Source organism: Staurois parvus, unplaced genomic scaffold (genome assembly GCF_062004578.1).
Source record: "Staurois parvus isolate SC_StPar_1 unplaced genomic scaffold, SC_StPar_1.0 ptg000417l, whole genome shotgun sequence".
Lineage (NCBI taxonomy): Eukaryota > Metazoa > Chordata > Amphibia > Anura > Ranidae > Staurois > Staurois parvus.
The window spans coordinates 75,329-147,417 of NW_028318213.1; the positions used below are offsets into that span (position 1 = coordinate 75,329).

General features: G+C 41.5%; 2 protein-coding genes and 1 pseudogene across 2 annotated transcripts; 1 reads left to right on the forward strand and 2 right to left on the reverse strand.

The window, feature by feature from the left end:
- Positions 1-15,678: 15,678 nt before the first annotated feature.
- On the reverse strand, positions 15,679-23,663 carry LOC149454750 (serine/threonine-protein kinase SBK1-like; annotated as a pseudogene).
- Positions 23,664-23,894: 231 nt separating this feature from the next.
- On the reverse strand, positions 23,895-32,439 carry LOC149454751 (serine/threonine-protein kinase SBK1-like). Its single transcript, XM_089687071.1, has 4 exons — positions 32,371-32,439; positions 24,860-25,028; positions 24,535-24,737; positions 23,895-24,446 (listed from the first exon to the last, which is right to left on the reverse strand). Exons 1-4 carry the CDS (start codon positions 32,437-32,439, stop codon positions 23,895-23,897), a joined length of 993 nt encoding a protein of 330 aa, XP_089543197.1.
- A 3,723-nt stretch (positions 32,440-36,162) lies between these two features.
- Positions 36,163-39,332, forward strand: LOC149454752 (serine/threonine-protein kinase SBK1-like). Its single transcript, XM_089687072.1, has 3 exons — positions 36,163-36,337; positions 36,914-37,116; positions 38,799-39,332. The coding sequence occupies exons 1-3, from the start codon at positions 36,163-36,165 to the stop codon at positions 39,330-39,332; spliced, it is 912 nt and encodes a 303-aa protein (XP_089543198.1).
- Positions 39,333-72,089: the final 32,757 nt, after the last annotated feature.

Genomic DNA, 72,089 nt, shown 5'->3' on the forward strand with positions numbered 1-72,089 from the left:
TGCGGAGGTGAAGTCTACATGAGTTTGTCAGCGATTGGGGCTAGAAGGACAGATTGGAGTCTAGGATGACACCTAGTACTCTGGCTTGAGGGGTGGGAATGATTGTGTTGGTCTTGATGGAGAAGCCGGGGGGGGGGGTGCAGGCTGGGGTGAGAACTAGCTCAGTTTTGGAAAGATTTTAGTTTGAGGAAGTGGAGTGACATCCAATCCAATATGTCTCAGTAGGCTTGTGATATGGGAAGAGACTGAAGGGGTGAGGGGTAGAGATTTGCATGTCATCGGCATAGAGATGGTGGTTGAAGCCGTGAGACTGTATCAATTGGCTAAGGGTGGAGGTGTAGATGGAGAAAAGGGGCCCAAAGACAGAACCTTGAGGGACCCCAACAGAGGGGGAGTGAAGAGGAGGTGGCAGCATTATAGGTAACACTGAAGGAGTGCTGTGATAGAGAGTGGAGTCTGAGGCCAAGAGTGGTTTTTTTGAGGGGGTTGTTAACATGTTGAAAGCCACGTAGAGGTTACGGAGTAGGAGCACTGAATAGTAGCCATTAGTTTTGGCGGTTAGCAGGTCGTTGTGAGTTTGAGTAGGGTAGTTTTCGGTGGAGTGTAGGGGGTAGAAGCCGGACTGTAGGGGCTCAAGGAGGCTTTCAGTGAGGTGGGAACTCAGGCAATTATAGACTAAGTGCCCAAGGAGGTTGGATGTAAATACAGCAGGGAGATGGGTCTAAGGTTGTTCAGGTCAGTGGGGTCCATGGAGGGTTTAAGTATGGGAGTGATGTGCGCATGCTTTAGAGGGGAGGGGAATGTGCCAGTAGAGAGGGAAAGATTAAATATGTGAGTGAGGGGTCAAGGGGGCAGGTGGTGAGGCGGGCTTCTGAGGAGACTTTAGTGACCTCTTCAGTAGTAGCGAGGTTGAAGGAGTGGAGTGTTGAGGGGGTTTTAGTGTGAGGGATGCTAGGTGGGGCGGAAGTCTGAGCAGTGGCAATGTCCCTACGAATTGCGTCGGTCTTGTTTTTGAAATGGTTGGCAATCTTGTGGGCGGTGAGTGAGGTACTGGGTGGAGGTGGGGGCAGAGAGAGAGTTAAAAGTAGAGAAGAGCCAGCGAGGACTGGAGAGGGTATTGAGGGTTACAAAGTAGTCTTGCTTGGCAGAGTGAAGGGAGGAAGTGTAGGTTAGGAAGGCAGGTTTATATTTGGTGAATGTTTGTGTAAGGGACCACCTGGCAGCACCTCTAGCAACCCACTGGTCAGGCCTCTGCGGAGTCTAAGTCTCGGAGCACTTGTTCACCAGAGCCCCTGATGGTGGGGATGGACTTGGAGCGGTCCGAGACCAGGTCACGACTACCGGGTATACCCACCAGTGGTAGAGGAGTCTGCCAGAGGCTCCCGCCGGGTGAGAGTCTGATGTGAGGGGACCGGAAGATCCCAATTGGATGGATGAGCTAAAGCGAAGTCAAACAAGCAGAGTCAGTAACAGGGGGATTGGTGCGGTGCAAAGAATGGTCGGGTCTCACGCTCAGTCAATAACAGGAGATCAGATCTAAAGGGCAACATCCAGGAGCAAAGTTAGACAAGCCAGAGGTCAGGCCAGGGAGAAGGCAGCAGAAGTCAAAACAATCTGGGTAGTAGTACTCAAACACAGGTAACAGGAATCACAGAAGACCATTTGGCAACAAGTGACAGCACAGGGCGATTTAAATACCACGCCCTGCGCTGTCATTGGTGCCAGGCATGCACTAGCGCACGCTAGTGTGCATGCACAAACTCCGCTGCGGCGGGCCGGGCCCTAGCTCCCGCATCCCCGCCTGAGACGGCCTAATGTGCATGCGCCAGGGTCAGCACCACGGCGATCCCTGACATTGCCCACCTTTAAGGGCAACCTCCGGATGCCCAACTGATCTCTCCACTGCAGATGGGAACCAGCCCAAAATGTCCATGCCCAGAGACTTGTCCGGGAGTTTTTTTCATAGCCAAGAGTTCTCCTCTGGACCATAGCCTTTCCATTTGATCAAAAACTGGCTCTGGCCCCCCCTCTTTCGGCAATTTAGGATTGCTTCCACTTTGAATTCCTCTTGTTCCTCAATAGTGATGGCTTCAGGAGGTCTGGATTCTCGGTCCGGGAATGGGTCTGGTACAACTGATTTTAGCAGAGAAACATGAAATACCCGGTGAATCTTAAAGGTTTCCGGAAGGATGAGTTTGTATGCCACCTTGTTAATCATGCGTTTCACACAGAAAGGGCCCAGAAATTTGGGTCCTAGTTTCTTTGAAGGACACAACATTTTCAGATATGTTGTTGCCAACCAGACCTTATCCCCCGGTTGCAGCACCAGTTCCCCCCTTCGTGTCTTGTCAAAGGCCTTCTTGTTGTCTTCCTGGGCCTTAGCCATGGCTTCCTGAAGCAATTTATTGTCTGAAAAAAAACTGATAGTGCTTTGGGTAGCTGAGACTGCACTCTCAGCAACCAGATAGGGCAAGAAGGTGGGGTGAAACCCATAATTTGCAAAAAACAGGGATTATCTTGTGGTTGGCAGAATTTGCCTATAATAATGCGAACCATTCAAAGGCAGAAGCATCAGCCAATCATCCTGTAGGAAGGACGTGTAACCTCTTAAATATTGTTCTAAAGTCTGGTTGGTTCTTTGTCGGCCCGTTGGTATCAAATTGTCTCTCTCCTCTGCATTTCATCCACAGACCAAGTGCCTTACATAATGCCTTCCAGAATTTGGAGGTAAATTGAACTCCCCGATCTGAAACTATATCTTCCGGGACTCTGTGTAACCTAACCACTTCACGAATGAAAATCTGAGCGGTTTCAGGCGCCAATGGGGTACTCTTCAGGGGTATGAAATGGGCCATTTTTGACAGGCGGTCAATGATCACGAATATCGCCATGTGTGGTCCAGGGAGGGAGAAAGTTCAACTATGAAGTCCATAGCAATCATTTGCCACGGTCGAACGGGTATAGGTAGTGGGTGTAGTAGCCCCCAGGCCTTGCTTCTAGGTGGCTTGTTCCTTTGGCAAGTAGTACATGACTTGATGTACCGTTCTCAGTCTCTGGCCATGTTGGGACACCAAAAGGTGCGTCTGAGCAGCTCCAGGGTCTTTGCTAGTCTGAAGTGTCCTGCCATCGGATGATCATGACAATGTCCCAGGACCAGCGTCTGGACTTCCTCTGGCACCACGATCAACCCCTCTTTCCATATCAGTCCCCCTTTGTTCAAGAGTGGTACCCCAGGTGGGGTGGGCATAGTTACTAATGCATCCTGCAGCTTAGAGCATAGTTCTGTCTGGAGAGCCAGAAAGTTTCCTGATGAAAGGATGGTATTGGGCCTTGGTTCTTCCTTGGGGTCCTCAAACATGCGCGAGAGGGCATCAGGCTTCGTGTTCTTGGAGCCTGGTCTGTAGGTGATGTGGAATTAGAATCGGGAGAAGAGTGCCCATCTCGCCTGGCATGGTCGTAGGCGCTTTGCCGTTCTCAAGTACTCCAAGTTTTTATGGTCTTTGAAAATCAAGATTGGGTGCATGGCCCCTTCTAACAAATATCTCCATTCCTCCAAAGCTGTCTTGATGGCCAATAATTCTCGGTCACCAATGTCATAATTTCTTTTATGGTGCAGAAGTTCCTTTGCGCCCTTCCTCTGGGACAGGATCGACCCTACTGCATTCTCAGATGAGTCTACTTCTAGGACATAAGTTAGTGCAGTGTCCGGATGGCCCAAAATGGGTGCCGTGGTGAACAAGCTCTTTAGGGACTTGAAGGCCGCCTAGGCCTCCGGCGTCCATTAAAGCGGATTCCTTGTTTGGTTATTTGCGTAATGGGGGAGACCAGACCTGAAAAGTTCCTGATAAAATTCCTATAGAAGTTGGCAAATCCAATGAACCGCTGGACGCCCTTATCGGTAGGAATTGGCCAATCGTGAATTGCTGAGACTTTTTGGGGATCCATCGTGACCCCCACGGTGGAGATGATCAAACCCAGAAAGGAGATACTGCGTTGTTCGAAGCTGCATTTGTCAGTTTTGGCGTACAGGCCGTGCAGGCGTAAGCGTTCCAGGACCCTTGTCACATGATCCCTATGAGTCTCCAGTGAGGGTGAGAAAATCAATATGTTGTCCAGGTACACAATGACTAAAATGTCAAGGTAGTCTCTGAATATTTCATTGACAAAATGTTGGAAAGTGGCCGGGGCATTGCAGAGTCCGAAAGGCATGACCAAGTATTCGTAGTGGCCAAAACGATTGCGAAATGCCGTCTTCCACTCCCCCCTCCCTTATGCGAACCAGATTATATGCCCCCCTCAGGTCTAACTTGGGAAAGCAGGCTGCGGACTTTAAACTTTGAAAAATCTCTGGGACCAGAGGCAAGGGATAGCGATTCTTAATTGTGTCGACTACCGTGAACTGAATAGAATCACAAGGTCTTAGGGATTTCTTTCTTTTCCATGAAGAAAATTCCTGCCCCTGCTGGTGAGGTGGAAGGGCGGATGAACCCCTTTTGAAGATTCTCATCAATATACTCTTTGAGAACCCCCAACTCCAATTCAGACAGGGGGAAGATTCGGCCGAAAGGAATTTCGGAACCGGGTAACAGATCGATGGGACAGTCGTATGGGCGGTGGGGAGGCAAGATGTCTGCCCCACGCTTGCTAAAGACATCCAGGTAGCAATGGTAGGCCGCCGGAATGACTTGTCAGACTGGGGTCTTCTTCTGAGCACAGGAGGATCTAGGGGGTTCCGGGGCCCGGAGCGTGACAGTGTTCCTGACAATATGTTGAAAGGAACCTTATTGACCCGGTCTCCCAGTCGACTTGGGGGATGTGGGCCTGTAGCCACAGAAGCCCCAAGATAACTGGGAAAAGGGGTGACGCGATGGCGGCAAAACGTAAAAGTTCCCGGTGTTGACCTGCTATGATGGTAAGGATAGGAGGGGTTTCCTGATCAACTACCCCTGATCTAATCTGGGAACCATCAGCTAGAAATTAAGACCCCACGTTCTGAGCTGTAGAGGAATCTCCTGCTGTCGTGCGAAGTCAAGATCCAAAAAACTGCATGCCCCACGAGTCAATTATAGCCGTCGTTTCCACGGTTCTTCCTGGGAGCTGGAAGAAGAGGGATACAGCTAAGTAACTGGACTGACTAGTATTCCCAATAGAACAAGAAGGAAATAAAGAGGTCGACTTGCGCGCCTTCAGATGACAGGACCGTACCATGTGACCGGCTTCTCCACAGTAGAAAGATTTTTTTATAGTCTTTGTTGGCGTTCCTCGAGAGACAGGGCATGCCGAGCCAGACCCAACTGCATGGGCTCCTGGGTGTCCACAGGAACAGGAGATCGGTTATCTTGAAACAGGCTGACCTGCCCCTCTGACCGGGGCCCATGTCATTCCCTGACCCTGGCCAGACCTCTGAAACCTGCGTTACCCGCAACCTGTGATCGATCTGAATCACCAGGCCGATAAGATCTTCCAGGGACTCTGGTAGGCCCACTCGGGCCAATTCGTCTTTCAGGGCCTCCGAGAGTCCGACCCGGAATTGGTTGCGCAAAGCAGCGTCATTCCAGTGTGTCCCACATCCACTGCCTAAATTTGGAAGCATATTCTTCTGCCGCCTGACAACCCTGTCTGAGTATAGGGCTGATTCAGCAGAAGCTGCCCGCTGCGGGTCGTCAAAGTATGGCCATTGCTTCAAAAAAGTTGTTTACAGATTTCAGATGGGAATCACGGTTTTCAATCAATCGATTGGGCCCAGTCCTGGGGTTCGTCCTGAAGCAGTGAGATTATAAATCCCACTTTAACCGACTCGGTAGTGAATGTGCGGGGCTGTAAATTAAAGTAAAGGAAGCATGAATTCTGTAAAGCCCGGAAACATGCACGGTCTCCCCGAAATCGTTCCGGTAGAGGAACACAGGGTTCAGTCAGAGGGAGTGCGATGGCAGCTCCCATTGCGGGCCCAGGGGTCTCCCTGGAAGTGGTGGTAGTGACCAGGGCCTGGGAGGTGGTGTCAGACATGGTCAGGGTCTCAAAACGGTTCTCTAGATGGGTGTATTTATCTTGTAATGCTGTGACGGCTTGTGTCAGGGCCGATAAGTGCCTGCATATGTCCTCCAGTGGGGAGGATCCTCCGGACTCCGTCATGGCCAAATGGTACTGTAATGGACCACCTGGCAGCACCTCTAGCAACCCACTGGTCAGGCCTCCCCGGAGCGTGGAGTCTAAGTCCCGGAGCACTTGTTCACCAGAGCCCCTGATGGTGGGGATGGACTTGGAGCGCTCTGAGACCAGGTCGCGAATACCGGGTATACCCACCAGTGGTAGTGGAGTCTGCCAGAGGCTCCCGCTGGGTGAGAGTCTCATGTGAGGGGACCAGAAGATCCCAATTGGATGGATGGATGGATGAGCTAAAGCTAAGTCAAACAAGCCGAGTCAGTAACAGGGGGGTCGGTGCGGTACAAAGCAGCAGGCAAAGAATGGTCGGGTCACATGCCAGGTCAATAACAGGAGATCAGATCTAAAGGGGAACATCCAGGAGCAAAGTTAGACAAGCCAGAGGTCAGGACAGGGAGAAGGCAGCAGAGGTCAAAACAATCCGGGTAGTAGTACTCAAACACAGGTAACAGGAATCGTAGAAGACCATTTGGCAACAAGTGACAGCACAGGGCGATTTAAATACTGCGCCCTGTGCTGTCATTGGTGCCAGGTGTGCACTAGCGCATGCACAAACTTCGCCGCGGCAGGCCGGTTCCTAGCGCCCGCATCCCCTCCTGAGACGGCCTAATGCACATGCGCCGGGACCAGCGCCGTGGTGATCCCTGACAGCTTGTTGGGATCTGGTTTTGCGCCATAGTTGCTCCAGCGCACAACTGCATCGTTTGAGATTTTGGGTAGGTTAGTTTGCCAGGGTTGTAGCGGTGGGGGTCTGATGCTTCTTGTTGGGTGCTAGCGAGTCTAGGGCGGCTGATAGCGAGTTGTTATAAACAGTAGTGGTAAGGGCAGGACAGGGGAAGGATACTGTCGTAACATTGGTCAGCTGCAGAGTGGAAGGGGCAGGGTTCAAGTTGCGGAGGATTCTGCTGGTGATAGTTTGATGTTTGGAGGGATAGGTGTTTGAGGAAGAGGAGACGGAGAAGGTAATGAGGTTGTGATCAGAGAGAGCAAAGGGGGTGTCTGTGAGGTTGTGGGGAGTGCAGATGTGAGAGGACAAGGTCCAGGGTGTTCCTGTCGGAGTGGGTGGTGGACTGTATACACTGTGAGAGTAGAAGAGGTTAAGTGGAGGAGTTGGGATGTTGAAGTCTCCAAGGATGATCTATTTTTAGGATGTGAAGCCAATGACCTTCTGATCTTAGCCATGAAATACTATGGTACACTTGAACACCGGCTTACAGAGCCATTCACACGCACGGTTCATTTTAAGCTAGCTAACGCTGAGTTTCAATGTGGCTTTGGGGAGTCGGAAATATTAAAGAATACAGATGTCTGTTATGAGCGAAATTTTTAATTATATTCTACAATATTCCCCTAAATATAATGTATTATATACATTCATGACCCAACTACACACGCTCTGAATCAGTTGTTCCAGATGCACCACTTTCCATAACCAGGTCCATTAAGCCAGAGAATTCTCTGCCTACAAATACCTGACCTGATTTCTTCACCGTTCATTAGTTTCTTGATCCATTTGTAAAATAGCTTCATTCTAATCACAATACAGATTTGAAATAAAATCATAATAAATATAATTAATTGATGTAGTAATATATTTCCAGGAGCTGCTGTTACTGAGGTTCCCCCACATTGATACAGTATTTTTAAACTTTGACCACCATGATGACCTGAAAATTCAGACCAATGTTTTATCTCTAGTAGATTTCCCTGTTCATGCTTGAATATAATTTCTGCTTTCTGAAGTTATTCAGGCAAAACATTTATCCCTTATCGTTTTGTATGTCTGCCCATTCTTTCCATGGAAACTCCTCTACTTGAGATATTATATTGTATCGGTGGAACACTTACATTTTTCATAAACATATTAGTTACATTTACTCTAATCCCATTTCTCCTGATTCCTGTAAGATCTCCTTCTATACAATACAAGGCCTCACTCAGGATATCTGTGTGCAGGATAGGAAGAAAGCTTTCAGTGTCTCATGACTTGAAAACAGACCTTCCTTTTACCTACAAGAGTGACTAAGTCAAATGAAGTCACTTTATCTATTCTTGCTGTACATAATGAATGATGGAACCAAGAATGAAAAATACCTTTTTGTCCTGTTTAGGCAAACAAATTACTTTTGGATAGGAAATGTAAACACATCTAGTTCTAGATCAGATCTATTGGTATCCAAAGCAAAGTCTGCAAACTGTAGCTGATCCTATAACTGAGTATTACTAACTGGCAGTCCTAAGACTGTAACTGGAACTAATATTTGTTGTTTCCCAGGTTATTACCCATAAATCTGTATGGGGTTTTTTTTTTTTGCAAATACATATTAATTGGGTAAACGTTGCAAAACACTTGGGCGTTCCACTTTGGAATGCTTGTGCAATTATTTTAAAATTGGTAGAATACTCTCTAGACATGTCCTGGCTATGTGGGAATGTTCTCTGTCCATTAAATTTAAACTAACATCTTGTAAATGGAACACAGATGGTTCTATAACCGTAGCTTTCTTAAAATTTTCTAATATTTGATTTAAATTTCTTTGAACTTTATTTTTACTTCCTACTAAGCCTGCTGTTTCCTGATCAATGTCATCTATCAATGTATTAAAATCCATACTATTGGTAATACTTCCAATAGTACTAACTCCTCCTAGAATTCCTTCTACGATACCTCACTTATTCCTGTTTTTTAATATTTGTTCCAAACCATTTATCCATACCCAATTCCATATTAAATATTCTTGACATTTTTGTAAATGTTTTGGATTCTATACTAGCTTGTATTCCAATAGTTACTATGAAAAAAATAGTTGCATACAAGTAGCTCCATAACCTATACAAGTCTACTGCTGTCAGTGTCACTATCTTGGAAAATTTCTGGATAAAAGCAAGTCTTTTGTAGGGTCTTAGACTTGTTCTCTGCTGGGCTGGAAAAAGTCATACATTTTTATAAATGTCAATGAGAGAGTCCTGTGATCACAAATGTTCTCCCTTTTTTTTTTTTTATAATTGTTTGTACTTTCTTTCTGTTCTGATATCAATATTTCTTCTTTGCGTTTGATGTTTCTCCATGTTTGTGCCAAAGTAATAATACTGCATTTCTTTGCCAGAAATGGCATCTAAAACAAAACCGTTTACATTATCCTGGTATATTATTATTTTTAACGAATGTTAATTATGGGACAATAGTTTTATGAATTTGGAACACTATGTGAAGCAACATTTCTTTTCACAGAAAACTTCTATATATCAAAGTACTGTCCTTGTCCTGTCTAAGATGACCTAAACTACAAAAGTGTGAAATCTAGGTATGACGGGACGCAACATCTTTTTTGGACATGACTCAATACTGTTTTTGCAAACAGAGGTTTTGTATCACCCCAGAGATGACAATGGACTGTCTTATCTCTACAAAAATTAGAAATATGCGTAACTGTTTTCTGTGCTGATGTCATTATTCTGGTGTTGGACTGTTCTGCAGTAATACTGATTGGTTCAACACCACCTTCAGTTCTTGTGCTAAAAATGTGAGGTAAATACTTTTTTGATACAGCCACACAAATATGTCGGTGTGTGGGTTGTGTTTTTTTTTTTTTTTTTTTTTTTTTTTTTGTTTTTCTTCCTGAAAATGTCTTCCTGTTATCTCTCAATGTGTTTGGCTAACATAAAGTACCTTTCATGACATTTTCTGAAATTGTATTTCTCACAAATTCCTCCTTGATGAGCAGTCAGTCTGCAATATAATCCTGTTTGACTTCACTAAGTTCTGATGCTTTGATTGCATAATAAACACTTAGCAGTTGTTGTTCATTTTGACACAAGTTTTTTCCAATGATCACTCTGGAGAAGTAGCTATTTTTTTCATTACCTTTTTTTAATTGAAACAGTTACTGAAATTGCATTCAGATGCATGAGTTTTCAAAAAAGGGGCTTCAGAACAAACCTATTGTATCTAATGCTGGAGCCTTCTGCAAATATTTTTTTTTTTTTCTCAAGAGTTCTAAAACCTTATTTGGACAATTTTGGTCAACTATATTATCTTTACGCTTCAAAAGATTAAATAGTTTAACTTTCTTAGCAAAACTCATGTATTAACTCTTTGCAATGATTTATTTTATTCAAAAATTGTTGCAATGCTTAGAGTTGTTGGAATGGAAGTGATGGAGCTGACTGTTTCTTACAATTGTCTTTCCTTGACTCATTTTCATGTGAAGGTTTTTCAACAGTTGAACTTTCTGTGTTTAATTTTTCGCCTTAAACAATGCAGACAAAAGAGCAATATGTTCATCAATGTTCTGCATACTCAGCATAATCCTATCTACATGCTGAAAAATACATTGACTTTGATAGTATTTTCGCTATAGACTCATGGACTACACCATCACTGATATCTAGGCCAGCTATTAATCGAGTGAATGTATAGGTGTTTCTGGAACTTGAAATCTAGCTTGTACTGACAACTTTTAGCTAAGGGGATGGAAGAATGGCTGTTAGTAACTTCCAGTACTGAGCACTCTGGTCTCCCCAATCATTCTAATATCAAGTTAGATTTGGATGCGAACAATTGCTTTTTATTTGTAATATATATTCAGTGTCCTGAAGTCAATGGACAATATGAATGGTCAGTGTTTTTGATAGGCCAAATACAGTTATTTACCGCTGATTGTGCTTTCTTTAAAATGCCAAGTTGTACAAACTCTTGAATAATGGCAGAAAGCGGTCCAGTTGATTCTAGTGGTAACTCATACTGACTAAGAGGTATTGGTGCTTTTCCCTCCAATATTCAATTCTGTATTTTGAAAGTTCCTATGTCATTTGTAAACTTTGAGCACAAACTTGGAAATCTTTGTACCACTTCCTTTTTAAAGCACAATTGCCATCAGTATCAGGCCATTTTTGTGTTGTAGACTTATTAGTCATGGAAACATTACTGTATACAGAGGGATCAATTAACACTATTGATTACATCAATGCCAAGAATATTCAGAATACATTGGGTCATGGTCCTCTGCTCCTTTCCAAGGGAATGATCTAGTCAGTTCTGTAAATCATGACACCAAAGGCCCACACATCAATGCATGGATGTAAAAGCAACTCTTCTCCTTGTGTCAGCTTACAGTTATTGAGCTGTGTACGGTATGAACCAGGACAGATGCTTCAATATCCTGGAGCCTTGCCAGTCCAAGATCTGCTACTTTGATCATCTTACATTCAAAGTCCATTAGCAGAATCTTGTCCAGCTTGATGACATGGTGGACCATCCTATTGCTGTGCATGTTTTCCAACACACTCGCTATCTGAGGAACACATCGCTTCACAGTATCTTCATTGCAACAAACAGCTGAGTTGCATACCTTAAATCAATCTCACCAACTTACAGTATGGGTGGGGAGTCCCGTAAAGCTAAAATACTGTAAGGAAATTAAGAACAGATTAGATCTTTACTTTTAAGCAAAATGTAAGTTTGTATGAAAAAAAATCTTTTAGAGTAAAAAGTTTCAGTTGGTGCCACCTCCTGGACAAACTCATGGTTGATGATCCAACTGAAGTTAAAAGGGCAATCCACAGTGGCTGCTGGTTCCAGGTGTGAGGCTTGTCAGTTTACAGCCGATGTGAGACAAGAACTCACTGGCGGAGCAGAGCTGATACAGATAACGGCCAGGTAGGCACTCAAACCAAATGCCAGAGCAAGGAACTGAAGTGTGGTCAAAAGGATAGCCAAGGTCGGCTGCAAGTTGGCAGCGAGGTACAGAATCATAAGGCAGAGTTGGGGACAGGAACTGGTGACCAGGCAGAAGCAGAATCCAAGTTTAGGTCAGAGCCAAGCTGGGTCATCAACGGAACAAGCAGAGTAGTAGCAGGGAATAGCTGACAGACCAGTCAGCACTTAAGCATGAGCAGAAGCATCCTTAAATAACCTGCCTGGTGCCAACATGCACTGATTGTGCCCCTGTGCGCTCAGGTCACCATTCTGTAGTGATTTCTACACCCATGCACATTTCTGTGAGCCAAACATTTGATATGCATTCACTGATGCCATCCTAAAATACTAAATCAAACTACCTACTATTAAAAGGAAAACCCCACAATCCAAGTCCTAAAAAACTGTTGGGTCTCATTAAATCCATGAATACAAGGGGGCTTACACTCCACTCTCCCTAGCCACAGATACTGCAAAAGCATCAATACAAAAATATACACCGCACACAATATAGTAATACTTAGAGCACTGACAGCACACTTCCCTAAACTGTCTTCCCCTTTTACAAATATCAGCTGTCCTTCACCACACTAAATTCACCAACACTGACAAAAAGGTGCCTTGAAGTTGGCCTTTTATGGTGTGTGGGCTGACACTTTACTGTGACCCAACATTGGCCGATGTCTTGCACCTGACTAGAGGTCAAGTCTATTGCCTTAACCAATGATCGTTCAAATGCATTGGAGGACAGTTGGTGGGGACATTCCAGCCAAATGTCATTTAAAGTTCAGAGTTTCTGTAAACTGCCAAAACAATGTTTAGTTTGAAATATTTCTTCTCAGGTAACCTCTGCTAGACCAAGAAAAATTTCTAAGGTTCCTCTGTTTTGAAAAGGCTGAGAGGCTGACATTTTTTCCCACTGGTGTAGGTTTTTTCTTTTTTATTTTTCAAAAACAATTTTTGAGATTCAGCAGAATGGTAACAAGTACAGGTTACATTTGGATCATGTATACAACTCAGTAAATACCCATATCTGACTGACTGGGTAAAAATCTGGAACATATATAATGTCGTCCGTTAACATTGCTTGAGTCAAGACATAAAAAAAACAGAAGAGAATGTGCCAAGCCTGAATTGACATAAAATAAAGTGAACAGAGCAGTTGGGTATAGACATCAGCCAAACCTCATATGCGCCCCTTTAAATGACATATGTGATGTAATACAAAGTGAGAGGATGGTGAGGACCGTGGATAATAGGTCCATAAGAGGCAGAGGGCTTCAATTGTACCTGTGGGTCTGCTGGTATTCGAAGTGCACCTAAACTCAGAGAAATGATAAGTTAATGTTGAGAATGGTAGGATAGAGGAAGAGGGAGAGAAATGGAGAAGGGGGGAAAAGAAAAGGGGGGTAGAGATAAAATGGGGGAGCAGCTGCAACTACGTCAGGTCAAACAGGTTAAGATAATCTGAGCAACAATCGGATGTCTCGTATGGCAATCTAGGTAGGTATGTGCAGTAGTCCAATATATAGGTCAGTTTCCGTGATATTTGGGCCTTAATATGCCATCTCAGTCAGGTAAGGTGCACATTATATGCATGAAACTTGAGAAATTATGTATTCCTATTGGTCAACATGTTAATGATTTTAGTTTGGTAAAGCTGACTTAGTAAAGTCCTTTGGATCAGCTTTCCTGGCTTCCTGAAATTATACTTTATTAGCGTGAGCACAAATTATTATTATTATTATTATTATACAGGATTTATGGCGCCAACAGTTTGCTCAGCGCTTTACAATATAACGGGAGACAATACAGCAACAATACAGTTCAATACAAGAGGGATAGGAGGCCCTGGTATCCAAAGATACTCCTTCAAAGTTCTTCTTTTTGAACCTTTAAATGTTCACATTGCTCAACCAACAGCAGCAAATGTTAGCCTTGTCTTTCCATCACATTTACAGAATTTTATCAATAAACCTTAATTTCACATCCTCCTGTGTCTGGTGCCATGGGCTTCTTTCATTACTTTTATCATTTCAGTCCTTTCTTCAACTTTACCAATCTTGTCCATCAACTTCTCCATTAAGCTCAAAAGTTTTGGTAGCTATTCAACAGTACACCACCAAATAAAAAAGAAAAACGTATCCCACAATGTTCTAAGACTGGAATATTCCATACACAGGATTGAGGCACAAAATTTAGAATGAATAGCCAACACCTGATTGTCAGACAAAGTAGACACCATTGTTAGAGGGGACATGATGAACAATGGTGATGGGATCCTGTACATATAGTAAGCATGGAATTAACAATAGTACAGGTGGACCCCCCCAGGAAGACAAAAATGCAATAAAAATTTAAAAAGGGAAGCTTAAGAAACGGAATTACGTGGGCCATTGTAAGGAAATGGGGAGTGTGATTAAACAAATAATACCAACATTAATAATATAATTGTTATGGACCCACACCCACTTCTCACTGTTCTTTCATGGGTAGGACAGCAATCAAACACACTGTAGGTGAAAAAGATTATATTGTACAAAGAATAAACATGAACAGCTTTGCTGCAGACAAGAAAATATGACTTTAATTACATAGAAATATAACCAAGTGGCATATAAATCATAGGCAAGGATTAGCAGCAATATGACCCAATACCTTCAAGCAATACAACCTCTGCATCATGGGAAACAAATAAAAAAAAAAAAGACAAAAGTCCAGTAAATATATTTAGCTAGCCAATAAGATATCTAGCTAGCAAGTACATCACATATTACCACTCTCTAGTCAGCCTCCACTCAAGGTCTCCAGGCAACTCCCCAGTCAAGCTACCCCCATCAAGTCTCCAGTAGAGTTTGTCAATAAAGCTCCCCCCCCTTTAATATCCAGTCTAGCTATTCTTGTACTAGTTCCCTCCATTCCCCATCATCAAGGAATTTCTAAGTGGTACAATCATAGCTTTCCAAAGAAAACGATTGGATGGAACTCAAGTCCTACTTTAATGTGATGGCTGTCCAATGTTAACACCTCTGCCTACTAGTTGGTGACAAGATGTCTGCAGGATGTATGCATTCATTAAATCTGCCATCACCCTAGACTTTTAGATAAACAGACCCCATATTAACATGCTAAAGCCCTTTAACAAAATGGAGACCCAGTGTCTGACCACCACCTTTCAGCAGGCCCTAAAGACAAAAATGGCCATCTTTATTAGTATGTCAAAGCCAGATGCTAGACATTGTAATTAAGTCATGGATGGTTAGTTCTTTTGAAATTCAGGAAGACATTTTGTCCCATATGGTTTACAAACTTACTTTAAACCAGCTACTTGCATAGGATATTTGTGACTACATAGTGATATGACTATTATTCCCATATAACATAATGTATATAAACATATTACCTATTGGTGATGGGCATTTCTTACATCATTTTACCTAAGAAATCCACAATGACCCAGATAGCAGTGTGCCCATTTGATGGACATTTCATCACCCATCGGAATTACTGGATATAAGGTATTATCCTGCCTTTGACTTGGTAACCGCCTGAACTGAGATCCAGAAATGGGAAGATATGGAGGTGAGAACCAACACTTCTGTCAAGGTGGTTGATTAAACAAGTTGTGTAATGGCTGAAAGAGTCCTTAGATCTGGTGAGTGAACTGGAAGTGTCTGAAGGAGTCATTAGATCTTGTAGATTAGCTGGAAGGGATGCCACTTAGGTTCAATCTGTTGAATAGGTTGAATCTGTTTTCCAGCTCTCCTCCATATAACACAAGACTTCAGTCGGTTTGCTCCTCTGACTGTAGTCCACAGCTAAGAGACATCTGAACATTCTCTGCAGACATGAGGGCAGTTTGTTCCATGATACTGGGGGGTCATCACAATGATTATTGTTTTGCAGGCAACAAATCTGCTGAATCTTTTGTCTTTATCTGTGGCCATCTTCCAGGGAAATTTTCCTGTGATCAGGCAGTAGAGGAGCACTCCAAAACTCCATACATCCAGAGTGGAGTCTACAGCCAGTTCTTCCTGTCCAGTGAGTTCACACATCTCAGGGGCCCTGTAGGAGGTGCTGCCAGACTTAGATCTAATCACTGTTCCTTTCATACAAGTAAGGCCAAAGTCAGTGATTTTCACACAATGACACTCCTGGTCAAATACCAAAATGTTTTTACATTTTATGTCCATGTGCACCATTCCTTTCTCGGCAATAAATTCCAAAGCACTGGAAATCTGCATGGCGCATCTCTTAACACTGACCTCTGGAAGTCAAACCTGGAATATAGAAAAAAGTTATTGCCCTGAAACAGAATTATCCCCAAAATTGCTAAAATTCGGAATCAGCTGGAATCAGACTCACATTGCGTACAATTATAGAGGACAGGTCTCCAATTGGTGCCGCCTCTAGGCCAAATACAAAGTGGTCTTGGGTCTTGAAGGCCATGCCAAAACTCCTGATGATGTTGGGATGAGAAGAAAGGTAGGAGGACAAACTGAACTCTATCAGAAATTGCCTTTTACTTGTTCTTTTCTTTTCCATGATCTTCAAAGCCATCTTCTGATCTGTAAATAGGACATGATTAGATTGATATTAAGCACAGCATTTGTGTACATTTATATTTAAATCATGTTATGGGTATGGAGAGATGTATACAGTTGTGTCCAAAATTATTCAACCCCCAATGCTGTAAAGGGGTTTAGGGACTATAGTGTACATTTGGAATTGTATTCAGAATCAAATCCTACAAGGACGTTGTAACTACCCAAATGCAACTAAAATGACATCAATTGTTTATGTAATACAGTAGTAAATGGTTCTTATGTGGTTTCTTCATTGCCACAATTATTCAACCCCTTAAAGACTACCACTCTGAAGAACAGAGGTTCATACAGGTGCTTTCCATCAGGTATTGAAAACACCTGTGGATGTCACCGAGCAGCAATCAAGCATAATAAGCACCAATTAGGCAGCTTTAAAATGACTGTGATACTCAGCTCCTTCTAGACATTTACTGGTGTGGTTACAAACATGGTGAAGGCAAGAGAATGGTCCAGGAAGACAAGAGAAGAGGTGATTTCTCTTCACAGGAAGGGCAATGGCTATAAGAAGATTGCAAAGATGTTAAACATACCAAGAGACACCTTAGGAAGCATCATTCGCAAATTCAAGGCAAAGGGCACTGTTGAAACGCTACCTGGTCGTGGCAGAAAGAAGATGCTGACTTCGACTGCTGTGCGCTACCTGAAGCGTAGAGTGGAGAGAAGTCCCCGTGTGACTGCTGAGGAACTGAGAAAAGATTTGTCAGATGTGGGTACAGAAGTTTCAGCCCAGACAATAAGACGCACACTGCGTAATGAAGGCCTCCGTGCCAGAACTCCCAGGCGTACCCCCTTGCTGTCTCCAAAGAATAAGAAGAGTCGACTGCAGTATGCCAAAAGCCATGTGGACAAACCACAAAAGTTGTGGGATAGTGTTCTGTGGACTGATGAAACAAAATTAGAACTGTTTGGGCCCATGGATCAACGCTATGTTTGGAGGAGGAAGAACAAGGCCTATGATGAAAAGAACACCTTGCCTACTGTGAAGCATGGTGGAGGGTCAATCATGCTTTGGGGCTGTTTTGCTTCTGCAGGTACAGGGAAGCTTCAGCGTGTGCAAGGTACCATGAATTCTCTTCAGTACCAGGAGATATTGGATGGAAACGTGATGCAGTCCGTCACACACCTGAGGCTTGGGAGACGTTGGACCTTTCAACAGGACAATGATCCCAAGCATACCTCCAAGTCCACTAGAGCATGGTTGCAGAGGAAAGGCTGGAACATTTTGGAGTGGCCATCGCAGTCACCAGACTTAAATCCGATTGAGAACCTCTGGTGGGACTTAAAGAAAGCAGTTGCAGTGCGCAAGCCTAAGAATGTGACTGAACTGGAGGCCTTTGCCCATGAAGAATGGGCGAAGATACCCGTAGATCGCTGCAAGACACTTGTGTCAAGCTATGCTTCACGTTTAAAAGCTGTTATAACTGTAAAAGGATGCTGTACTAAGTACTAAGATTGAATGTCACTTGGGGGTTGAATAAAACTGATAATGCTGTGAGCACAGAAAAGACATTTGTGGTTATTTCATTATAACTGTTATGTTATATTTGTCTGACCTACAAGTGCCTCTTTAATGTAAATGTAAGCAAGATGACTGAATGATCAAAAGCAATGTCAAACTGGCCAAAACACTCAATTTCAGTGGGGGTTGAATAATTTTGGACACAACTGTAAAATTAAAACATCCTGTATAACTGGGCACTTACTTGTTTCTTTGTCCTCCACCAGCAGCACTGAACCGTGTCCTCCACTTCCAAGTTCCTTTTATGAGGTGGAATCTCTCCTGTAAGTCTATCTCCTGTAGACCTTGTGATGATGAGGAGACGAGTCCTTTCAGAAGGATCTTCACATCGTGAGCAGCAGAAGCCATTTTGATCTGGAGAAGACGGAACAGTTTTTAGCCCTTATTCAAATAACACCTAAAACCCCCCAAATAACATGTAAAATATCCTTCTTGTAATAAAATCAAACACACAACATAATAAAACATATACTATAATATTGACTTAAAGTCTTCATTTGTACCAACTATATGTACAGGCTGGTAGGGAATAACATGGAAAATGTGGTTGATAGTAAAAGCTCCAATTAAATTCACATTTTCATAAACACATACAACTGAGGGCCGATATAAAACTACAACATTACTATATACAGCTCAGTTATATTTGTGTATTGATTGACAAGTGTCATTCTATAATAGTGAGGAAGTAACAAAACATTCCTTATAATAGTACAAATATAATGACTTACCTTAGGAAATGTTGAGATCACTCTTCAATGTATCCTGCAAAGTGTTCCTCTGTTATCAGGCTCCACTGATTTCCAGGTGAGATCTTCAGCTATTCTCCAATGTCCCCCTAGATCTGGTGTTGAAGAGGAATGAAAGAGGGAAGAGAAGGTCACCTTTAAATGGGAGTTTAAATGGGTGGGGGGGAAGTTGAAGCATTCTGATTGGCTGCCTGGGAATTTACATACGTTGTACAAGTAAGCCAACATTCAGTTTGCCAATTTGCATTTGAACTGATCACTTGTAGACTGTAATCAGAATGTGAGAATGAATACAAAGAAACAAGGAAGACTTGAGGTTCAGGAGTATCAGCGTTTGCTGGGCTATAGATGATCACTTCATATACAGTATATTACACAGTACAGTAAATTGAACACATTTAGGATGATTGTTTAGTCAATGACTTTGCATGTATATCATCAATTTCTTTTAGTTTACAATTATACTCATCAATCAATAGACATCATATTTTTAGAGTGTATTGTGAGGTGTGTTTTTTTTTTTTTTCTCATTCCTCCAAAGTTGAACTGACCTTTTTCCAAGGTGGAAGGATTTGAACTTGGGATTGATATCCTCTTTGATGTAATTTTCAAAAGATTGTACGTGCCAAAAAAACCCTTTTCTCTACAAAATTTTACATAATTTAAAAGGCTGAGTTCAGAATCCTTAAATTCCTTCTGCCCAACCACAAGTCTGTGTTTATATACTGTGAATTGCATTATTCTACATATATGCACATAATTAACTTTTTTTTTTCTTTTTTGCACCCGTTTTTAATCATTATGACCTACTACAAAGGTAAAAAATGTGAAATCCTTGTGTCCAATCAATATGAGGAGGATTCCAGCGAACATAATAGGATACTCCATAGTATTTGCATTTCCACCCTATGGGCCATTGGAAGTCCCCAGTAGTCCCTCTGGTCTCTGTATTGTGGGTAGTTGATATGGTCATGCTCATGGAATGTATTCAGTACACATTACTGGACAGGATGCATTTATTCAACAGAAACTGGGATGGTTGGATGGTGCATTGGCACTTAATGATAGATCTCAGCTGTACCATTATTTGTCTTTGACTCTTGTCAGTTATGTGGTTAATCTGCCTACAATGTTGACTTCCTCTTTCATGTATTTGATCTTTATTTTTTTGTGATTAGCTTTATTTCATTGTAAATTATTATGTGCATTTTTTTTCCTGCTGTTCATTCTACCTCATGTATGATGTGCAGTTTTTGTAGTCTATCTTTCAATAAAAACTTTGTAAACAAAAAAAATAAACTGAACTAAGATTTGATACAGTTTTTTTTTTTTTTTTCTCTTCACTTAAACTTCTCTCTAACATGTTTAGAAATACTGCATTATAACAAAACCAAATCTGGCTATTTATAAAGTATTTACGGCAAAGGTTTGATGGACATTCATTCATCTGTATTTTATGCCACTAACTGGAGATTCATTCTCTTGGAAAAATGCAGCAGATGGATGAATCTTATTTGAGAAAGGTAAACCATATTTAACCGTCATCTACATACAGCATAATGTCAACTAAACTAAGATTTGTCCATCGCATTTAAATTCAAAGAGGATTCACCCATCATTTTCCATCAAGAATCACACTTCCGCAGTGAAGCATATAATCCATGAAAGTGACACATTAATTCTCATGAATTCCTATAAATCATACTTCTAGTTAAACCATTACATATCCTTGTGATCAATAAAATATAACTGAGCTGCGTGCAAAAGAAGTGACTTGGTGCAAATGATCCACTTCCAGGAATCCAGCCAAAAACGCAGCTGGTATTCATGTTTCTCCACCCCCACAAGGATATGCAATGAATTATTTATATGGTTTAATACAAATTTGTCATTTTCATGATTTCATTACATGCATCCCTGCATTCATTGAGATGATACAGGGCTAGCACAACACATTTGATCTGATAATAGTTGGGTTGTTTATGGCAACTCTTGTAGCAGTTGCTAATGTAAGCAGTTGTGTCCCTTCCTATGCTGAGATAAACCTGCAAATTTGTCATTACCAGAGGTCCACAGTTGGACATTACTAGTCCCAACAATGGAGGGTGGCTTCCATAAACAAGGCCATTGTGAAAGAAACAGTATCATCAGTTACATCTCAGCCAGGTGTTCTACCTCCTCTTTAACATCTATTCACAAGCCCTTCACCATTGAGATGATCAGTTCTGTCCTGGGGGTAACATTTCTCTCTTTATTCTGCAACTACATAGTCATTGTCATAGAATGAAGAAAAACCAAAAGCATATTTCAGTGAATATCACAATCTCTGTTGTATTGTTACATTTACCTAACTTGTAAAATTTGTTTTATAGTTTTCACTATATTTCAGCTGTTTCTTTTAGTGACCATCTCCATGCAGTAGGCCTCCTTGATGAACAACAGCTGACATGAGGGGGAAGCTACACAGCAAGTGTATTGATTGTATTCAGTCGGTTCAGACAGGTAGAACAATAATGAGAAGAGGTGAATTACAACAAATATGATAAGATGGAATCAGATTCTCCTTATAATGAGCCAATATGACTACCTTCCTGCAACCCGGTCTATTGTTATGTCATACAGTATCACCTGTAATTAATAGAATATCGCCCCTTGGCAGCTTACATTAAAATCAAACAATTCCCTTCTATCTTCAGAACCCGGACATACAGTATAAGACGTATTACACAACCACATTGATCAAACTCTAGCTAATATATATTTCTCAGTACAAGAACTATTGATATCTACCAATGGAGATTTCACATAAACTCATATTGTAACCGTCACCCCCTTGTAGCCAGTAAAACCAGACCACACATGTAATATTGGTTTATATGCAATCTCCTTTAAGATTTAAAGTTTTTTGCCTTTGTATTCTGAAGACGCTTTAAGCACAAAATGATATCTACTAGCACATTGGACCCCTTTGGCAGGGAGGGGGACTAGACCCCATAGCCAGGCAGAATGGAGGCAGATTGGACCCCATTGGCAGGCAGCATGGAGGTAGACTCCAGTACAGCTCTGTGATCTCTCTTCCATAGATCTGTATCTCAATATCTTTAGTCCATCATTTGCTCTGGGTGTACTCAGTTCATAATCACAAAAGAAAATTAATTTATTAATATTATTATACAGGATTTATGGCGTCAACAGTTTGCTCAGCGCTTTACAATATAACGGGAGACAATACAGCAACAATACAGTTCAATACAAGAAGGATAGGAGGCCCGGGTATCCAAAGATACTCATTCAAAGTTCTTTTTGAACCTTTAAATGTTCACATTGCTCAACCATCCAACAGCAGCAAATGTTAGCCTTGTCTTTCCATCACATTTACTGAATTTTATCGATAAGCCTTCATTTCACATCCTCCTGTGTCTGGTGCCATGGGCTTCCTTCATTACTTTTATCATTTCAGTCCTTTCTTCAACTTTGCCAATCTTGTCCATCAACTTCTCCATAAAGCTCAAAAGTTTTGGTAGCTATTCAACAATACACCACCACCAAATAAAAAAAAACGTATCCCACAATGTTCTAAGACTGGAATATTCCATACACAGGATTGAGACACAAAATTTAGAATAACAATGGTGTCTACTTTGACTAGCCAACACCTAATAGTCAATAGACAGAGGGGACATGAATAACAATGGTGATGAGATCCTGTATGTGTAGTAAGCATGGAATGAACAATAGTACAGGTGGACCCCCCCAGGAAGACAAAAATTCAATAAAAATATTAGAATATAAAAAGGGTAGCTTAAGAAATAGAATTGCGTGGGCCATTGTAAGGAAATGGGGAGTGTGATTAAACAAATAATACAGACATTAATAATAATATAATTGTTATTGACCCACACCCACTTCTCACTGTTCTTTCAGGGGTAGGACAGCAAGGAAACACACACTGTAGGTGAAAAAGATTATATTGTACAAAAAATAAACATGAACAGCTTTGCTGCAGACAAGAAAATATAACTTTAATTACATAGAAATATAACCAAGTGACATATAAATCATAGGCAAGGATTAGCAGCAATATGACCCAATACCTTCAAGCAATAGAACCTCTGCATCATGGGAAACAAATCCAAAAAAAAACAAAAGTCCAGTAAATATATTTAGCTAGCCAACAAGATATCTAGCTAGCAAGTACATCACATATTACCACTCCATAGTCAGCCTCCACTCAAGGTCTCCAGGCAACTCCCCAGTCAAGCTACCCCCATCAAGTCTCCAGTAGAGCTTGTCAATAAAGCCCCCCCCCCTTTAATATCCAGTCTGGCTATTCTTATACTAGTTCCCTCCATTACCCATCATCAAGGAATTTCTAAGTGGTACAATCATATCTTTCTGGAGAAAGCGATTGGATGGAGCTCAAGTCCTACTTTAATGTGATGGCTGTCCAATGTTAACACCTCTGCCTACTAGTTGGTGACAAGATGTCTACAGGATGTATGCATTCATTAAATCTGCCATCACCCTAGACTTTTAGATAAACAGACCCCATATTATCATGCTAAAGCCCTTTAACAAAATGGAGACACAGTGTCTGACCACCACCTTTCAGCAGGCCCTAAAGACAAAAATGGCCATCTTATTTACAATGTCTAGCATTTGTCTTTGACATACTAATAAAGGCATGGACGGTTAGTTCTTTTGAGAATCAGGAAGACATTTTGTCCCATATGGTTTACAAACTTACTTTAAACCAGCTACTTGCATAGTCATATCACTATGTGGTCACAAATATCCTATTATTCCCATATAACATATCATATATAAACATATTACATATTGGTGATGGGCATTTCTTACATCATTTTACCTAAGAAATCCACAATGACCCAGATAGCAGTGTGCCCATTTGATGGACATTTCATCATCCATCGATATTACTGGATATAAGGTATTATCCTGCCTTTGACTTGGTAACCGCCTGAACGGAGATCCAGAAATGGGAAGATATGGAGGTGAGAACCAACACTTCTGTCAAGGTGGTTGATTAAACAAGTTGTGTAATGGCTGAAAGAGTCCTTAGATCTGGTGAGTGAACTGGAAGTGTCCGAAGGAGTCATTAGATCTTGTAGATTAGCTGGAAGGGATGCCACTTAGGTTCAATCTGTTGAATAGGTTGAATCTGATTTCCAGCTCTCCTCCATATAACACAAGACTTCAGTCGGTTTGCTCCTCTGACTGTAGTCCACAGCTAAGAGACATCCAAACATTCTCTGCAGACATGTGGGCAGTTTGTTCCATGATGCTGGGGGGTCATCACAATGATTGTTTTGCCAGGCAACAAATCTGCTGAATCTTTTGTCTTTATCTGTGGCCACCTTCCAGGGAAATTTTCCTGTGATCAGGCAGTAGAGGAGCACTCCAAAACTCCATACATCCAGAGTGGGATCTACAGCCAGTTCTTCCTGTCCAGTGAGTTCACACATCTCAGGGGCCCTGTAGGAGGTGCTGCCAGACTTCAATCTAATCACTGTTCCTTTCATACAAGTAAGGCCAAAGTCAGTGATTTTCACACAACGGCACTCCTGGTCAAATACCAAAATGTTTTTACATTTTATGTCCATGTGCACCAGTCCTTTCTCGGCAATAAATTCCAGAGCACTGGAAATCTGCATGGCACATCTCTTAACACTGACTTCTGGAAGTCCAACCTGGAATATAGAAAAAAAAAGTTATTACCCTGAAATAGAATGATCCAGAAAATTGCTAAAATTCGGAATCAGCTGGAATCAGACTCACATTGCGTACAATTATAGAGGACAGGTCACCAACTGGTGCCGCCTCTAGGCCAAATACGAAGTGGTCTTGGGTCTTGAAGGCCATGCCAAAACTCCTGATGATGTTGGGATGAGGAGAAAGGTAGGAGGACACACTGAACTCTATCAGAAATTGCCTTTTACTTGTTCTTTTCTTTTCCATGATCTTCAAAGCCATCTTCTGATCTGTAAATAGGACATGATTAGATTGATATTAAGCACAGCATTTGTGTACATATATATTTAAATCATGTTATGGGTATGGAGAGATGTATACAATTAAAACATCCTGTATAACTGGCACGTACTTGTTTCTTTGTCCTCCACCAGCAGCACTGAACCATGTCCTCCACTTCCAAGTTCCTTTATGAGGTGGAATCTCTCCTGTAAGTCTATCTCCTGTAGACCTTGTGATGATGAGGAGACAAGTCCTTTCAGAAGGATCTTCACATTGTGGGCAGCAGAAGCCATTTTGATCTGGAGAAGACAGAACAGTTTTTAGCCCTTATTCAAATAACATCTCAACCCCCCCAAATAATATGTAAAATATCCTTCTCGTAATACAACCAAACACACAACATAATAAAACATATACTATAATATTGACTTAAAGTCTTCATTTGTACCAACTATATGTACAGGCTGGTAGGGAATGAGATGGAAAATGTGGTTGATAGTAAAAGCTCCAATTCAATTCTGATTTTCATAAACACAACTGAGGGCCGATATAAAACTACAACATTACTATATACAGCTCAGTTATATTTGTGTATTGATTGACAAGTGTCATTCTATAATAGTGAGGAAGTAACAAAACATTCCTTATAATAGTACAAATATAATGACTTACCTTAGGAAATGTTGAGATCACTCTTCAATGTATCCTGCAAAGTGTTCCTGTTATCAGGCTCCACTGATTTCCAGGTGAGATCTTCAGCTATTCTACAATGTCACCCTAGATCTGGTGTTGGAGAGGAACGAAAGAGGGAAGAGAAGGTCACCTTTAAATGGGAGTTTAAATGGGGGGGTGGTTGTAAAGTTGAAGCATTCTGATTGGCTGCCTGGGAATTTACATACGTTGTACAAGTAAGCAAACATTGTGTTTGCCAATTTGCATTTGAACTGATCACTTGTAGACTGTAATCAGAATGTGAGAATGAATACAAAGAAACAAGGAAGACTTGAGGTTCAGGAGTATCAGCGTTTGCTGGGCTATAGATGATCACTTTATATACAGTATTCCATTCTACTGGAATATGAAATGACATTTTTCATTTTGCTGTGGAGCTCCTGGTGAGAAGGTTCGGTGTGTGAAGGTGTACTCAGGTTCTGTGACTTTCCGGCCTCAGCAAAATCCTAGAAGGTGGAAAAGACATAAGCAGGAATCTTCTGGTATCGGATTTTTAGATATATTGTTAGTTTAGGATAACTACAAAGTGAATGGTAACATTTATCAAAGCAAAGGATCTTAGTAAGTTTAACCGCTTCCTGACCGCCCTATAGTAGAAATAGCGCTACAGGGCGGTACGTGCGTAAAATCAAATACCACCGAAAGAAAGCTCAATTCATGGGAAAAAAAGGACGCTGAGAGTGTTTTACTATGGGCCTGTGTGTGTGCGTCACTGTAATCACACGCGATGACAGGGAGGAGAACTGTTAGTAAACAAAACAGTTCTCCTTCCTGGCGGAGATCCTCGGTAATCATGGGGTGCCGGCGAGTAATCACCGGCCAGGACCTGGTGATTGACAGCCATGGCCCCTACCTGGAAATGCAAAATCATGTGTTTGTGTGTATGTGTATATATATATATATATATATATATATATATGTATGTATGTGATTATGTGCACCCGTGCCGCCCTGTAGCAGTAATTCTTCTATAAGGCGGACAGGAAGCGGTTAAACTGGGTGTTTAATTTCTTCCCTCTGTAAAATACGTAACATGAGACCCATCCAATGATTTTTATTATGTGGCCCTGCTCAGAATTTGCAATAAACAGCTCTTGCTAGAGCCTGTATTTACGGCAAATTGCAGTCCATGCCCTTATTTCCTTTACTCATTTCGGCTTCATCCATAGGAATGATTCGGGTCGTGCTCATAAGTTTACATACCCCTGACAGAATTTGTTAGATACAGACCATTTATTAGGAATGCATTCACGATCAGGCCAAAAACACCACCAATGTAGTTCCCAGAAACCACTTCCCATCCTTGAAGACACCACAGGAACAAAACACAATCCCTGTGTCTATGGAACAGGTTCCTTCTGTTTGGTCCCCAACCACCATACACTAACTCGGGGACAAGGTCAGCAAACCACAGACACATACTGATCCATAGATACCCGGTCACTACAAGCTGACCAAACCAAATGAGGACACCTAGAGTCATGACTGCTGTATACGCCTCCACATCTACACTAATATTCCTTTAGATCAGCAATTTCTCCCATAACCACTGGAAAAGGATCATTTAGATCTGTATCTTTCTCTTCCCAATACTCTTCACATCCCTCACCCCTCCCTACATCATAGGCACAGATAGAAGCACCTTACGAACCTCTCTGTTTCCACCACCCCCCTCTGCCAATCCCTCCACTGGCTTCCGATTGCCCAACGGATCAAATTCAAAATCCTAACACTGACGTACAAAGCTGTCCACCATACTGCCCCAAACTACATCTCCGACCTAATATCCAAATACCACCCAACACGCACTCTCCGCTCCTCACAAGACCTGCTTCTCTCTAGTTCCCTGGTCTTCTCCTCTCATGCCCACCTCCAGGACTTCTCCAGGGCGTCACCCATCCTCTGGAACTCCCTACCCCAATCCATCAGATTATCACCTACTCTCCTCTCCTTTAGGTGCACCCTGAAAACTCTTCTCTTCAGGGAAGCCTACCCCACCCCCTGCTAATTGCCAACCTCCTCCACTCTTCTTACCACTCCTTCACCCACAGCCATTTCCTCCTGTACCACCATTCCCTCCCTCCTAGATTGTTAGCTTGAAAGAGCAGGGCCCTCGAATCCTTCATGTATCACATTGTATTGTTATTGTTCTTTTGCATGTACTGTCTCCCATTGTAATGTACAGCGCTGAGCGAACTGTTGGGGCTTTATAAATACTGTATAATAATAATGTGATAATATGTCCCATATGCTATGGCAGCCTGACCATTGAAAATTGAAATAGTTTGCATTTTGCATAATCTGTAATGTTTCCGTTTTCGCCCGAGGTTGGACTGGGACCACTTTGTATGAACCTATGATGTTTGCTCAGTCTTCACTTTTGCTATCAATTCCTTGTTTTGTGTCACCTTCAGATTTGTAATTCTTAATTTTTAAGACTTTCCTCCTGGGAGGCCTTAACAATAATAATACTTTAACAATACCAGGTAAAAACCCTTTACATTTACTCTTTTTCATTCTCCGATGCCCTAATATTTGGTTAATAGATTTTCCTGCAACTACGGGTTTCAGGAAAGAAAATTGCTTGATTCCCATATCCACACAATCAGTGTTGATGGGAGAATCCCTTCCATGAAGCTATTGTGTTCTCTCAGTGGGGATAGGGGGTGGGGGAGTCATCCCCACTGGGAGAACACAGTGATTTCTGCTAGTGGCTATATTAGCCTCTAGCAATGATCACATGGAAAACCCAACAGGTTGGTTGTACTAAATTTGACCAATCAATCAACTTAGATACATTCAGCCTGCCTATACATAGGTTAAATCTTGGCCTTGAACCATCCGAGATTCGAACCTTCTATGGACGGCTTTAGTTACAAAGCTTTCCATGCTAGATATGGCAGCTGTTTCCAGCAGATGGTGCCCACAGTTTCCAAGTAATTACCTTAAAACTTTTCAAAGCTCCACTAACAAGTTGAGAAAATGGAAGAAAATAAGTGATAGAAAAATAAATGACACAAAAAAAAAATATATATATTTTTTCAAGCCTTTAGTCTGAGACTACAATATTCAGTACACCCAAGGTGTTGGAGCACAGAAATTTACCATAACAATAAGATCTACCCTGAATGGTTTCAGCCTACACCCAACAGACAATACACAGAGGAGGAACTGAAGGCAATGGGGATGGGATTTGGTAATTACAGTAAACAAACAATAGTAGAGGTGAACACCCAGACACTCAGCAGAAACAATTGACAATGACAATGGCTACCATTTTCCCCAACAATGTTTTGTAGTGTATACTAAAATAACCTAAAAATACTCCATACTCTGGTCCAGAAAAGTTCCACTTTTCCAAAAATGAGGATGCTAAAATGTGAACATTACCAAACATCCTCCCTGCTACATTTAGCTTTAATTTCATACAAATACAATCCATCTCAATAAAACAAATCACAACTAAATCAAACTAAAACAAGTTTTTAAAAAATAAAAATATGTCAATTCATGATTTTTTTTCATTAATAATAAAATAAACAAAAAAAAAATAAAATCAAACAAGCAAAATAATATTTCCTCTTCCGTATACTATTATCCCTATTAAATTGACCGGCTTCAGTTGGTTCCTCCAATATCCTTTTCCTGAATATGGCAATCCTGCAATCTAGTAATATAGAAGGTAATTATCAAGCATGTTCTACTATCCAACCTAATGCAGAGTAGCTGCTTATTTCCTGCATTTCCTCCACATTTGGTCTATGATTCCCTATGCCTTGCTCAATAAACTACTGGAAGTATGGGACACACTGGTGAGGCCACCTCCTTACCTTTACTATGGCACCCCAAAAACACTTCATTACCCTTAGGAGAGAAGAAAATCTGGATTTTACCAACATCAGGGGGTTTATTAACCTTTTCAGTTAAAATAATTTGGCCCCCAATGTGATCTGGACTTGTCACAATGGAGTACTCTCTATTTTCGGTTTTGTGACCTCAAAGTGAACATTTAAAGTAAAGTAGATTGTGGAGACAAAATACAACAAATACAAACCAAACATGACAATAAAGACCACCATCACCATCTCAGGGAAAGTTCCTTCATCCCCCCAATGAACATATATGTGATGAGCGCAGTGCTGAGTCTGAGCAGTTCCACATTACTAAAAATGACTAGTGATGAAGCCCCATAGCAGAAAAATGTATTTTGGCCTCAAACTTTATATGTAAATCCTCTGCTTGTAAAAGATTAGTATATATCGTAAGAATCTGCAGAAGATTTTTGAAGCTTTTAGTGATGGAGCATCTTTGTTAAAACCTTTAAAGAATAACTTTACTTTCAGGATCCAATCACAGCTCAGCATTCCAGCCTTTGTCAGTTCATATATATTGCCCACTTTATAGTCTCAGGTGGGTGGAGTTCTATGTTGGTTTTAGATTGTATATTTATGATTTATATATGGATGCGTGTTTATATTTTATTTATTTAGACAGATATTTTATACATACATTTTCCATGGCTAAATTGGGTCAATGTGATATTTTGCATTTTTGTAAATTTATGTTGAGCGATTTAATAAAAATATATTAAAAGAAAATTAAGACATTTTATACATTATCTCTATAAATCTTAGCATCTAGAAACTTTTTTCTTGGTAATTAAATCAATCAAAATTAGCAATTTTCCCGCCCTCATCACACTGGCACAGCATAAACAATCCCCATTCATATGGACCTACCTGCTCCACCCTTCAGGACCCCATTCCAAAGTCACCAATCATATGTTAATGAGCAGCTCCTCTGTGTTGGCCAATCAGAATCTCATTTAACAAATTCCTTTTTCTCCTCACATATATACCAGACCTCCAGTTCTTACTTTCAGTGACTCTCATTTTGCTTGTAGCAAAAGTGATTCATTTCCTCCATTGACTGCTTCCCACCAGAATTACTTTTCAGAAGACCACATAGATTTCTTCCGTGAAGACCGACTTGGAGACCATCTATACCTTCATTTTCCAAAGTAAGTCATATAGAACTTCATCGTTTTATAATCCTCAGTTTTATCCTTTTCTAGGGTTTTTCTACTATTAGAAGATGTACTTAGCAGAAAGTTAGATAGTAAAACTGTTTAATGTTCTCTATTTTTCACACTTACCTGTTATTTATTGTCACACAAATAGGCCTTTTATTTTACAGATTTATATATTGATTAAATCTCCACATTATCTTGCAGTCATTTATTTTTAAAATATATTCAGCCTTAAGCTTTACATTCAGATGTTCATTCTTCTTGTACCCTTGAAATAAAATGAAACAATTCCATCCTCGGTTGTGTGATAGATGGTAGATTAGCAGTTGCATGTTAAATACAATTCAAAATCAAAAGTTTCACATTTTGCCATTCCTGTAATTTTGCCATTCCAGTCTGTCTTTTTCATACATGGAAGTGTTTTCCTAATTCTCTCTTTCATCATATTTTACAATGACAACCTAACAATACAGATTTTTTAGCAGAAAGTTAAATAGAAAAAAAACAGTTTTTAATTCTCCCAAAATTTAAATTATTTTTTCTTTCTCACTTGCCTGCTATTGACTTACAAAAGGGATTAAATCATTGTCTTTTGTTTAGAGATCCATAGATTGATGGAATATCCACATTAACTTGCAATATGTTGTTTTTACAATCTACCCAACCTCATGCATTACATTCAGATGTTCTTTCTTCATGTTCCCTTGAAATAAAATGAAACAATTCCATCCGAGGTTGTCTGGTAGGTTGTAGATTAGCAGTTGCATGCTAAACAATTCAGGACCAAAACATGATTTCATTTATTGCTAGCTGGAAATATTTTTTTCATTCATTAAGCTCTGACATTGCTCTGTATTACTAGCAGAGAATGAGGAAAGTGAGGCTTCCCACCTGTTAGCTAGGTGTCTCATCACACAGTGGAAGCAAAAATGTGTTACATCACCTCTGCATTCACCTCCAAACATGGGGTCACTTTCACACCTGCAAATGGTGGAGTATTTCCATCTTTTGTCTAACCCCTGTATATTCCCTATAAATGAGACAAACTCAACTGATGATAAAAGAATAAAAAATACAAGCCAATTAATCTCTGATTCTCTGACCACATATACACAGCTATATACCCTAGAACATTCTAGCCAAAAAATCTCATCAACCTGTTACATCACATGCCAGGAAAATTAAGAAAACAAATAAGTTGTGCTTGCATATAATTGGATGATGGAAGTCAGCAGAGCTCCTCCCTTATTTACTCTAACAGATTCTATGATATCTAACAGAAAGCACTCCTACGCTGAATATTATCTAATGTATTTCATATATTGTGAATGTGTTGTAGTATTTATTATACCCTTTTTCTTTTCTGTCTTTTCTATCTTTAATTTGTATATATGTGATAATTAGCATTTTTGTAAATTTATGCTGAACAATTTAATAAAAAGATATTATAAAGAAAAAAGAATATTAAGACATTTTATACATTATCTCTATAAATCTTAGCATCTAGAAACTGTTTCCTTGGTTAATTAAATCATTTAAAATTAGTTTCAGGGTAATTTCCCCGCCCTCATCACACTGGCACAGCATAAACAATCCCCATTCATATGGACCTGCCTGCTCCACCCTTCAGGAGCCCATTACAAAGTCACCAATCATATGTTAATGAGCTGCTCCTGTGTGTTGGCCAATCAGAATCTCCCATCAATTAAATTCCATTTTCTCCTCACATATATACCAGACCTCCACTCCTTACTTTCAGTGACTCTCATTTTTCTTGTAGCAAAAAGTGATTTATATTCTACATTGCTTCCCGCCAGAATTGCTTTTCAGAAGACCGCATAGATTTCCTCCGTGAAGACCGACTTGGAGACCATCTATACCTTCATTTTCCAAAGTAAGTCATAGAACTTCATAGTTTTATAATCCTCAGTTTTATCCTTAGCTAGCATTTTTCTCTACTATTAAGAGATGTACTTAGCAGAAATTTAAATAGTAAAAATGTAGAATGTTCTCTATTTTTTCACTTACCTGTTATTTATTGTCAGACAAATAGGCCTTTTATTTTAGAGATTGATATATTGATTAAATATCCACATGTTATTGTGATCATTTACTTTTTAAAATATATTCATCATTAAGCTTTACAATCAGATATTCATTCTTCATGTACACTTGAAATAGTTAAAAAAAACAATTATTCCTCAGGATGTCTGTTAGATGGTAGATTAGCAGTTGCTTGTTAAACACAATTCAAAATCAAGTTTTTTTACTGAGTTCAAAATTTTGCCATTCCTGATATTTTGCTATTCTTGTCTGACTTTTTCATACATGGAAGTGTTTTCCTAATTTTCTTTTTCATCATATTTTATAATGACAACCTAACAATACCGATTTCTTAGCAGAAGGTTAAATTTCCCTACAAAAGGGATTCAATGATTCTCTTTGGTTAGAGATCCATAGATTGATGGAATATCCACATTATCCTGCAATATGTAATTTTTACAATCTACCCAACCTCATGCATTACATTCAGATGTTCTTTCTTCATGTATCCTTGAAATAAAATGAAACAATTCCATCCGAGGTTGTCTGGTAGGTTGTAGATTAGCAATTGCATGCTAAACAATTCAGTACCAAAAGATTTTTTATTTCCCTAAGTTTCATATGTTGCCATTCCTGTCTGTCTTTTTGTACACGCCATTGTTTTCCTATATTTCTCATTCATCATATTTTACAATGACAACCCAGCAATACAAATGTTGTAGCAAAAAGATTAAATAAAAAGAATGTTTTAATGTTCCCTGAATTTAGATGATTTTATCTTTATTTCCCTTGCCTGTTATTACCCTACAAGAAGGATTAAATGATTGCCTTTTGTTGAGCGATCCATAGATTGATGGAATATCCACATTGTTTTGCAATATGTTATTTTTACAATCTACCCAACCTCATGCATTACATTCACATGTTCTTTCTTCATCTTCCCTTGAAATAAAATGAAACCGTTCCATCCGAGGTTGTCTGAGAGATTGTAGATTAGTAGTTGAGTGTTAGACAGGAATGGTGAAAAAACTTTTGATGGTGAATTGTTGTTTGTCTTTTTGTACATGCAACTTTGTTTCCCCCCTAATTTTCTTTGCTTTTCCAAATTTTCCAATAAGAACCTGTTTTAGCAGTAAGTTAAATAGACAAACGTTTTTATGTTCCCTCAATTAGATTTTTTACCTTTTATCTAAATTGCCTGTTATTGCCCTACAAGTATGAATACATTATTTTCTTTTGTTTAGAGGTCTGTGTATTGATTGAATATTTTTTTTAGAATATAACCAACCTCATACATACATTGAGATTTTCTTTCTTCATGTATCCTAGAAGTAAAATTATACAGGTCTTCTTAGGTCATCCTAGATTGTCTGTTAGGCAATTTTCAGTTTGGTTTGAAAGCACAATCCAGCAAAAAAATGTTTTTTTATAGTAATCGGGTTCCAAATTCCACTGTTCCCATTTGTCATATTTAGTACATGTGGGGTTCTATTTTCTCTTCCACTATATTGTTACAATGACAAGCTTACATAACATTGACTAGAATGTTGGCAACTCTGACCAGCAACTCAATACAATGGCTGTAGCTAGAGGCCAACTCCAGCCAATCCCATTTATTTGCTTGATTTATGAATGAGTTATAACTTCTGTCAGGTTTTTATTACCACCTGGGTCCTTATTGGGAAGATCCACTAGTGACCCAATACTGGGACACACATGGCAATAAACACCTGACAAAGATATGAGTCTGAGTGCTCCAACTATCTTGTCCTATGACATGCTCAGATCATTTGTTGTACTTTGCGCTTCACATTCAAATATACTGTGTGTGTATATATATATTTTTTTATTTTTTTTTTCTGTTTATCTTCATGCCTTGCTAGTCTGGCTAGAGTATTCTATGGCAATCTTTTTCAACCAGGGTGTCCAGGTACCCTGGGGTGCCTTCTGGGTTATTCAGCGATGCCTTTGGTAGAATTGCCCCAAAAACTGTAAACAAGACAGTAAGTGGATCAGTCCTGCCTTTTTGTTACACAAACCACAAATTTGTATTGTGCAGCATTACAACCTTGGGTTCTGTGGGGTCCAGCCGCTGACATCCTAACAACGAATGATGTAATTGGTTGAAAAGGAGGACATCAGTCACCTGAATCCTTGTTTGCCCCTCTCCATCAGCACTGGGGTCACTTTAGCTGAGTGAGGGAGAATGTTGGGACATGTTGGTAGCAATGTGCAAAGGTGCAATAGTTATGAAAGAACAAACCACTTCTAATGTTGGGGGTCCTACTTGTGTGGATGTTGCTGCGTTACGTAAAACTATTTGTTTCGTTCTTACATTTTAGCATGGGGTGCCTCAAGATTGTGTGGAATTGTAAAGGGCACATTGACTAAGAAAAGGTTGAGAAACACTGTTCTATGGTGTATGCATAGCAAGACCAGTATAGGTCCATGATGAGGGACCCCTTGTATTTCCCTGTTACTATATAATGCTAGAATGTGGTTTTTCATTGTCCAGTTATACCTGACTCTGGTATATTTCCTATTGTGAATTGATGTTGGTCACCTTTGGAAATAGCCACCAAATCTTCTTTCTGTTTATGTACCTGTTATTAATCTTTAATAAAAATATCATGGAGCAAAAAAAAATTACAAAACCTAATAAAGGTTTTCATTCTTCCCCCACTTGTGCCCTCTTAAAGAGGTTTTGCTGACCACACACATGAAGTGAGGGAAGATCGGACGTCAGAAACGACAATAAAAAGTTAAAAGATGTTCTAACCTTGTCCTATTTTTGTCCAAATTCTTTGGTTGGATTTGTACTTGAAGTCTCAGGAAGTCACATATCTTTAGTAAATCATTTACTGTATTACAGCAAAGTAAAACCAGGGACTTCCTAGGATGGCACCTAAGGACAGAAAGTCAACACCCAGCTATAAAAGATATTTTCATAAATGTTAGTCATATCATGCAAAAGTTTAAAGATTCACACATGATGTTCAATACAAAAACTTTTGTATGATGTGACTAATACATTTGGAATTTGTATTCCTATGTTTTGAATTGATATCCCTGGCTGCCATCCTAGGAAGTCCCCGGTTGTTACCTTGTTGTAGACATTTGTTGGTTTGGAATGATGGCACTCTCGGTCCTTTGCCCAGTGCCATTCTACATCACTCCTTTCTCTCTTTGGAATCTATAAAATAATTGGACTTCTTACATATAACTTGTATGTATCAGAGTAAGGGTTCGTGTCCATAGAATCAGTTTGATGTCCATTTGAGACCCTTCTAAAATAATTTATAATACTGTATATTGACAGGTGAATTTGATCGGCTTCAAGTGGGTTTTGCATTACCATAGACTTATATAGGAAAACAATATCCACTTGCTGTGAATAAAAGCTCATCAACATAAGCCCAACATGTATTTAATAAGAATTGTAAGCATATATCAGCTTTAAAATGTAAAATAACTGTCTTTAGTTACAATACTACCCCTCCCCCCACCTCTAATGAAGGTGACAATTAATAACAGTAACTGGGTGATATCCAGAGAGATGATTAATGCCGCTTACTAATGATTAGTGCCAAATGAAACTCATTTGTATGTTTTGATGTTGTGATTCCAGAATGGCTTCTAGCATCGTAGAAGTAACCAAGAACACTGCAAGGAAACTTCTTGAGCTCATCGCCGAAACCTCAGAAAACCTGACGATGATGGAAGTCACAGACCACTTCCACCCCATCAAAGAGCTCGGGACAGGATCGTATGGAAAGGTTCTCTTGGCCAAACATCGGGGCTCAGGTAAATTTGTAGCCTAATTCATGTAAAGAGAATGATTTACAGAATCAGTTGTGCTTCTGAATGAGTGGAAATAAACTAAGGGAAAGAGTAACTAGCAGGTAAAGGTTCTTCGGTTGCATGGTGCAACAAGGGGGATCATACTGTAGATATTGCATCACCAGAGGAGGGGAGACTATAATGAGCAAGTCTGCCATAATATACAAGTCTGATATTTACATATTCTAGTTAATGCTCTGGGTGCCCTCTGCAGATTTAGTTCTATTTACAGCTCAGATGTCTAAAGGATCTTTACTTCTAAACTGAGATATGAGTGTGACATCCAAGATCTAAGAATCAACAGAATGCTTCGGCTGCAGAACATTTCCAAAGCTTTGAGCAGCATTTTTTAAGTTTCTAAGTTTTCCAAGCCCCCCTTGCTTCCAGTTTTTGAGTGATGGTTATGGATCTTAATAAGTCAGAGCTTTTAGATTTACATAAACTTTTAACTAACTTTAGTAGGTTTTTAGCAAGCTTCATCATTTCTCTAATGTTGTTTTTATGATACTCATTGTCTTTTTTTGTCTTTCTTTTCAACAGATGAGTTGGTGGCTATGAAACTGATGAGTAAAGAGACAACTCCAATGGACAACTTCCTAGTGGAATACGGAATGTCTCTTAGTCTCAGTGGCCATCCAAATATCATCACAACCCATGAAATCGCTTTCCAAACCAGCAACGACTATGTCTTCGTCCAGAAGGTGGCACCAGCTGGAAACCTTCATTCAATAGTAAAGTCAAATGTAAGTTTGTATCAAAACTTTACTGATATTTATAAAGTCACGATTTCTAGTTTTAGTTGCTTTAAAGCATTTCTGAGTTTTAAAGGTTCCTTTCCCAGGGCAGTGAGTTGGTAGGATGTATAGTTGGCATACGCTTGTTGTTTTAGGTCTGTGTATCACTCAAGTTATGAAGCAAAGTTTAAAATGGAGTAAGATGGGTTAAGATGGATCTTGCACCATTAATGGCACCATTTTGGATGCTGACAGGTTTCCTTTAACCTCTTGCCGACCGCGCATAGCCGAATGACGGCTTCACCGCGGCCGGCCAGTTCTGAGTGGACGTCATATGACGTCCTCCCAGAACGCGCTCTCCTGCGCGCCCCAGGGGGCGTGCACCCGGCGATCTCCGTGATCGCTGTGTCCTACGGACACAGCTGATCACGTGATGTGGTGAAAGGCCGATCCCACCGGCCTTTTACCACATGATCAGCGGTGTCCAATGACACGCTGATCACAGGGAAATGAAAGTGACGGTTCTCGGCTGCACTTTCCTCACGCTGTCAGATCGTGAGGAAAGTACTGCCGAGAACCGGCAGTTGTCAGAGCGGGGATTGGCACCGATCATCAGGGCACTGATGATCAGTGCCCTGATGATCGGTGCCCAGCAGTGACACCCGCAAGTTCCGCCCAGCAGTGCGCCCACTAGCCCCGCACACCCGTTCCCAGCAGTGCCCCCACCTGTGCCCAGCAGTGCCCCCACCTGTTCCCAGCAGTGCACTCACCTGTGCCACTCTGCAGTGCCACCTACCTGTGCCCAGAAGTGCCACCTACATGTGCCCAGCAGTGCCACCCACCTGTGCCCACCCACCTGTGCCCACCAGTGCCACCCACCTGTGCCCACCAGTGCCACCCACCTGTGCCCACCCACCAGTGCTGCCCACCAGTGCCACCCACCAGTGCAGCCCAGCAGTGCTGCCAGTCAGTGCCACCAGTCAGTGCCCAGGGGTTGTGCCAGTCAGTGCCGCCAGTCAGTGCCCAGAAGTGATGCCAGTCAGTGCCGTCTATCAGTACCCATCATCAGTGCCACCTATCAGTGCCGCCTATCAGTGCTGCATATCAGTGCCGCCTATCCGTGACCCCTAATTAGTGCTGTCTATCAGTGCCGCCTATCCGTGCCACCTCATTAGTACTGCCTATCAGTGCCCTTTAGTGCTGCCTATCAGTGCCCATCAGTGCCGCCTATCAGTGCCCATAAGTGCCGCCTCATCAACGCAAATCAGTGAAGGAGAAAAAATACCTGTTTGAAAAATTTTATAAAAGAAACAAATAAACTTTTTTTTTTTTTCAAATTTTTTGCACATTTTTTAATTTATAGCGCAAAAAGTAAAGCGCCCAGTGGCGATTAAATACTACCAAAAGAAAGCTCTATTTGTGAGAAAAAAATGATCAAAATTTCATATGGGTACAATGTTGCATGACCGCGCAATTGTCAATCAAAGTGCGGCAGCGCTGAAAGCTGAAAATTGGCATGGTAAATAAGGGGGTATAAGTGCCTGGTAGGCAAGTGGTTAATCCTACTCCTTGTGTATTCAGCTAATGTATGTTTGTTTCCCTGTACACGAGGTAAGGTGGGTTCAATATGTTGGGTAACATTGTGTTATATTTGTGTCTGGTGACTAATTTTCTCTCTTTTTTTTCTACAGGTTGGTTTAAATGAAGATATTGTAAAGTGTTTTGTTCCACAGGTAGCGAGTGCCTTAGACTTTATGCACAGCAGAGGAATGGTCCATCGGGACATTAAACTGGACAACATTTTGCTCATGGACATTGAATGTAAGGAAGTCAAATTAGCAGATTTTGGACTGACGAGGCTCCGGGGCACTCAAGCACCATGTATGGCCTGGTCCATCCCATATACTGCTCCGGAATTGTGCAGCTTAAAAGAAGGGGATCAATTGCTGCTGCACCCGAGCATTGACGTGTGGGCGTTTGGAGTCCTGTTGTACACAGCTATGACCGGCTCATTTCCTTGGAAAGAAGCAGGGGGTCATGACCCCATGTATCGGGAGTTTGCTTGGTGGCAAATGAAGAAAGACCTATCCTTGGCACCAGGAAAGTGGCAACAATTCTCCATTGAAGCCAGGCAGATGTTCTGGGACTTGTTGGCCCTCAATGCCTCTGAGAGGTGTTCTGCTATGGACATTTTAAAATATGTCCACCTGCCATGGAAAGCATAAATGCCTCCAGAGAATCTAACCAGGAAAACGGTCATACATGTGATATAACAGAGTGCATGATGTCCATTGTGGAGCCTCATCAAGTGCTGCCTCATACAACACTCATGTCCTAGGGGAAGGTAAGTCTAAATCTTAGGACTGCTGGCTTTTTCTGTAGCTGGTCACATGTTTGCTTATCTACTGTAATTGCTGATTTCAGAAATACTAACTCATAGCGTAGGAAAACCGTATATAATGAGCCACAGAAGCACAGATCTAATTGGACCACATGTCCACTTCTTTCCACCACAGTTCTCAAAAGCAATTTCACTATTCAAACATATACCATTCTAAAGCTATAACACCGATGTATGCTTACATGGTACCTACACTAATTACACATTCATTCTATTTGGCTTTAGTCTCCCAATGATTCCCCTGCCTAAGAAAATATTATATGGTCAAATTATGGGACCCTCTGCTCCAGGGCCACAGAGCAGCTAATGGCATGGTTATACTACATAGAAATTACATTGCACTTCTTTTCACCATTGATTTTATTGTTCTCCTTAAATGGCCTTAAAACCCATTTCCAGTTTTATTCTTTCATGTGGTAGGAGGGGGGGCCTGTTTACAAAAACAAGCAATGTTCACCCTCCCCAAGCTCTAGTGCTGCCCCATATTGTCTTTGCTCCAGATTCAGTCTTTTCCAGGATTTGACACCCAATGTTATGCAACATCTTCTGTGAGCTGACAGGGAAATGAATCAGGGAGCCAAGCTCACCTCTTCACATGAGCCCAGTTCTCTGCAGCAGCATTCAGGACCTGTTCCCTGCTGGAGGATAGATGAGGATGGGAAACACATGTCAATCATATGTCCAGCCCGGCCAGCAAGAAAAAAGACAGATTTAAATAAAGCTCATAAACATGTGTACTATATTAGAACAAATTGATGTTTTTACATTTTGTTGGTTTTCTTTTCACTTTTTTTGTTCATTGTCAAGTGTATTGGAATGTGTGTTCTGCAATCCTTCTGTACAAGGCATATATGGTAAGTATAATATTGTCATAATAAATGAAGACTTTAATGACTCTATTGCAGTATGGACTGAGGAATCCTTGGATACATTGATGGAATGATGTTACATTACCGAGCCTGAGATCAGCAAGCCCCCCCAGCTGCATAGTGTAGTAACTTTTGCTAATCTGTGGTTACTCCTCCTGTGCACTGGGTGGTGCTCTTGTGCTTCTTCACCTCTGGTTTATTCAATATTGTATTATTATGTTTATACAGCAATATGACTATTACTAATACTACTATCACTTTATACTACTTTACTACTTCTGCTGCTATTACTCCCACATGTTTGGAAAACCTCTATTTCTTTGATGTTCCAGTGTTCACATTTAGATTTTTCTGTTCTTTTTTTATTCTATTAACATTGTTGAAAACTTTACACTCTATTACCTAGCAGGAGAAATGAGGGGCTCCACTGATTGATACTTTCCAACCGTTCCCGATTTGGCAGGGCATGCCCATTTTTTAGTTTATTGTCCCATGACGGTTGTGTCTGGGCTGTGTCCTGGGATCACAGCATGAGGGTCTGATGGTTTCAGCAGTAACAGCATCAGTGTTGGCTTCTAGTCCTGATCCTTGTTTGCCCACATTCCCAGCAGCTGTGCCCACTGATCACACCCTTTACCAAGTCACAAATCCCAGTGTATTGCATGCTGTGCCAGATGGCCCTTCTGGCCAAATTAGGAAAATGATCTGATCTGGTGGAGGCTCTTACTGACTTCATGGTTATGTCCGTTTTATAAGACACAGCCTTGGTTTCCAGCTGAGGGGTATCCACAATCTCCTGCAAGGAAATTTTTTTCCCCCCAATGTGCTGACCCAAGTTGTCAATTGAAATATTCAGGTTGTGAGCCACACATGCAGCTGCCAAGGTTGATGCCACAAACTGAGAACTGGCTTCCTAGATTATCCTAAGGAGGTCCTCTATCTTCCCATCCATTAGGGTTAAGATGAAGGTTTAGTCTGGAATTTCCTTTAACTAACACCCAAACCTTTCCCCAAGCATCATATGTAGGAGCTGTATTTCTAACAGTCCTACATATGACAGCTTCCCACTGTCACAGGATTTTAGAAACCACTGCTGTCACTGGGAATACCCAGCCATGTGTGGGGGGGGGGGGGCATATGAGGACCACAGATTATATAGGGGGTTTCCAGGTTTCAATAAGTATCTGCAGAACCGAATAACCACCAATCAGGGTTGTGGGGAAGAGACCCTTCTCCTCATTTATTATAGGGATAAAGTGCTTTGCTAAGGGTTCCCCCTGGCAAGGCACCCCTGAATGTTGAGGGCATGTGGCCTGAGGCTGAGATTTCTTTTTTCTGATTCCTTCCTCTGATTAAGGCCCTTCAAGGATTGATTCATGGAAAGGTCCTCCCCTTTTTGGTCTAGCAATCATGCAGGTCTTTGCAAAAGCTCAATGAAAAATATTGTTTTCTGTGTGCCCTGTTCACATCACACCATCTGCACATGACATTAGCATCGTGGTGTGAACAGGACACATAGAACGCAATGGTTTTCTTTAAACCCTTCCAAAGACCTGAGCAATGTAGAAAAATATGTCAATGCACATGGTGTGAATGAGCCCATACGGTACACCCAATGCAACATTGTATCCATGAAGTCTTCAATAAAGAGGTAATGAGGTAAGCATTAGGAATGCCATTCCCACAACCATATGGAGGGACAAGAACCTACCAATGAAGGGTAGCCTGGGGAAAGAGACGAGAGGGAAGTGCACATATCTGTGATCCCAATGACCACTGGCCCAACAGCCATCCGGTAAAAAACAAAACATACATCACACTTTATTCCTGTTGGCAGTATACACAAGCAGAACTGGAGGGGTGGGTGGGATATTGTATGCTGTCTTGTATTTCCTGTTGAAAGTAGAACCATTCATCTCTGGTTGGAACTTGAAGATGGGGATATACCCTGAAAACTTGTCCTGAAAGTTGAATGTTAGTGGAAATCAAGTATCCAGGACAGTACTCAATTGTTCTTGTTAGTAGAAAACTAAAAAAAGAAATGTGTGGGTGGGCAAGACTTTAAGGCCTTAGAGTTGTGTCTTCTGTGAAAAGTAGATCACTCCTCACAGAGAAGCACAGGGGCAGCTGACAGGCATCAGGAGGCTATACTGCTTCCTGAATGTTTTGGGTTGTTTTGGAAAGTTGAGGAAGTATTTTCAATGGGAATTTCAACTGCAAGCCTAATGGCCTCTGAGGAAGTGTTATTTACACGAAACGCGTTAGAGGGTGCCCCTGACCTGTGTACTCATATCACAAGGCTATCCTGACTGACACCCTGGTGGCCAGATCTTATTCTGGATGTAAGTTTATCCATTATCTGTACATGCTGTAAGTTTGCTTATTAAAGATATACTACACTATTAGAAGCTTCTCTGGGTCTCATCTATTGCATGGGAGCCCGCTTTTGAAGGTTCCTGCTGGTTTGGAGTGATGTGTGATTACCCCCTCCCCCGCTGATGATTTTTCTGGTGGATGACTTACGAATATACCTGGATTGATGACATCTGGTGGCCAACCTGCAGATGACATCCTCCTAATATCACAAGTCCAGAGCACCAGGAGCGGGTTTTAATTGCTCCATGCGCATTTTATGCGCTATCTGGTTAGTGCATTATTTGTACAATTACGAGATCACAAGAGTCATGATTATCTCTGACTATGGATTACTTGGACAATTGCACCTATCACTTTATCTCACCATATAATATGGACTGAGTTTTTTCACTTATGTTATTGTGCAACTTATGTTCTGATTTTCCATTTGTTCTTATTAGCTTTATTAGCGCTGCATACCTTTTTTTACATGCAGCACAGTTCTATTCACTTGAATAAGTCACGTTCAGCGACAGTACTGCCTACTGAATGCGATTTGGGGGATCATTTCAGATCCTTAACCCCACTGAATAAATGGGTTTGGGCATTTTCAAAATGGACGTCATTGGTTGTCAACGTCTTCTTCCTGGTTCCCTGTGCCGGCCCATTGATGTCCTGTTTTATAAAACATTCTTAAGTTAATTAATGTAATTATTTCTAAGAACACAATTACTAGTTCTTATAATATAGATGGACAGCATAAGAATAGCAAATGTTAGGTGATTGGGCCCCATATTGTTGTGGGAGGGTGTGACCTACTGTTGGGTTCATGCCAATTAGCATAGTCTATTTGGTAGGGCGTCTCCTATACCAATACCGTTACCATACCAATCCCATTTTGGTATGTAGTCAGTGGGGTTGCTGCATTGCTACGTGTCCTCTTTCACAATTCTAGTTATATTGATCGTAGTAGGTTTGGCAAAACCTCAGGGGAACATCCCCTTCTCTTATTACTGCTTGGAGCCACCTTTGTGGGCCGAGGCCTGGTTATGTTCCCCTCCCCCCTCTTTTTGTATTTCTAATTTGCATTGTTTATTGTAAATCCAGTTATCTGATTTTATTTCCTTTTTTAATTTCTTGTTTGGGTTTTTTTGTCCGCAGTTATTTTTGTACCTTGCATTCTTTGTACTGTATTTTGTAATCTCTTAAATTCTGATCAATAAAATATTATGCCAAAAATGTCACATGCCTGAAGAAGGGGCCTTGCAGGGCTCAGAGACAACAATGTTATGGTGTGATGTGACCATTTAATAAAATGTTTGGATGCTTTTTGGAGATCCTTCATGTGCTTCCGGCATATCTCTTCTATTATATCTAAAGAGGAATTCCCAAAACATGACCTACTTGGGGAACGTGACAGCTAAGGTTGGGAACCATTGCTATACACAAATTTTGCTAAACCCAAAAAAGTCAATTCAGTCTGGTGATTGTGGGTTACATTTGGCTTCCATATCCACTTCCCTCAAAATAACCGTACCTGTACATCCTCTGGTTGAATTTGGTATAACAGGGCCATGGCTGGAATACCCCCAAGTATTTTGTCATTTCTGGTTTTGGTTTAATGTAAACAATCCATTACCAGCCTGTGAAAGCATCTGATCACACCGATATCAGTCTGATCAGATGTTTTTAAGGGCAGAGAAGAGATCTGGTGTCTAATGGACCCCATATGTCTCAGTAGAGAGGACCTGTCACTGCCCATGATATCACAAGGGATTTTGTTCATCCTTTGTGATAGCAATAAAAGTGATTTAAACAAATGAAAACAAATAAGTATTAAAAAATAAATAAATACAAAAATAAAAAAAACACTTAAATACCAGAATTTCCCCCCCTTTCCTGCCCAGGCCAATTTTCAGCTCTCAGCCCTGTTGCACTTTGAATGACAATTGCACTGAAACAATGTAGTCATAAGAAACTTTTTTTTAGACAGATACAGCTTTCTTTTGGTAGTATTTAGTCATCAACATTTTTATTTTTCTAAAGAAATGAAAAAAGACCGAACATTTTGAAAAAAAAATTCTTAGTTTCTGTTATAACATTTTACAAATAAGTAATTTTTCTCCTACACTGATGTTTGCTGATGAGGCAGCACTGATGAGTACTGATAGGCGGTACTGATGAGGAGGTACTGATGGGTACTGATAGGCGGCACTGATGGGTACTGATAGGCGGCACTGATGAGGAGGTACTGATGGGTACTGATAGGCGGCACTGATGAGGAGGTACTGATGGGTACTGATAGGAGGAACTGATGGGTACTGATAGGCGGCACTGATGAGGAGGTACTGATGGGTACTGATAGGCGGCACTGATGAGGAGGTACTGATGGGTACTGATAGGCGGCACTGATGAGGAGGTACTGATGGGTACTGATAGGAGGAACTGATGAGGAGGTACTGATGGATACTGATAGGCGGTACTGATGGGTACTGAGAGGCGGCACTAATGAGGAGGTACTGATAGGTGGTACTGATGGGTACTGATAGGCGGCACTGATGGGTACTGATTGGGCTGCACTAATAATCAGGCACTAACGATCAGTGTAAATATCCCTTCTCAAAATCGCTGGTAGCTGGCTCTCCTCACACTGTGACAGCGCGTGAGGAAAGGATTGCTGATAACCAGTAAAATTAGTTTACAATGTGATCAGCTGTGATTGGACACAGCTGATCACATGGTAAAGGCCACTGTGATTGGCCCTTTACCATGATTTGTGATCAGATCTATAGACACCCTCCCAGAACTGGATGATTCCGGACCATCTTTTGGCTATAGCACAGTTGGGAAGGGTTAAAGCACCCCTGTGCTTGTGCACAAAGGTGAACGCATACAGAAGTCCCGCCCACATATATAAACAGTGTTCACACCGCACATGAGAGGATCGCAGTGATCGTCAGAGAGAAAGCAATAATTCCAGCATAAAGCCTCCTGTGTGACTCTAAACTGGTGACCTGAAAAGGCTTTTAAAATGTTTCCTATGGAGATTATTAAGTAGTGCGGTTTGTCTCCATTCCATGAGTGCGCACAATTGTAAAGCGTGACAGATATCTAGTTACTCGGTGTAACACCATCCTTCACCACACAATTGACTATTATATCGGGTTTTGTGCATTAAAATTCATTAAAGTGTATTTTTTGCCCCTCAAAAAAATGTGTTTGAAAAAACTGCAGCAGAAATACCGTGTGACATAAAAATTGCAACACCCACCATTTTACTCTCTAGGGCCTCTGCTTAGAAATAATATATAATGTTTTGGGGTTCTAAGTCATTTTATAGAAAAAAAACCCACAGGATTTGAGGGGGCAACGGATTTATTTATAAACTCGATAAATAAATAAATAAATTTAGAAAGGGAGAGGATCTGTGCTGAAAAGGGTACCTTGACAGGGGGTTTTGCTAGAAGTAGGAATTTAGGGGAATTTTTCATAGGGAGGGGATATTTGTCCTAGGAGGGGGGATTAGCAGGGGGATTTGTGCTAGATAGGGGAATTGGGGGAGATTTGTGCTAGAAAGGGGGGTTGGAGAGGTTTGTGCTAGGAGGGGGGATTAGTGCCAGAAAATGGATGGGGGTATTTGTGCTAAGGGGTGAAGGAATTTGGGTTAAGAGGGGGACTGGGGGGGATTTATACTAGGAGGAGAGAGGGGGGGATTTATGCTAAGGAGAACTTTGGGGAGATTTGTGCTTGGATGGGAAATTTGGGGGGAAGTGGATGTGTGCATGGAGGGGGTGATTTTTTAGGTGAGGTATATTTGTGCTAGGAGGGGGAATTGGGGGCATTGGAGGTGGAATTGGGGACAAAGATTGTGCTGGGACAGGGTATTATGCTGGGAGGAGGAATTTTTGCATTTTGGCTTGCAGACGGAAGTTATGCTTGATTGGGGGGGGGGGGAGAGGCGAGCGTGCTGACTGGTGCTTTTTTTTTTTGGGGGGGGGGGGGAATTATGCTGAGACAGGATGCTCACACATAGAGGGCTTAGTTTTTCATCTTCGCCCTGGGAGCTAGATGACCTTGTCCTGGCACCACACACAGAGCAGTCAATAGATGTCCTCCTCCCCACACAGCACATAAGATCGTATTCCCTTTCAGACACAATCTGCAGTGTATAGCTGGCTGCTATGTTGCAGTTTTGACCCAATCCTCTTCTCTTCTGACCCCTGTCCTCTACACTGCTGACCCTCTGTACCCTGCCCTGCTGACCCCTGTCCTCCATCCTGCTGATCCCCACGCACCGCCTTTCTCACCACTGTCCTCAGTCATGCTGACCCCCTTTTTTCTGCCCTACTGCCCTGTCTTTGCCCTGATAACCCCCTCCGCCCTGCTGACCCCTGTTTTGTCTATTGACCCCTGTCCTTTGCCCTGATGACCCCTATCTTTTGCCCTACTGAACCCCTGTATACTACCCTACTGACTCTTGTACAATTCCCTGCTGACCTCTCATCCCTGACATCACCCCAAAACACTAAACCAAACTAAAACCTTTTTGGCTTAAAAAAATAAACAGAAACCACCTATTAACAAAATAAGGAACTCCCACCATTAAAGCAGTCCTAGAAAACTAATGGGACTAATTAAAAATTAAATTGTAGTACAAGGAGGCTTACACTCCACTCTCTCTAGCCGCAGATACTGCAAAATCATCAATAGATAAATATATACAGCACACAATATAGTAATACATACAGCACTGAATACAATTTATAGCACGGTACTGACAGCACACCACTGTAAACGGTCTCTTTCCCTTTAACAAATGTCAGCTGTCCTTCACTCACACTAAATTCACCAACACTGACAAAGGGTGCTGTGAAGTCGGCCTTTTATGGTGTGTGGGCTGACACTTTACTGTGACCCAACATTGGCCAATTTCTTGCACCTGAACAGAGGACAAGTATATGACCTTAGCCAACGATGGCTCAAGCAATGCATTGGGGGACATTTGGTGGGGAAATTCCAGCCAAACATCCTTAAAGTTCAGATCTTTTATAAACAGTTAAAACAGAGAATGTTCAGTTTGAAATTCTGCTTGATCTGGAAGTTTGGCTCTACCCTACCTACTAACGTGTCATGAGTTGTAGATAGTTATTTTTGTCAGGGGTTCCCTGAGACCAGAAAATTATTTCAAGGGTTCCTCTGTGTTGAAAAGGTTGAGAGGCTGAAATTTTACCAACACTGATTTTTTTTTTGCTCCTGGAACATTTTCATTTTAAATGTTTCTTTGCTTTTCTAAAGTATTTTCTTGAGAACTACGGATCAATCATGTGAGCACAAAAAAAGAGGAGTGAAATGAGATGGTCCAATGATCATGTAGAAGACACAGCAGCACTTACAGTAGCTCCGAAATGGAAATCATTTGCTCTGTATGCTATATGTAGAACAGTACTCCTTGTAAGGGTTTCTGAAAACATTTGTGCTTTCCATGACAGAGGTTTTAGAATGTTTTAAGAAGATGTAGCACCCTCTAGGTAGCTAGGTTTGTGGTTTTGTTTAGACAGAGGCTGGTTCAGCTTGGGAGTGAGGTAGTGATTTTGCCTCAGGAAAGGCTGGGAAGCTCTACAGGTCAGGGGTTTTAGAGCCCTTCCACCCTTCCAGAAACCCAGAAAAGGTTCTGGAAGAGGGGAGGAGGAGGGGAGGATGCCCATATCTGCATGTATGAGGGAAGGTGACCAAGCAACAACCCTTAAATATGACAAAGCCAGGGACTCGGGTGGAAGATGGACTGAGAATGCTGGAGTGTGGAGCCTGATAGGAGGCCCCAGGGAGGGAAGCCTACCTACAGGCAGGATGCTGGAAAGAAGGATCTTCACTGCCCAAGGTCTTAGGAAGGACATCCTGTGCAACAGAGAAGGAGCCAGCCCAGCAAAAGGCCTGAAAGCAGCTACAAACCCTCCATACTGACAGGACAGTGAGTACTTCTACACCCCCTAGGCCAGATGGAGGGAGGGAGCAGTTAAGTGCAAGACCCAACTAGTTCTCATCCAGGACTACTTCATTGTTACATCTTGGAATTCCTTGCCCAGGGATAGCCTCAGTGCAGCTGGGTGAAGAGGAATGATTCATCTGGGGTCTGAGGAGGTACATCAACGGGACTTTAACGCTCCAAAAGAGACAGTGCTACATGCTGCTTATCTGGATTTCCCATTTTTGTACAGTGTACAGGCTGCTAAAAAGCTTGTCCTCAAGTTTACAGTTCATTGGGAATCCCATATACCCCTAGACCCAGGCCAAGTTGTTAACCCTTAAGAAAGACAATTAAAAACCCAGCTCAAGGACTGTTGAAAATGCATGTTGCCTGGCTGTACAGAGCTTAGGGCAATCTAAACAAATCCAGCAGCCCTCAAGATGTTAGTACTACAAAAGTGTACCTGAACCCCAGTGTTTGGCTAGAAGCACCTTTCCATATGAACCTGTCCCAAGTTCTTGGATGGGGTCACATTGTTCTGAGGAGAGGAGTTGAAGGTCATACCTTGTGGTGTTTTTGGCCACTTTCTGGAGGTTAGAAGGCATTCTGGAATCATGACAAAGAATATAGATTAGCTGACAATGACAATTAGTATCTGACAAAGGTCACAAACCAGAAATGGACTTGGCTGGAGCTGGTCTCTAAACTTCAGCACTTGTAGAGAGTTTATGGTCAAAATAATCAACATTCTAGCCAGAAATAGAGGTGATGTGTTCTGGTCATTGTAAAAATATGGGAAAAGAGAAATTAGAATAATGCTTCCATGTAAATAAAAAATAGATGTGAATGGTGGAATGTGAAAGCCAAGCTATTAAAAAAGAATTGGTTTGTACTGTTACATCCAAGTGTTGGATGATGGAGATTACCAGACAACATAAAATGGTGCAGTTTATATTTACTTCACAGATATATGAAGAATGGACATCCCTATGTATGCATGACGTTATTTACTTAAAAAAAAAAAAAAAAAAAAAAAAGAGTTGCAGGACAATGTGGATATTCAATAAATAGATCTCTACTCTGGCTGTAAACGCCAAGAAAAAAAAAAAAAAAAACACAAGCTAAATATAAGTCCTAAGGGCAGATACAATCCTAGCATTTTAAAGGAAAATAATGTTTTAACTACATAACCTCAGAAAATGGAGGTGTCCTGGACCAGCCTGCAGAGTTCTGTTTGTGCATTTCTTACCTCCTTGCTGCAGTGATTCTGCTAGATTTGTAATTTCATTCACATGTGTTGCTGGTGTCTCTTTCCCTATGGGCGCCGCCTGCTCTACTGTGGATTTATATCCTTTTCCCTTCTATTACTTCCTGGGTCACTCCCAGTTTGCTTCCCTATATATACACATGTGCTCAGTGCAGGTAGCTTTACTGGAGCAATGGGACAGTTCTTTGAGCTGCTGGGGCTGTAGGTGGTCATCTGTGTACAGATCCTGGCTTTGGCTGCTTGTTTTCTGACCTTGGTCTTTTCACTGGATTTCCTGCTGTTGTACTCTACTCATGTGAGTGGTCTCTGCATCCTCAGCTGGGTGTACCTGGGGGCTGTGACCTGGTTCCAGCTTGCTGCAAGTCCATCCCCACCATCAGGGGCCCTGGTGAAGAAGCAGGCTGGGGCTTAGACTCCACACCCTGGGGAACCCTGAGTCTGATCTACAAGGGCTCACTACCACTGATGCTTGACAGAAGGTACAGATGGATTCTTGCTTTGTCTTCACTAATGGAATCTTTGTTAACTTCCCAACTTGTCATTTCTTGAAATAATTGCAATATGACAGTTGATCCCCCAACTCCATTTTGGTTCGCACAAGATCTCTGAAAGTAAGGACTGGAGGTCTGGTATAATGAGGGGAGAAAATGGATTTATTTGATGGGAGATTCTGATTGGCCAATGCAGGAGATGGAGACTTTGGCATGCTCTCTAGAATGGTGGAACAGGTAGGCCCATATGGATGGGGTCTGTATATTCTATTGTGCTGAGGGTGGAAACTTCACCCTGAAACCATGGGGTGCAGGAAAGTGAATTGTTCAGTGTGGGAGGAATCCTTCCCACAGAGCCATAGTGTATAGCTGCTGGCAATAGTCACATGTACAAATCTGACATGCTGGTTGTACCCAACTGTGACCCTCTGATGTGGCATTTAGAGGATTTATACAGGCAGTAAGGAGGCAACATATTGTCTTCTCACTATCAAATCCCTCTGAAAAGTGAGCTGTGTGGATTGATTTTCAGAGGAGCAGCACTTAGTTGTCTAAATGAGCCCCTAAGGAAAAGCCTCTATATTGTATTTATTGCAGTGAGGACTAAGTCCATTCTAAAGTTTTTGTTTTTTGTTTTTTTCTTTTTTCTTTTAGTATTTTTCTCCTCGCCTACTTTTAAATATTTTTGTGCCTGACTCTTAAAGTTGTATAAGTGGTTCAGTTTACATGTTGATCACAATTACTGAAGTCACAGGATAGCTGCAATTTGTTAATGCCGTTTGGAAAAAATAGCTCTCCCCAAAAAAGTGTCACAATTTATAAAAAAACAAGGGGAAATATTTCCTAAATCTGGTGCAGCTGTGCATAGTAACCAATCAGCTTCTTACTTCAACTTGTTCAGTTAAGCTTTGACAATAAACCTGGAAGCTGATTGGTTACTATGCAGAGCTGCACCAGATTGTGTGCTCCTGCTTTAGTATATCCCCCCCAATGTTATAATCTGCATAAAACCCCTCACATCATACTTTACATATGTCAGACTTTGCTTCAATCTACTGATTGCCCTAGATCAGCCAAAATAAATTTAAACCTAAATATCCAAAGCTTGGCGATTGCCAAAGGTGTGACCTGGGGACAGTGGAGGAGATGAAAGGGGAAGACATGGATCTCTGCAGCATAGCTGTCCTGTCACAATATCCTAGAATGTGTATATAAAATGTACCATTGTTTACCATCCTATTATCTTTTCTATCACCAGACATTCTATACTTAATACTTGTTGGTCTATAGGAGCCCAGACCCCCTGTAGGAGTGACCACCATGCTCCATTATACAAATATAAATAAGAAGGGATGTTATGTTCAGTGCTTCTGTTAATGGGGACATTTAATCCTACCAACTCCCCTTTTTCCCATACAATGACCAAACCTATAATTCAAGAAAGCTGATCCAAATGTCTTTACTGAATCAGCTGTACCAAATTAAAATTTGCCATGGGAGGTTGATCCAGAAGTAGGTGTAACATGATCAGATCAGCATTTTGGACTTTATTATTGGACTGTAATTAGGATCCATGTTTGTGGATGGATAGATATTACGTCTGGAGTAAGTGATGGTCTTCAGATACTGAGATACAAAAATCTGGACTGTACAGATCATTAGGTGCCTAAAGGGTCTCTTCAGAATACATTACCAAAAGCCCCAAATATTAAAGGAGATGACATATAAACCATTGTGTGTCCTAGTCTCACCGAGACCATGAGGTTATGTGATCTCCATTAACGGGTGTAAATTATCTTGTAATTAGAAATATATTTAGTTTGTGGGTGTGTAATGTCTCCTTATCTGTTCATGTTCTGAGAATAGTTGGAAATTGTTTGATTTGGCTGTAAGCTGCCAAGCAGGGTAATCTATTCATTATGGGTGGTACTGTTTCTTGAATGGCATGACAACAGGCTGAGGGCAATCTGGTGCCAGGATAGTGCCTATCTGAACAATTGATTTTAAGCTGATATCTGGAATTGATTCCTATTCAGACAAGCACTAAGGGTGGCTGACCTTCATCACACCCACACATGTATGATTTTCTCCAAAGGGGCCCACCTGCTGGACATAGTAATGGAAATTTGACTGATTCAGCAGGGACCAGCTGAATTTTGATCTGTAGCCACTCCTGCTTCATAGAAGTTGATTTACAGATTGACTTCTGTTCCATGGGAATGTTGGAAAGCCAAGTTGCATGCAATGTGGCACTATGACAGCAAGTGCAGAGGTGCTGAACCTGCCCAATCTACTCTGGCTCACAATCCAGTATACCCTCTTCAACTGCTCATCCTTGCACATTTCATTATCACCACCATCCTCAGGGGTATGGAGGAAGGGTAACATGTGTATTTGTGTGGGGTGGCCCAGCTGTATGAGCGGCATCTGCATAACTGACTCACTGCTCTATCCAAGTATAGATAGAAGCATATCTAGAGGACCACGGAAGCAATATAAAAAACTAGACTGTAAAACAGTTGTTTAGATAATGCATTGAGTGGTAGAACCTCCAACTGGAGAACAATCCCATATATCTATTACTCTTGTAAATATAAAATATGTAAAACATTTAAATTTGAGTGCACTGAAGACCAGAAATTATGAAATGTTCATGAATGTGTATATACAGAGCATCCAGAAAGTATTCACAGCTCTTAAGTTTTGCAACGTTTGTTATGTTACAGCCTTATTCCAAAATAGATTAAATTAATTTTTCCTCAATTTAATGACAACATGAAAGTTTGTTTTGAAATCTTTACACTTTATTAAAAATAATTAAACCCCATGTACATAAGTATTTACAGCCTTTGCCATGACACTAAATTCAACTATGGTGCATGCTGTTCCCTCTGATCATCCTTGAGATGGTTCCACAACTTGATTGGGAGTCCACCTGTGGGGAAATCAGTTGATTGGACATGATTAGGAAAGGCATAAACCTGTCTATAGAAGGTCCCACAGTTAACAGTGCATGTCAGAGCACAAACCAAGCCACAAAGTCTAAGGAATGGTCTGTAGACCTCCAAGACAGGATTGTATCAATCCACAGATCTGGGGAAGGGTACAGAAACACTTCTGCAGCATTGAAGGTCCCAATGAGCACAGTGGCCTCCATCTGTAAATGGAAGTTTGGAACCTCCAGGAATCTTCCTAGAGCTGGCCAAAATGAGCGATCGAAGGGCCTTAGCCAGGGACGTAACAAAGCACCCGGTGGTCCCCCTAAAAAGAGCTTCAGTGTTTCTCAAGAAAGGAGAACCCTCTGCAGCACTCCACCAATCAGGTATTTATGGTAGAGTGGCCAGACGGAAGGTAAATGGCAGCCCGCCTGGTGTTTGCCAAAAAGCACCTGAGGGACTCTGACCATGAGAAACAACTCTCTGGTCTGAAATGAAACCATGATTGAGCTCTTTGGCCTAAATGCCAAGTGTCATGTCTGGAGGAAACCAGACACCACTCACCACCTGGCCAATAACATCCCTACAGTGAAGCATGGTGGTGGCAGCATAATGCTGTGGGGATGTTTTTCAGTGGCAGGAACTGGGAGGCTAGTCAGGATCCAAGGAAAGATGAATTCAGTAATGTACAGAGACATGCTTGATAACCTGTTCCAGAGCACTCTGGACCTTTTAAACTGGGGTGACCGTTCATCTTTCAACAGGACAACAACCCTAAGCACACAGCCCACAACAAAGGAGTGGCTACGTGCCAATTCTGTGAATGTCCTGGAGTGGCCCAGCCAGAGCCAAGACTTGAACATGATTAAACCTCCCTGGAGAGATCCGAAAACGATTGTGCCTTGACATTCCCATGCAACCTGATGAAGCTTGAGGTACTACATAGAAGAATGGGAGAAATTGCCCAAAAAATGTTGTGCTAAGCTTGTAGCATCATACTCAAAATGACTTGAGGCTGTAATTGGTGCTAAAGGTGCTTCAACAAAGTATTGCGCAAAGGTTGTGAATACTTTGCAAATTTTTTAAAAAAAATTTACACAAGATTTCAAACAAACTTCTTTCATGTTTTTGTCATTATGGGGTATTTGTAGAATGCTGAGGGGGGGAAAGAATAATCCATTTTGGAATAAAACTAACATCAAAATGTGGCAAGTTAAGGTGTGTCTGGGGTATTGGCAAAAAGAGGAATGACTCGGTGCTCTCACCATTAGTAGTGGCTTATTTGGGACCCAAGATTTTTGGAGGTACAGAGTGATGTTTAGTGGAAAAGGACCTCCACTCCTGACTAGAGTGAGATTGGAGGACTAAGAATGGAAGAGGACTGAGGCATGAGAATTGAGGTTTAGGAGTGAATAGAGGTGGCGTTTTGTGGATTTCCCCTAGTCAGCCAGTGAGGCCTAATTGGAAAATATACTACAGTATAGGAGATCAGACCAAACACCAAGTGTATGCTGGAATGGTCTCCATTTATTACAGATGTGACATAAGTATATAAAAACAGAAGATGCAAGGCAACCCTGTCTTTGGTCATCAATCAGTAGTCTGTGACCATTGATAGGATGCTGGTGACAATCAGGTGGTGGTGACTATCAGTGGACATGTTTGACAGCTTTTGGGTCTTATTGGAATTTTTCATTTCTACATTCATGATGTAATGTCTTGAGACTTGGCACTGTTTGTGGTTCCGGGTTGTGACTTTCAAATGCATATTCAAAATAAGAAAGTAAGAGCCGAGGTTAGCTTAAGGAACTGGCTTATAAAGTTGTCAGTAAATAAAATCATTAGTCATTATATTAAAGGCATTCCAAAATATTTTCAGATATAGAAGAAAGGAAAATGGAGGAGTGCTGAGAATGGAAATAGAGGAAGAGGATACTGTTTGTAAGGGACATTTGGAGGGGTGTCCTATAAATGGTCCCTAGGACCCTCACCCCCATGCTGTTTTTATAACCCTTTACCTATTAACCCAGAAAATGGCCATTTTGAGTTGGCTACCATTGATTTCAATGGGTTTAAGTTCACCATCTGGTCTTTGTAGTTCCCAAAACCCGGGTTGTGACTCTCAGATACATGTTAAAGAGCAGAGGTTGGCTTCAGCAACTAGCTTATAAAGTCATCACGTAAAACCATTTGTAATTTTAATGGCATGCAAAAATACCTCCAGGTATAGGATGGGAGTGAGGATGAAGATGATAGAGGATAATATTTTGGGGGACCTTTTTCTTCTATAAAAGGGAAATACAATTTTCCCTAAATGTGTATGGGAAGTCCTTGATCAAATAGTTTTGACTGTGATTGTCCTTAGGACAGTGAACCCCCCCCCATGCTGTTCTTTTATAACCCAGAAAATGCCATTTTTTTGATTCAGCACCCAGTTTTCTTTGTAGTTCCCCCAAACCCTGCTTGAACATATTCCAGGGTAGTTTGACTCGTCCCTAACCCTGCTGGTCCCTTAAAATTTATATATGACCATAACCATCAAGCTAAAAACTACAAGAAAGTAAAAATGTAACTCCTACCCAAAACATTAAACCAAACTAAAACCTTTTTGGCTTGGTGTAAAGGATAAAAAAAACTACCTACTATTGACATAATGCTAAACACCCCAAACCAATCGGGTTAAGGGGGCTTAAACTCAGCTCTTCCTAGCCATAGATGACCATTCACTGCAAAAGTATCAATAGAAAATATATACAGCACACAATATAGTAATACATATAGCAATGAATGCAGTTTATAGCACAATACTGGAAGGACATGACACTAACCGGTCTTTCCCTTCAACAAATGTCACTCACACTAAATCCACCCACACTGACAAATGGGTGCTATGAAAGCAGCCTTTGTGTGGGGTGCAAACTTTAGTGACAAACATTGGCAAATGTCTTGCTCCTAACTAGAGGTCCAGTATGACCGTGGCCAATGATGGCCCAAGCAATGCATTGTAGGACATTTGGTCAGGGGATTCTAGCCAAACAATGTTCATATGAACAGCCAAACTGCAAATGTTCAGTTTGAACCTATGCTAGAACCAGATGTTATCCTCCCCTCTAATCTTCATGAAGATTTGTCTGCTATTCCTGAAGCCTATCACTTCCAGAGCCATCTTAAAATTGATACACTGATCCATAATTATAAAGACTGTAAACAATGTAAGCAAAAGATCAACAATGTTCTAAGATTTAAGTGTTCAACTAGGACAAGAGGCTTGTACAGTTTCCCAGAGTGGATTCAACAAGTTATTCTCTTGATTAGGTGGTTGAAAGGACATATGCAATTTCTACCTCAGCTCCAACAGTCATGGAGGTTGTCTCATGGTCAGGTATAAAACATGTGGAAGCACTGACAGCTGTAGAATGGACCATATGTTCTGTATAACAGTACTTGTAAGGTCTTCTGGAAGCAATTCTGCTTTCCAAAGCAGATGAAGATATATTAGAATGTCCCTGGATGAATACCTATCAGAGACCCCAGGTCCCAGAACATTTATTTGGCTTCAAGAAAGACTTCTTCCACTTTTTCTGGTGCTAATGTGAGATCCTTTGACTTGCCACCAAGCAAAGTCCCTAGACATTGGGTCATAGCCCTCTGCTCCTTTCCAAGGGAATGACCTAGTCCTAGCTGTGTAAAATGACACCAAAGGTCCATGCATCGAATATTTGGTGTAGATGCAACTGGTTTCCTTGTTTCAGGCTACATTATTCTAGAGCTGTGTACAGTATGGACCAGGACATAGATGGTGCTTCCGTACCTTGGAGCCTTGCCAGTCCAAAATCTGCCTCTTTGATCAGATTACATTCAAAGTCCATTAGCAGAATAATGTCCAGCTCGACACGGATCATCCCTTTGCTGTGCATGTATTCCAATACGCTTGCTATCTGAGGAATGCATCGCTTCACAGTATCTTCATTTAAACAACCTATTAAAAAAAAAGACAATTAGTCAAGATGCCAGCATGACAAAGTATGGATAGCAATAGGGGAAATGTAATCTAATAAATCCATCGTACCATCCTGAGACATAGAATATTTGCTCAAAAGGATGATTAAAGGAAACCTGTGTTTGTATACAATTGTGAGAGCTGCCATTGATGGTGCAAGATCCTCAAATACTTTAAGGACAGATTTTTAATACTTAAAGATTAATTCTTTTCATACAACTTAAATTTGGCTTGGCCTCCTGGACCTCTGCTTATGAGGCAACTTCATGAGTCCTGATTATGTTTGGGTGGCCGCTGAGGCTGATGGACATCCCATATTCAACCAGGAAGTTGTGCATTGGAACCTTTTCCTTGCTAAACAACTTCACAGCCACTAACTGACCTGTCAGAAGATAATTAGCAACATAAACCCGATGCAGAATCTTACTAAAAGCCCATTGAAGTGTGCTGAAAGCTTGATTGAATCAACAGCAGTGACCCATTAAGATCCATAATCATCATGCCAAAACTGGAAGCGGGGGGTGCTATAAAAACTTACAAGAATGCTGCTTAAAGGAAGGTTAATGCTTTGTAAATGCTTCCTGTACACAATGCTGAGGTTAAAGCTGTTCATAGAAGGTTTGAATCTTGGCCAGTTCAGCAGGGACTGGCCAAGATTCAAACCATGTATGCACAGTCTGAATGTACCAAAGTTGATCAATCATTCAACTTGGGTACAACCAATCTGTCTAATTTTACACTTGATTATTGCTGGTGGTTATATTTTCTAGAAAAAACTGTGCTCCTGGGGACAGCACCCCCTTCTCCCTGACGGGAGAACTCAATGGATCCACAGGAAGGAAATCAAATGATTGTTACAGGGAGAAAATTGCTCAATCTATTGCCAGTTCTATATTCACAAACTAAGGGAAAACCATTTGTGTATACATGGCTTCAAAGTCATTGTGTTGGAATACACTACCAAAAGCCCCAAATATTAAAGGAGATGACCTATAAACCATTGTGTCCTAGTCTCACTGAGACCATGAGGTTATGTGATATCTCCATTAATAGATGTATATCTTGTAATTCAAAATATTTTTAGTTTGTGGGTGTGTATTGTCTCCTTATCTGTTCATGTTCTCGAATAGTTGGAAATGGTTTGATTTGTCTGTAAGCTGCCAAGCAGGGTAATCTATTCATTATGGGTGGTACTGTTTCATGAATGGCATGACAATAGGCTGAGGGCAATCTGGTGCCAGGATAGTGCTTATCTGCACAACGGATTTGAAGCTGATATCTGGAATTGATTCCTATTCAGACGCGCACAAAGGGTGGCTGACCTTCGTGATGATTTTTTTCCAAAGGGGCTCACCTGCTGGACATTGAGTAATGGAAAGTTGACTGATTCAGGAGGGACCAGCTGAATTTTGATCTGTGACCCCCCCCCCCCCCCTTCATAAAAGTTGATTTATAGATTGACTTCTGTTGCATGGGAATGTTGGAAAACCACCCAAGTTGCATGCAATGTTGTACTATGTAACAGCAAGTGCAGAGGTGCTGAACCTGCCCAATCTACTCTGGCTCACAAACAAGTATACCCTCTTTAACCTCTTACTGCTCATCCTTGCACATTTCATTATCACCAACATCCTCAGGGGTATGGAGGAAGGGTAACATAAGTGTGTTTGTGTGGGTTGACCCAGCTGTATGAGCAGTGTCTGCATAACTGACTCTCTGCTCTATCATCCAAGTATAGATAGAAGCATATCTAGAGGATCACGGAGGCTATATAAAAAATAACTAGACTGTAAAAAAGTTGTTTAGACAATGCATTGAGTGGTAGAACCTCAACTGGAGAACCCCATATATCCATTACTCTTGTAAATATATGAAATATGTAAAATTTAAACTTCAATGCACTGAAGACCAGAGAAAAATATGAAATAAGAAAAATGTGTATACAGTGCATCCAGAAAGTATTCAGAGCTTAAATTTTTGCCACATTTTAAGTTGGCCTTATTCCAAAATGGATTAAATTACATTTTCCTCAATTTTTAATGACAACGTGAACGTTTTTTAAATCTTTGCAATTTAATAAAGTACATAAGTATTTACAGCCTTTGCCGTGACACTCAAAATTGAGCCATGGTACATCCTGTTCCCACTGATCATCCTTGACCTGTTTCCACAACTTGATTGGGAGTCCATCTGTGGAAAATTCAGTTGGACATGATTAGGAAAGGCATAAACCTGTCTATAGAAGGTCCCACAGTGCATGTCAGAGCAGAAACCAAGGAATTGTCTGTAGACCTTTGACAGGATTGTATCAAGGCACAAATTGCTAGGACTAAATGTTATCCTCCTCTCTACTTATCATAAAGATTTGCCCCCACTATTTATTCCTGAAGCATCACTTCCAGAGCCATCTTAAAGATGTTCTAAGATTTAAGTGTTCAACTAGGACAGAAGGCTTGTACAGTTCCCCAGAGTGGATTCAACAAGTTGTCTCTTGATTATTAGGTGGTTGAAAGGACATATGCAATTTCTACCTCAGCTCCAATAGTCAGTGAGGTTGTCTCATTGTCTGGTAGACATGCAGTAGCTCTGGCATGGACATCACTTGCTCTGTATGTCATGTATTACAGTAGGTCTTGTAAGGTTTTCTGAAAGCATTTCTGCTTTCCATGGCAAATGAAGATATTTTAGAATATACATGGCTGAGCACCTCTCAGAGGCATTGAGGGCCAAAAGGTCCCAGAACATTTGCCTTAGAACTTCCTCCACTTTTCTGGTGCTAAAGTTGGATCCTTTAACTTGCCACCAAACAAAGTTCCTATACATTGGGTCATGGTCCTCTGCTCCTTTTCAAGGGACTGATGCAGTCATGGCTGTGTAAATCATGACACCAAAGGCCCACACATCAATGCTTGGGTGTAGAATCAATTCTCTTCAGGCTGCACAGTTCCGGAGCTGTGTAAAGTATGAACCAGGCCATAGATGGAGCTTCGGTACCCTGGAGCCTTGCCAGTCCAAAGTCTGCCACTTTGACCATATTACATTCAATGTCCATTATTAGAATATTGTCTGGCTTGATGTCACGGTGGACCATCCCTCTACTGTGCATGTATTCCAACGCACTCTCTATCTGAGGAACGCATCACTTTACAACATCTTCATTTAAACCAACCTATAAAGAAAACTGGACAAAATTAGTCACTAGACACCGACATGGAAAAATGTAATCAAATAAAAGCCAATCTTGTCCATCATACAGGCTAATAGAATATTAGCTCACTACACTCAAAGGATGATTAAAGGAAACCTGTTCATATACAAATGAGAGCCACTGTTAGTGCAAGATCCTTAAATACTTTAACCTCCCTAGCGGTATGATTCCTTCCAATTTTTTTTTTTTTGTGCTGAAAGCGGTACCATTTTTTTTGCATGGAAATAGTTTTTTATTGTAGGCTGTAATTTTTAGGAAAATTTCCCCACAAATCATTATCACTCAATTCTGTAAGTGGTTCTGATTTACTATCGCTGTTCTTTAGCCGGTCTAAAACCGCTTTTGATGTAAAGGGACGCTTTTTGGACGCCATGGACTTTTCTAAGTTTCCAGGCAGAAAGAACGGACAAAATGCAGGCAGGGCACAGGACAAAGCACTCGGGACAATATGTATGTGAAATGGGATGAAACGGCAATGTTTTACTATTTAAAATTGAGAAAAAATGACTTTTTTTAATTTACCGCCGGCGCCCGTACGTCCCTACGTCACGGGGACCGGAACACAGAAGCCGGATGCCGGCATCGGCCGGAGGAGATGGCCGGGGACGCTGCAGGGGACACATCGTGGGAACGAAGGACAAGGTAAGTGCTGCAGGGACCCCCTATGCAGCGCCGCAAGGGAAGCCCGAGTGTAGCTCGGGGTTACCGCTTTTGGTACTGACATTTTACCCCGAGCTACACTCGGGAAAACCGCCAGGGAGGTTAAATAAACTAAAGTCTTTTCTTAACTTAACGATAATTATTCTTTTCAAACTTGCATTTGGCTTTATTAGAGTACAGAGTTCCAACTGTTGCCACCTCCTGGAAAAGTGCATTTTATCTGCTTCTATGAAAGGCAACTTCATAAGTCCTGATGTTTTGGATGGCCGCTGAGGCTGACAGACATCCCATATTCAACTAGTCCATTAGCAGAATATTGTCCAGCTTGATGACACGGATCATCCCATTGCTGTGCATGTATTCCAACGCACTCACTATCTGAGGAACACATCGCTTCACAGCAACTTCATTTAAAGCACCATGTAAAAAAACAGGACACAATCAGTCACAAGATGCCAACATAGCAAAATATGGACTGGAACATGGAAAAATGTAGTAAAATCATACCATCATGAGACATAGAATATTTGAGGAACACATCACTTTACTGGATCTTTATTTAAACCAACCTATAAAGAAAATGGGACAATTAGTCACTAGACACCATATGTACTGTATAACAGTACTTGTAAGGTTTTCTGAAAGCAATTCTGCTTTCCATGGCAGATGAAGATATATTAGAATGTCCATGGCTCTGCACCTTTCACAGGCAGAGGGCCAAAAGGTCCCAGAACATTTTCCTGGCTTCAAGAGAACTTCCTCCACTTTTCTGGTGCTAATGTCAAGTCCTTTGACTTGCCACCAAGCAAAGTCCCTATACATTGGGTCACAGCCCTCTGCTCCTTTCCAAGGGAATGACCTAGTCATAGCTGTGTAAATGACACCAAAGGCCCATACATCAATGCTTGGGTGTAGATGCCTGAAACAAGAACAGTTGCTACATTATTCTAGAGCTGTGTACGGTATGAACCAGGACATAGATGGTGCTTCCATACCTTGGAGCCTTGCCAGTCCAAAATCTGCCTCTGATCATATTACATTCAAAGTCCATTAGCAGAATAATATCCAGCTCGACACGGATCATCCCTTTGCTGTGCATGTATTCCAATGTACTCGCTATCGGAGGAATGCATCGCTTCACAGTATCTTCATTTAACCACTAGCCTACTGGGCACTTGTACCCCCTTCCTGCCCAGGCCAATTTCCAGCTTTCAGCACTGTCGCACTTTGACAATTGTGCAGTCATGCAACACTGTACCATATGAAATTTTTATCCTTTTTGTGACAGAGCTTTCTTTTGTTGGTATTTAATCACCTCCTGGGTTTATTTTCTTAAACCAAAAACCACTGAGTTTTGAAGAAACATTTCTTAGTTTTTGTGTTAAAATTTTATAAAGTGATTTTTTGCCTTCACTGATGTGTGCTAATGAGGCTGCAGTGATTGGCACTGATAAGGAGGCACTGTTTGGCAGCACTGATAGGTGGCATTGATGGATGACACTGAAAGGCAGCTCAGATGGGCATTAATATGCACTGATTTGTGGCACTAATGGGCACTGGCACGTGGCACTGCTGGGGCTACACTGATCATCAGTGCCCTGATGATCAGTGTATATGTTCCCTCCCCGGAAAGCCGATTACCGGCTTTCCTCTCCTCTCCTCTCAAGGTGGCCGCTCAAGAGGAGAGAAATGCCAATAACCGGCGTTTACATGTGATCAGCTGTGATTGGACACAGCTGATCACACGACCGAACCAACATCTTCGGCTCTTTCCGTGATTGGCGATCCGCTGTGTCCGAGGGACACAGCACATCGCTGCGCATACACGGCGAGAATGGGAGAACGTCGTATGACGTCCTATCAGAACGAGAGAACCACCTTGTGCCCATCATTGGACTATATGGTGGGTGGGAGGTGGTTAAAGAGCCTATAAAGGACAATTGGTCAATATGCCAACATGGCAAAGTATGGCTAGGAACAGGAAAATGTAATCCAATAAATCCATCGTACCATCCTGAGACATAGAATATTTGCTCAATACACTCAAAAGGATTAAAGGAAACCAGTTTGTATACAATTGTGTGAGCCGCCATTGATGGTGCAAGATTCTCTTACTTTAAGGACACTAAGAACAGATTAATTCTTGATTCTTTTCATACAATTTACATTTCTTAGAGTGCAGAGTTCCAGCTGTTGCCACCTCCTGGACAAACATTATCTGCTTATATGAAAGGCAACTTCATGAGTCCTGATTATGTTGGGTGGTTGCTGAGGCTGATGGACATCCCATATTCAACCAGGAAGTTGTGCATTGGAACCTTTTTTCTTGCTAAACAACTTCACAGCCACCAACTGACCTGTCAGAGGATAATTAGCAACATAAACCTGATGCAGAATCTTACTAAAAGCCCATTGAAGTGTGTTTAAAGCTTGATTAAATCAACAGCAGTGACCCATTAAGATCCATAATCATCACACCAAAACTGGAAGCGGGGGGGGGGGGGTGCTTTAAGAACTTACAAGAATGCTGCTTAAAGGAAGGCAAATGCTTCCTGTACACAATGCTGAGGCTAATGAACAGATGGTTTGAATCTTGGCCAGTTCAGCAGGGAACGGCCAAGATTTAAACCATGTATAGGCAGGCTGAATGTACCCAAGTTGATCGATCATTCAACTTGGGTACAACCAATCTGTCTAACTTTACATTTGATTATTGCTGGTGGTTATAGCTTCTAGAAGTAATAACTGTTCTTCTGGGGACGGCACCCCCTGACCTCCACTGGGAGAGCTCAATGGCTCCACGGGAAGGAAATCAAATGATTGTTACAGGGAGAAAACTGCCAGCTTTATATTCACAAACTAAGGGTAACCAATTTGTGTACACATGGCTTCAAAGTCATCCTGTTTGTCTACAGGTAAGAAATTCTATTGAATCTTGGATGTCAGATTCTGCATAATCTGAACAAACATGCCTCTTCTATAAGAGAAACTACCTGCTGGCAATTTAGAATTTTTTTTTTTTTAAAGCTTTGTTCTGCTCGTTCCATTGGATTGGTTGTGATGGCTCTGATATGATTTAGAAGCATAACTAATACTAAGTGTTGTCTTTACACCAATTAATCTGCAAAGCTTACCTGAACCCTGGTGTTTGGCCAGGAGAACCTTTCCATATAAACCTGTCCCAAGTTCTTGGATGGGGTCAGTGTTCTGAAACCTCCATCAGCTTGTCAGAGGTTTGAGAGATGAGTTGAAGGACATGCTTTGCGGTGGTTTTAGTCACCACCTGGATGTGAGAAGCTGTTCTGGAATCGCAACAAAAGGGAAATACAGTTCCTCTTGACATTGTTAAAAACCACCTTAAACATCCCTCTGGATATTGCCCAGCATCTAGGGTCGGGTTTATGTAGGAATATTTGTCCCCATTGGGGAGCTAACATGTTCTAGGTGTTATATCTCCTTAACTGGGAGACATATATAACAAATTAAGAGCGGACATAGATGACAAACCAATAAATGAGTTTTGGCTGGAGCTGAGCTTTAAGTTTCCCAACCACCCTACAGCAGATATACAGCTACAGGGCGGCACGGGTACACAAGATTGTCAATTGCCCTACCTGCACTGCCATTTGTAGCCTCAGCTGTCAATCACCAGGTCCCAGCCAGTAATTACTCTCCAGCACTTGGTGATCGCCGAGTAATATCGACTGGGGGGGGAGAACTGTATGAAGGTGAAGTGCACACACAGCAGATAATGTGCTGCACACAGTTAACCCTATGATCACCTTAGATGTTAACCCCTTCCTGCCCAGTGCCATAGTACCGTCAGTGCATTTTTTTTTTTTTTTTTTTTTAAATCCCTGATCACTGTATTGATGCCACTGGGGATGTCAATAACAATTAGTTCTCCCAAGTGTAAGTGCCCATCACACAGTCCTGCTATCAGTTGCTGATCCTTTACTCAGCTTGTAAAAGATTATACACAACAAGAATTTACATATAAGGCATAGGAGATGCTAAATACAATTTTTTTTTTTTTATTAATATTGAACTGCTCACTCAGCACTGCACTCATACATATATATTCATTGGAGAGATGGAAAGGAACTTTCCTTGAAATGGAGAAATGTCTATCTTGTCATATTTATTTATTTTTTTTATTTCCACAATCTAATTTACTTTAAATGTTCACTTCGATGTCACAAAACTTTGTGCCACTAATGACCCAGATCACATTGGGGGGCCAAATTACTGTTTAACTGAAAAGATTAATCCCCCCAAAATCCTTCCCCCTACTCTAATGGAAAGTGTTTTTGGGGTGCCATAGTAAAGGTAAGGAGGTGGCCTCACCAGTGTGCCCCATACTTCATGTACCTTATTGAGCAAGGCATAGGGAATCATAGACCAAATGTGGAGGAAATGCAGGAAATGACCAGCTACTCTGCATTAGGTTGGATAGTAGAACATGTTTGATAATTCCCTTGTATATCGCTAGATTGCCAGATTACCATTTTCAGAAAAGCATAATGGAAGAACCAATCAAAGCTGGTCAATTTAATATGAATGTGGAAATGTTTTTGCTTTTATTTATTTTCTTATAAGCTAAAAAAAAAATTGCGAGTTGCCAGATTTTAATTATTTGTGGGGTGTTTGTGTTTTTTTTTTTTTTTTTAAATGCGTTTTTGTATTTGTATGAAATAGAAAACCTCCCTGCTACTTACAGCTTTTAATACATTTTTAACATCCTTTTTAAAAAGTGGAACTTTATAAAATGTCTAAAGTGAACAGAAAGTACTAGTTACACTTGGCAGTAACTGTTTCTGGGAAATCTTGCATGATGGCACACATGAGATGACGAGCTCCTCCTGACAGGATCATATTACATTCAAAGTCCATTAGCAGAATATTGTCCAGCTTGGTGTCACAGTGGACCATCCCATTGCTGTGCATATATTCCAACACACTCACTATCTGAGGAACACATCGCTTTACAGTACAGTCTTTCAAACAAACTAAAAAAATCACAACAATTAGTCACTAGACACCAACATGGAAACATGTAATCAAATACGCCTGTCTTATCCATCATATAGAGTAGACATATTAGTCACCATTGATGGTGCAAGATCTAGAACTATTGTCCATAACATTGCTTCACAGCTGAGTCACATACCTAAAATCAATCTCACCAATTTATAGTATTTGAGCGTTACGGGACTCCCCACTCACAGTAAGGAAATTAAGAACAGATTAGATTTTACCTAATTATTATTTTTTTTTTTTTTATATATATACAAATTTACATTTGGCTTTATTAGGGAGTAAAGTGTTTCAGTTGGTGCCACCTCCTGGACAAATTTGTGGTTTGAAGATCCAACTGAAGTTAAAGGGGCACTCCACATAGGTGCTGGTTCCAGGTGTGAGGCTTGTCAGTTTACAGCAGACGTGAGACAAGAACGCACTGGTGATCAGAGCTGATACAGATAACAGCCAGGTAGGCACTCTAACCAGATGCCAGAACAGAGCAAGGAACAGAAGAATGGTCACAGGGATAGCCAAGGTCAGCTGCAAGTTGGCAGTGAGGTACAGAATCCTAAGGCAGAGATGTGGTCAGGAATGGATCCAGGGTCAAACTGGTGACAAGGCAGAATCCAAGTTCAGGACAGCCAAGCCAGATCAAGGGAACAAGCAGGGAATAGCTGGAAGACCAGTCAGCACTTAAGCATGACCAGAAGCATCCTTAAATAGCCTGCCTGGTGCCAACATGCACTGATGGTGCCCCTGTGGGTAGTCCTGTTCTCTCCAGGTCACCATTCTGTAGTGATTTCTGCACCCATGCACATTTCTGTGAGCCAAACATCTGATATGCATTCCCTGATACCGTCCTAAAACCCTAAACCAAACCACCTACTATTAAGAAAAGGAATTCCCCCCCCCCCCCCCCAATTAGAGTCCTAAAAATTGTTGGGTCTCATTAAATCAGTGAATACAAGGGGGCTTACACTCCATTCTTCCTAGCCACAGATGCTGCAAAAACATTGATACAAAAATACACAGCACACAATATAGCACTGAATACAACTTATAGCACCGCACTGACAGCACACTACCCTAAACACACTTTCCCTTTTACAAATGTCAGCTGTCCTTCACTCACACTAAATTCACCAACACACTGACAAAGGGTGCTGTGAAGTCGGCCTTTTATGGTGTGTGGGCTGATACTTTACTGTGACCCAACATTGGCCAATATCTTGCACCTGACTAGAGGTCAAGTGTGACCTTGGCTAATGACAGCTCAAGCAATACATTGGAGGACATTTGGTGGGGACATTCCAGCCAAATGTCCTTACAGTTCAGAGTTTCTGTAAACCACCAAAACAATGTTTAGTTATTCTTGGTCTGGAAGTTGGGGTCTACCCTACCTAACATATCATCATGAATTGTAGATGCTCATTTTTAGCAGAGGTTCCCTGAGATCAGAGATATTTCAAGGGTTCCTCTGTATTGAAAAGATTGAGGCTGACACTTTTTGCCTACACTGATTTATCTTTTTTGTTTCTGAAACATAATTGTCTTAAATGTTCATGATGGTTTGATCTGTAGTTCAAGAAAATACTGTACATAAAAAATCTGTTCTAAGATTTACATGAGGTCAGGTAGAAGACATGCGGCAGCACTTGCTGTAGCTTTGGAATGGGCAACATTTGCTCTGTATGCCATATGTACAACAATACTTGTAAGGTTTTCTGAAAATTTGTGCTTTCCATGGCAGGTGTATGTATATGTGGCGCTCTCAGCTTGGGAGTGAGGTAGTGAGTTTACCTCAGGAGAGGCTGGGAGGCTTTACAGTTCAGGGCTTCTGGGGCCCTCCCACCCCTCCAGAAACCCAGAGAACTTTCTGAAAGAGGGGTGGTGGGGAGAAGGACCAAATCTGCATGTTTGAGGTTACTTGGTCACCATGCTCAGCCCCATCTGGGGACTGGCCAAGGACAGTCTTTAAATGTGTCACTCTGCAGCAGGGAAGTCAGGTGGAAGATGAACAGAGAAGGCTGGAGTGTGGAGCCTGGGAGGAGGCCCCAGGGAGGGGAGCCTACCTACAGCAGTATGCTGGAAATGAGTATCTCCACTGTCCAAGGTCTCTTGGGAAGGACATCCTGTGCAGCAGCAAATGAGCCAGCCTAGTGAGGCCTAAAAGCGGCTACTAACCCACCATGCTGACAAGACAGTGAGCACCTCTGCACCCCCTGCAACAGATGGAGGGAGAGGGTGGTCAGGTGCAATACCCAGCTAGTTCTCATCCAGGACTACTTCATTGGTCCTTAAATTCCTTGCCCAGGTATACCCTCAGTGCAGCTGGGTGAAAAGGAAGGATTCATCTGGGGTCTGAAAAGGTACACCAAGGGGACTATAGTGCTCCTAAGACAGTGCTATGCCATTTCTCTGGACCCCCATCTTTGTACAGTGTACAGATTGCAAAGTGTCCAAGTTTTCAGCTCCTTGGGCATCCCATATACCCCCTAGACCCCATCAAAGTTGTTAACTCTTTAAGAAAAGCGAAACCCCAGCTCTAGTACTGTTTTACAGACTTGGTGTGGATATGTGGAAAATGCATGTTGCCTGGCCATGCAGAGTTTAGGGCAATCCAAACAAATCCAGCAGCCCTCAAGAGGGCAGTGCTACAAATGTGATGTTTACTTGGATTAAGCTACATTTACCTGACCCCCAATGTTTGGATAGGAGAACCTTTCCATATGAACCTGTCCCAAGTTCTTGGATGGGGTCAAAGTGTAACAATCTCCATCTTCAGGTTTTGAGGTCTGGGAGATGGGTTTACATGCCTTGTGCTGTAATTGGTCACTTTCTGGATGTTAGAAGCCATTCTGGAATCATGGCAAAGAATATTAGTTTCTCTTGACATTGTAATTCTGGAACACATTAAACATCCCTTTGAATATCTCTCAGCATCTAGGGTCAGGTTTTTAGAAGTATACTTATCCAAGTTATTAACATCTGACAAAGGTCACAAACCAGAAATGGGCTTAGTTGGAGCTGGTCTGTAAACTACAGCACTTGTAGAGTTTCTGGTCAAAATAATCAACATTCTAGCCAGAAATAGAGGCGCTAATGTGTTATGGTCATTGTGAAAAAATGTATGGCAGGAGATTAAATAATGCTTCCATGTAAATTAAAAATAGAAGGGAATGGTGGAATTTGGAACCCAAGCTACTGTTAAAGAATTGGATTGTACTGTCACATCCAAGTGTTGGATCATGGAGATGGCACAGTTTGATTTTACTTCTATAGATATGTGAAGACAGAACATCTCCATGTATAAAGTTGTTTGTTTGTTTGTTTTTTGTGTTTTTTTGTTTTTCTAAAAATGGAAGTGTAGGAAGATAATGTGGATGGTAAACAAATGGCAAGAAATCAAACACCCTAAATATAAGGAACATTAAATGGTTTGTCCATTTAACTAGCTTATCTCTTCCAAAAAGAGTAGACTACTAGATTTAAAGGAAAACTGTTCTTTAAATGTGTTTACCCTCAGAAAATGAAGGTGTCCTGGTCTATCCTGCAGAGTTTGGTTTGTATTTCTTACCTTCTTACTGCAGTGGTTCTGCTAAATCTGATTTAATTCTTCTGTTTACCTATGGGTGTCACCTGCTCTACTGTGGATTTATACCCTTTTCCCTTCTATTAATTCCTGGATCACTCCCATTCGTGTGTTCAGCGCAGTCTGTTGCTTGAGCAATGTCCGTTCTGATTGCCTGGGTGGCTGACTGACTTCCCATGTACTGATCCAGGCTTTGTCCATGGTATGTGCTTTTCTGCCTGTCCTGACCCCAGCTTGTCTATTGGATTTCCGGTTTCCTGCTGTTGTACTCTGCTCACGTGAGTGGTCTCTGCATCCTCAGCTGGGGGCCGTGACCTGGTTCCAGCTTGCTGCAAGTCCATCCCCACCATCAGGGGCCCTGGTGAAGAAGCAGGCTGGGGCTTATGCTCTGCATCCTGGGGAACCTTGAGTTGGCCATTGACAAGAGCTCACTACCACAGATGTTTGACAGCAGATACAGATGGCTTCAGTCAGTCTTCACTAATCTTTGTAAATTTCCCAACTGGTCAGTTCCCAAATGGCAAGAAATCAAACACCCTAAATATAAGTAACATTAAATAGTTTGTCCATTTTAACTGGCTTATCTGTTCCAAAAAGAGTAGACTACTATTTTTAAACTATATATATTTTTTTTTTTTAAAGGGAAAAACTGTTTTAAATGTGTTAAATAAGTAACCTCAGAAAATGAAGGTGTCCTGGTCCATCCTGCAGAGTTTGGTTTGTATTTCGTACCTCCTTGCTGCAGTGGTTCTAGATCTGTGATTTAATTCACATGTGCTGCTGGCTTCTGTTTACCTATGGGCGTCACCTGCTCTACTGTGGATTTATAACCTTTTCCCTTATATTAATTCTTGGGACACTCCCATTTTGTGTGTTCAGTGCAGTCTGCTTGAGCAATGTCAGTTCTGATAGCCTGGATCAATACATGGGAAGTCAGTCAGCCACCCAGGCATTGTCCATGGCCTGTGTGCTTTTCTGCCTGTCCTGACCTCAGCTTGTCTACTTGATTTCCTGTTTCCTGCTGTTGTACTCTGCTCACGTGAGTGGTCTCTGCATCCTCAGCTGGGTGTACCTGGGGGCTGTGACCTGGTTCCAGCTTGCTGCAAGTCCATCCCCACCATCAGGGGCCCTGGTGAAGAAGCAGGCTGGGGCTTAGGCTCCACAACCTGGGGAACCTTGAGTTGGCCATTGACAAGAGCTCGCTACCACAGATGTTTGACAGAAGGTACAGATGGCTTCTCAGTCAGTCTTCACTAATATAATCTTTGTAAACTTCCCAACTGGTCAGTTCTTCTTGAAATAATTGCAATATGACCGTTAATCCATCCACATGCTTGTATGCATGCCTGACCATATCTGGGTATGCTTCTGAGATGGTGTCTTGGGGTTGTTCCTCCCAGATCTGGACCAGGGCATTACTGAGCTCTTGGCCAGTCTGAGGCGCAACCTGGCAGCTTCAGTTGAACCTAAACATATCCCAGAAATGTTCTATTAGATTTAGGTCAGGTGAGCATGGGGGCCATTCAATGGTATAAATTCCTTCATCCTCCAGGAACTGCCTGCATACTCTTCCCACATGAGGCCAGGCATTGTCATGCACCAGGAGGAACCCAGGACCCACTGCACCAGTGTAGGGTCTGACAATGGGTCCAAGGATATCATCTCGATACCAAATGGCAGTCAGGGTGCCACGGTCTCACCTGTAGAGGTCTGTGTCCCATGGATATGCCTCCCCAGACCATCACTGACCCGCCACCTGCATAATCACTGCCTGCATACTCTTCCCACATGAGGCCGGGCATTGTCATGCACCAGGAGGAACCCAGGACCCACTGCACCAGTGTAGGGTCTGACAATGGGTCCAAGGATATCATCTCGATACCAAATGGCAGTCAGGGTGCCACGGTCTCACCTGTAGAGGTCTGTGTCCCATGGATATGCCTCCCCAGACCATCACTGACCCGCCACCAAAACAGTCATAATGGATGTTACAGGCAGCATAACATTCTCCATGGCTTCTCTAGACCCTTTCATGTCTGTCACAATTTTTTTTTCTCCCAGGGTGGGTAAACTTTTGAGCACAACTTTCGAGTACCTGACCAGATCAATATCTCACAAGTTTAATTGACTTGATGCTAGACTGATTAAAGTGCCTTAACTTTTTTGAGCAGTGTATATTCATATACATATGAGAGGGTAAGATCTAAAATTCTAAA

Excerpts from the sequence above, each read along its gene's own strand:
- LOC149454752 (XM_089687072.1), top strand. The coding sequence starts at position 36,163 with ATGGCTTCTAGCATCGTAGAAGTAACCAAGAACACTGCAAGGAAACTT. Across the intron at positions 36,338-36,913 it reads GGCCAAACATCGGGGCTCAG|ATGAGTTGGTGGCTATGAAA; the intron begins GTAAATTTGTAG and ends TCTTTTCAACAG. Across the intron at positions 37,117-38,798 it reads ATTCAATAGTAAAGTCAAAT|GTTGGTTTAAATGAAGATAT; the intron begins GTAAGTTTGTAT and ends TTTTTTCTACAG.
- LOC149454751 (XM_089687071.1), bottom strand. The coding sequence starts at position 32,439 with ATGCTAGCTAAGGATAAAACTGAGGATTATAAAACTATGAAGTTCTAT. Across the intron at positions 24,738-24,859 it reads GGTGGAGGACAAAGAAACAA|ATCAGAAGATGGCTTTGAAG; the intron begins GTACGTGCCAGT and ends TCCTATTTACAG. Across the intron at positions 24,447-24,534 it reads CCTCTATAATTGTACGCAAT|GTTGGACTTCCAGAAGTCAG; the intron begins GTGAGTCTGATT and ends TCTATATTCCAG.